The sequence below is a fragment of the Pan troglodytes genome, chromosome 7 (assembly GCF_028858775.2).
Source record: "Pan troglodytes isolate AG18354 chromosome 7, NHGRI_mPanTro3-v2.0_pri, whole genome shotgun sequence".
NCBI lineage: Eukaryota > Metazoa > Chordata > Mammalia > Primates > Hominidae > Pan > Pan troglodytes.
The window spans coordinates 99,093,149-99,165,237 of NC_072405.2; the positions used below are offsets into that span (position 1 = coordinate 99,093,149).

Consider the following 72,089-nt stretch of genomic DNA (forward strand, 5'->3'; position numbering starts at 1 on the left):
GACAAAATCTGCATGATTATCCCTAGAGACACACAGAAAATATTTAAGAAAACCAACACTCTTAATGACAAAAACATTCACAAAACTAAGGAGCAGAAACACACTTCCTCAATTTGACGTAGGGCATCTATGAAAAACATCAAAGCTAACATTATACTTAATAGTGAAACATTAGATGCTTTCTCTCTAAGATCAGAAACAAGACAAGGAAATCTTCTCTTGACACTTCTATTCACATTGTAGTAGAGACAATTAGGGAAGAAAAAAATAAAAACTATCTCTATTTACAGCTACCATGAACTTGAATATAGAAAATCCCAAGGAATTCCCTGAAAAATTACTAGAACTAAAACATGAGTTTTGTAGGTTTGCAGGTACAGTATCAATATACAAAAATTAATTGTATTTCTATTCCCTTACAATGAATAAATAGAAAATGAAGTAAAAAATTCAATGTATAAAGAATATAATGCAGAGAAATAAATTTAACATGTAAGTGCAAGAATTATACAGTGAATACTAAAAAACATTCTTGAAAGAAATTAAAGACGATTCATACAAATGGAAAGACATTTTGTGTTTATGGTATATGAAACTTAATTTTGAAGTTCTAATACTCCTCAAACTGGGCTTAAGATTTAGCTAAGCCACTATCAAAATTGTAGCTGCTTGTTTCTGCAAGAGTAATAAGCTGATTCTAAAACTTATATAAAAATTAAAGGCACACAAAATGGCCAAATGTTGAGAAAAGAAGAACAAAGTTGGAGGATGCACATATCCTGATTCCAAAACTTACTATAAATCTATAGCGATCAAGACAGTGTGGTAATAGAATAAAAACAGACATATAGATTAATGGGTTAGAATTAAAAGTTTACAAATAAATACATTTATGGTTACTATAGTTTGAGTGTGTCCCTTCCAAAATTAAGGTGTTAAAACTTAATGGCCAATGTGATGATAGTAAGAGGTGCGGCTTGTAAGAGGTAATTTGGTCTTGAGGGATCTGCTCTTTATGAATGGGATTAAGGCCCTTATAAAAGAGGCTTCACGCAACAGTCAGCTCACTTGTCTTTCCATCTTCTGCCATGTTAAGACACAGTGTTACTTCTGTCTGGGGATGCAGCAACAAGAAGCCATCTTGGAAGCAGAGGGCAGCCTTTACCAGAAAAACAAACCTGCCACCACCTTGATACTGGACTTCGTAGCCTTCAGGATTGTGAGAATATTAATTAACTAATTAATCTCTGTTCTTTGTAAATACTGTTTATAGTAGTACAAATAGACAATGATTAAATGTTTTTCTACAAGGATGCCAACAATCTAATGAAGGAAAAAAATAACATTTCCACAAATGTGTTGGGACAGCTGGATAACTACATGCAAAAGAATGAAATAGGACCTCTATCTCGTACTATATACAAAAACTAATTCAAAATAGAGCAAAAATCTAACTGTAACAGCTGAAACTATAAAATTGTTAGAAGAAAATAGAGATTTAAGTCTTTGTGACCTTGAATTTGGCAACAGTTTTTTACATATGGCAATTAAAACACAAGCAGCCAATAAAAACTGAAATACATTAAACTTCATCAAAATTAAAAATGATTGTATATCAAAATAAACTATGAATGAAGTGAAAATATAATCTAAAAATGAGAGACAATATTTGCTGTCAAGTATTTGATAAGAGACTTGAATCCGTATTATATAAAACACTTTTTTAACTTAACAATAAAAAGACAATTAACCAATTAAAATATGGGCAAAGAACATATCTTCAAAGATATACAAATGGCTAATAAGAACATAGAAAGATGGCCAATATCATTAGCATCAGGGAAATGTAAATCAGTATTATAATAAGTCACTATTTCATGTCCACTAAGATGTTCATAATTAAATGTATGGACACTAACAAGAGTTGACAAGGATGTGGAGAAATGGAAAGCATTTTATATTAGCGGTAGAAATGTAAAATGAGGCAGGCGTTTTAGAAAATAGTTTGGCAGTATCTTCAGAAAAAAAAAAAATGTTTGACCATATGACCTAGGAATTTTATTCCTACTTTCTACACAAGAGAATTGAAAACATATCCCAACAAACATGTCCACAAATATTCATAGCAACATTATTCATAATAAGCAAAAAAGCAAACAACTCAAATGTCCATCAGTTGATGTATTGTTAAACAAAATATGACTTACCCATACAATAAAATATTATTCATCCATAAAAAATAATGATATACTGATATGTGCTACAACATAGATAAACCTTGAAAACATTATGCTAAGTGAAAGAAGACAGAAACAAAAGACCACATAATGTATAAATCAATTTATATGAAATGTCCAGGATAGACAAATCCATAAACACAGAAAGTATATTAGTGGTTTCCAGGGCCTAGAGGCAAGGGGGGATGTGATCTGGACACGGGGTTTTTTTATGAGGTAATAAATTTTCTCTGAATTAGATAGTGGTGAGGATTATACCAGTTTGTGACTATACTAACCCACTAATTGCATATTTTAATAACATACGTTTTATGGCATGTGAAATATCTCAAACAAACCAGCTGTTAAAATGTATGGGAATGCCTTAGGCTTTGCACATATCTTTTCATGAACTTTGAGTTGTTGATACTCTAGGATATATGGTAAAGTAGAGAGCAGTGGAACAGAAGCTGGAAATGTGAATTAAGGTTAGCTTTTGAAGTATCTTCAATACCATGATAATTAATTCATGCCCTTTTCTGTATAAAATTATTAACTGTCAAAGATTTTTAATGGGAAAAGTTACATAAATACATTCGCATGTTAGATAGACAACTCTTTCTATAACATTTAGGGTGGATTAAAAAAGAAAATATCAGAGGACAATGAGACACTAAATGTTAATATAGTGGTTAAATGTATAATGATATTTTAATTATAATTGATTAATATGGAATGTGTTCAAGAGTTGATATACTACCAAGGGTTCAGGAATTCAAAGTGGCAATCCTTGGCTGGAAGGAAGTTAAATATGTCGGATCAGTCCAGGAGCCAAGCTTTGTTGAGAACAGTACCTTGGAGATGGAACACTGATTACTTTCATGAAGACACTGGGCAACCTGGAGTGACCTTTGTAGAGTTACTAAAACAACTTCATCCAAAAATTTTTAACATGTGAAAAATATAGTGCTGGCCAAGCTGCAGAGAGCCATTGCTCTGCCTATATTAGTCCATTTTCATGCTGCTGATAAAGACATACCTGAGACTGGGTAATTTATAAAGAAAAAGAGTTTTAATGGACTCACAGTTCCACGTGGCTGGGGAGACCTCACAATCATGGCAGAAGGCAAAAGGCCATCTTACATGGCGGCAGACGAGAGAGAAGTGAGAACCAAGTGAAAGGGGTTTCTCCTTATAAAACCATCAGATCTCATGAGACTTATTCACTACCATGAGAACAGCAAGGGGGAATCCGCTCCCATGATTCAATTATCTCCCACCGAGTCCCTCTCACAACACATGGGAATTATGAGAGCTACAGTTCAAGATGAAATTTGGCTGGGGACATGGCCAAACCATATCACTGCCTAAACTAATAAGAAAATAAGGTTATAAGGAAGGAATATTATACTACAATTTTATTCAGAACCTGGAATTCTTTGAACCTATGTAATCATTAATTAAACAAATATTCTTGCTCTTATTTTGGTGAGGCACTGTGTCGATTGCTGAGTGTTCAGTGGTAGGTAGAACAAGACAAATTTTATCCTTTCAGATACCTTGTTTTTTGTAGAAGAGACAAATATTAATTAAATAGTTACACTAATGAATATGCAGTTACAAACTGAGATAAATAACTCTGAAGTACAAAAAATGGTTCTCTGAGAAGAATGAGAATCTAATATAGTCTCCTCTTATCAGCAAACATTATCTGAGGAACTGTTGATTGAACAGAGATTTAAAGAATCACTAAGAGATGTTGTAGCAATATTAAAAAAAAAAGGGCCTACAAAGGAAGGCGTGGACCAAATCATTAACTCTGTAAAAGATTTGGGCCTTTTTTTTCCTTAAGAACAGTGAAGATTAAGCAAAAAGTTTGTGTGTGAGTATGTGTGTGTGTGTGTGCACGTGTGCTTCTGTGTATGTCTATGTTTTGGGGAAATAGAAAAGTCAAAATGAAGAATAAGTTGAAGGTAGAATGGAATAGAAGTAGTGGGCCATCAGAGAGCTGGCAATGATAGTTTCAATTAGGATGGTGGCAGTACAGGTTGCACCAGGCTTTACATTCCTGTCTTTTTACAGCCAACAACTAAAACACAAAACCTTCACTTCCATATTTCTTTGTACTGTCTGCCTCATTTTGTCCTACCATTCCTGACTTATCTCAGAATACTTGGCATCGTGCTTACATTTTGTTTCATTTTAAACATTCTCCTCAAGTATGTAACTGTTTCTTTGAAATATTGACTTTAATTGCTGTCAATTTCTCCTATAAAGATTCTATTTTCCCCATAGTCTTCTTTTTTTAAATATATACATATATTTTTTATTATACTTTAAGTTCTAGGGTATATGTGCACAATGTGCAGGTTTGTTACATATGTATATATGTGCCGTGTTGGTGTGCTACACCCATTAACTCATCATTTACATTAGGTATATCTCCTAATGCTATCCCTCCCCCCTCCCCCCACCCCACAACAGGCCCCATTGTGTGATGTCCCCCTTCCTGTGTCCAAGTGTTCTCATTGTTCAATTCCCACCTATGAGTGAGAACATGCGATGTTTGGTTTTTTGTCCTTGTGATAGTTTGCTGAGAATGATGGTTTCCAGCTTCATCTATGTCCCTACAAAGGACATGAACTCGTCATTTTTTATGGCTGCATAGTATTCCATGGTGTATATGTGCCACATTTTCTTAATCCAGTCTATCACTGTTGGACATTTGGGCTGGTTCCAAGTCTTTGCTATTGTGAATAGTGCCACAGTAAACATATGTGTGCATGTGTCTTTATAGCAGCATGAAGAGATTGCATCTTTTTTCATATCTAAAAGTGTCAGCAGGGTTAATTTCTTTTGAGGCCTCTTTTCTTGGCTTATAGATGGCTGTATTTTCCTTCTGTCTTTACATGGTCTTTCCTCTGTCTTTATGTGCCTATTATTTAATTTCCTTTCCTTATCAGGTCATGAATCATATTGGGTTAAGGCCCACCAGTATGACCTCATTTTACCTTAATTATCACTTTAAAGGTCCTGTCTCCAAAGACAGTCACATTCTGAACTGGTGGATAGAACTTCAGTGTAATAACTTTTGCAGGGACATGATTCAGCCCATAACATCAGATACGTACATATAGATTTTAGCACCTGGAAGTGGGGTGATGTCACAGTAAATATCTAAAATGTAGGGATGGTTTTGGAAGCAGGAAGCAGGCTCTGAGGAAAGTACTAGTGAAAGCCTAAAATGCCTTAAGGTAGCTGTATTAATCTGTTTTCACACTGCTGATAAAGACATACCTGAGACTGGGCAATCTACCAAAGAAAGAGGTTTAGTGGACTCACAGTTCCATGTGGCTAGGGAGGCCTCACAATCATGGCAGAAGGTGAAAACACCTCTCACATGCTGGCAGACAAGAGAAGAGAATTTGTGTAGGGAAACTCCCCTTTATAAAACCATCCAATCTTGTGAGACTTATTTCCTATCAGGAGAATAGCATGGGAAAGACCTGCCTTCATGATTCGGTTACCTCCCACAAAGTCCCTCCCATAAGATGAGGGAATTGTGAGAGTTACACAATTCAGTATGAGATTTGGGTGAGGACACAGCCAAACCATATCAGTAGCCCCCAAGGCTTTTATAAAGCTGTGCATGAGCTTTAATAAGGTCTTTAGTAAGGGCTTACAGGAAAGTGAGGTAAAAGTTACTGCAAACTGAAAGAAGGAGGAACTGTATTGTGTAGTAGCAGAAAGTTTAGCAACCCTCTTAGTGCAGTTCTGTGAAAAGCAGAAAATATGTCTAATTAACCATGTAATACAGCTAAGGGGATTTTCAACCAGAGTTTTAAAAGTGCCATCAGCTTTGTGGTGCTAATAGTAAAATGTGAGAAGTGAGAGATAAACTAATGAAAGTATATAAAAAAGAAGTAAGCCAGGACTTGATGATTTAAAAAAAAATCTGCAGGTGGCAAATGATGTAAAAATTAAGAAATTACTTCTGAGCAAATATCCAATCTAGCAGACTGCCAGGAAAATAGGGACCAAAGACGAAGTTAAAGGTGTGACTGTAAAATCTTTTTTTTTTTTTTTTTTTTGAGATGGAGTCTTGCTCTCTCTTGCCCAGGCTGGAGTTCAGTGGCAAGATCTTGGTTCACTGCAACCTCCACCTCCCAGGTTCAAGCAATTCTCCTGTCTCAGCTTCCCAAGTAGCTGGGACTACAGGTGCTCACCACCACGCCAGGCTAACTTTTGTATTTTTAGTACAGATAGGTTTTCACTATATTGGTCAAGCTGGTCTTGAACTCCTGACCTCAGGTGATCCACCCACCTTGGCCTCCCAAAGTGCTGGGATTATAGGCGTGAGCCACCACGCCTGGCCAAGCCACCACGCCCGGCCTAATGTGTCGAAAAGACAAAATTTAGTCTCAAATAAACAGTGGAATGCTACTTGGGCAGATAAAATATGCCTCCAAGTGTCTCTCAATCAAACTATAAAGCTTCTAGGAAACTTAACAGCATTGTTCTTTAGACATTTTAGCAGGATCCCAACAAACAAGCAGGCTTATCTTGAAAACTTTTGTGGCTGTGGCTTTTATATAGTTGATTAAATCCAAATAACATTCATAGGACACCCACAAAGTTTTTAAAAGAGTAATTGCTATGGTTTTAATATTTATCCCTTCTAACACTCAAGCTGAAATTAATCCCCAAAGTGGCAATATTGAGAGGTGGGGTCTTTCAGAGGTGATTGGGTCATGAAGGCTCTATGTTCATAAATTGATCAATCCATTAGTGGATTAATAGGTTATTGGATTAATGGAATATCACAGGAGTGGGACTGGTAGCTTTCTAAGAAGAGGAAGAGAGACCTGAGTTGGCACAGTCAGCACCTTTGTCCTGTGATACTCTGAACCACCTTGGGACTCTGCAGAGAGTCCTGCCAGCAAGAAGGCTCACAGCAGATGGAGCCTCTTGATCTGGGACTTTTCAGCCTCCATAACTGGAAAAAATAATTAAAAAAATAAATTATCCAGTGTTAGGTATTCTGTTATAAGCAACAGAAAATGGACTAATGCAGTTATATATGCGGATCATCACCGGCTTGGACAGAAAAAGGCAAGAAAGAAAAAAATATCCAAGAGCCTTTGGTCCCCAAAACTCTACTGACAGGATGGTGGCTGATAAAACTATTCAGCTGCAAAGACAGGCTGTCTTTTGTAAAAAAAAAAAAAAAAAAAAAAAAAAAAAAATAGAAAAAAATCATGCAGGCTGGATTTTAGAATTGTTATGGATCAATGACACCTTAGTGAAATTCACGTTCTCCTTTTTGAACAAGAATATCTATAGTGAATATGCTATGCTTGTCTTATCATAAAATGTTGGGTAATCAGAAGACAGATAAATTATCTCTTTATTTCACAGGCCACAAGGAACTGTACTCAAAGAGCTGTTACTTATAGAACTACACATCAGTTGTGTTCTCTGCACTTGGGCCTGATTTAAATAATGAGATTTTGGGCTTTGGGCTGATGCTGCAATGGGATGAGACTTTTGGAGGCTTTAAGAGACACTGAGTATATTTTGCATATGGAAAGGATGTGTATTATTGGAGGCTAAAGGCCAAATTGTGTTGTGGACTGTTTGGGATAATTGTTATGTGTTAATAGGTAATTACATACTGCTTAATTCAGGTCTTCACACTTCCGTTGAGTGATTTTTCTAAAATACAAATTGGATTTCAAAGCTACCTAAGGCTACTTACTATAGAAGAAAATGTTCAAATTCTGCAGCTGATTGAATATTATTTATTGGAATTTCCCAGTGTGACCTTAATCTGTCTTTCTAGTTGCATCCTTAAACGTCCTTCATAAATTCTGTCTGAGAGCTGTGCAGGGATTCTTATCATTCCCAGAAAAGCTTATGCCCTTGTGTTAGTACAAGATGTTCCCTCTACCTAGAGAATCTTCCTCTACTTCTATTTATCTATTTGGACTGGAAAACATTCCAGTTGAGCATTCATATACCACTTGCACAATCATCTCTCTGTGAAGTATCCCCAAAATGTCCTTACCTTTATGACTCAGATGTTCCTCCAGCACCTCTATTAACCTTAATGATGGTACTTATCACAGACAAAATGATCCCCCACATTTAAAATTTTGACCAGGGATTGTAAGAGATGAGACTAAGGATTTTATAATCAATTTGAAAATAAAAGGATGCATAGCTTAAAAATATCTGGGCTTAGAGAAGACAAATCTGAATTACTGTTTGTCATCAGTAACATTTGTCATGAAGATATATTTCACGTATTTGGATCCTCTAAAAATTTTAACAAATTCATAAACGAAAAGCAGAATTATTTGTTCTCTTTCATCTAAGCCTGCTGACAAATGCTAAAATCTAGAGTAAAACTGTTTTTTAAGTTCAGTACAAGAAAAGAAGCATTTTAGTTTTTCTTTTTTCTTTTTCCTTTCAAACTCTGAGAATACAGAGATAAAAATCCTTTATCTTCTGGACCAGAAGTCACTAAATTTCAAGTACAAGAGAAATGAAAAAGAACATCATACAAACTTGGAATTCAGAAAACATGAGTGCCATTTCCTTCTCTGAAAGGAAGAGCAGAAACTTGTTTTCAAAGCCTGTTAATTTTTTTTGTACAATAAATATGGTAATTTTTTTGGAAATGAAATAGAATTTACCGTAATTGAATATGGTGCCAGCTTCAGTCTAGACAAGATCAGAATAAAATTCACTATAATTGGGCAAAACAATAATAGAAAAATATTAGAGTAATAACTTTGACATATATATGTTGAAATTTTGTGGAATAATACTACCTGTAAAAAGTTGTTGACCATGATATTTTAGTATACTCAAATTTATTAGTATCACTTTGCTTCTACCTGAAAAAAAAAAATAAATTTCCTTTGAAATACTTTAAAGAATAAAAAAATTATAAAAACTATTATAAAATGGAATTTTTAAATAAACATAGCTGTTATTATTTTTAGAAGATTTAGGCTGTTTTGAAGAGGAGGAAGAACTTAAAAGTGATTTTGTCCATGTCTTTCTATTTCAGGTTCAACGAGTTAAGTCCTAGTGATTTTTATCAAAAATTAGAAATACTGGTTACATTTAATTGGGTCTTTTTTTTTTTTTAAACTAAGCTTGCTTTAAGATAATTATTTGGAAAGTAGAAAATTATGCAACATAAATAGCATGCAAATTTTTAAAAAGCTACAATTAGTGGCCTCACTAGTAGTGGGGCCATCTGGACACTAGCCCTTGTGATGCAGGACAGGCAAGCCCTGAAATTGGGGCTTAGCTCTTAGAGTTCTTGGCTTCACCCAGGAAATAATTCAAGGAAAAGCTGGTGATGTTAGACATCAGTCCTTTGTTGAATGGTACTACTCCTTGTGGAGCAGATCTAACTCAGTAGGCAGTGCATCCAAAGTCAGCAACTTATGGGCTCCTGGCAACAGTATTTATTCTCATGTAAACCCACTTTAATTACATGCAAATTAAGGGGTGGGTTATTTATAACTTCCAATGCAAATTGAGGGGTGGGTTATTTATAACTTTCTAGAAAAGCTGTGGCAACTTCCGGGTCATTGTCATGACGTTTATAAACTGTCCTGGTGCTGGTGGGAGTGTCTGATGCTAATGAGCAATGAGGGCAGCCAGGAATTGCTTTTGTAGCCATCTGCTGGTTCCTGTCAGTTTTGTCACTTTATCCTGTCTGGACTAGATCCTGCTTTGGTCAGCAGAGTTGTGACCAGAAAACAAGTGCTGCTGGTCTCCTACCTCACTTGGACCTACTCTGTAATAAAAGAGGAAAAAACCCAGTAGCAACTTAAGGTTAGTTTGAAGGGTTTCAGAAAGCAGACGTAAAAAAAAAAAAAAAAAAAAAAAGCAGCAGTGATTCAAATTTTGTGAATAACCCAAAAAGAGAGAGCAGTTGTGTCACAAAGAAGTTTGCTAGTCTGTCCTGAGATCCAGGGGTAAGACCACTTATCCCAAAGCTCTGAGTCATGATGAGAGTTGTTTGCTTTCATCAGAGCTGTTAGTTTGATCAGTAAGCACTTACTGAGTTTCTACCTTCACTTGGCATTTTTGTAGATGCTGAGAATATCATGGTAACAAAACAAAATTCTTATCCTCATGAAGCATATGCTTCATTTGGAGACACCAACAATGCGCGCGTGTGTGTGTACAAGAATAAGGGTAACAAAGAGACTAAAATAGGCAAATGCGAAAGAGGATGGTGGAGAATACTGCATCACATTTGTTGCCCATAAAATCCTTTCTAATAAAAAGAAACATGGCAGAGATTTGAATGAAATGAGTATTCAGAAGAGCAGCCACACATGTTAAGTTGTTGATAAATACTGTGCATGAAAGAATAATAAATGGATATGACTACTGTTAAAGGCAAGACTGCAAGAGCAGTAGTTACAGACAGGTTTGATCCCAATTTTAGAAGAATATACATTAAAGGTTTGTAATTTTATAGTGAGAGGCAACAGTTAATCAAAAGTATAGTTTATAAAACTTCTAGGTAAGGAGTTACACATATTTTTGGTTGCAGTGAGGCAAAAATAATACAGAATTGTGGGAAATTTTATGGGTTTTATTGAAATAATTGTTAAGAATACATTGTATTTATTGAGTGCCTACTGCTGTGTACTTGTGCTAGATGCCTTATACAAATTCTCAATTAATTTTTATTGCAACATTTCAAGTAAAGAGGTAGTTTCTCAGTTTTTCCGGAAGTAGAGGGTTGGAATGGTTGAGTGACTTGCAAATGTCCATTTGGTTTACAAATGTCAGAGCCAACTTTGGAACCCAGGTGTCTCCAACTGCAATGCATTACTAAGAAAAGAAAATCTATGTTTTTTTTTTTTTTTCTAAACTGAGTGTTTTATTGTGAAGAAACCAAAAAGCTTAAATTGAAAAAATGTATTGGTAAAAAGTCTAAAATTTAGTGATATACATGAAACAACATGGATTAATTTAAAAAATATACCCAATGAATGACACATAAAGGATCCAGAACAGACAAATCCAATCTTTGTTGCTAGAAAGCTGATCTGCAGTTACCCAGGAGAAGGTGGGAGTTTGGGGTTAACTGCAAAGGGGTGTTCGTAATACACTTGGATGATGAAAACAATTTATATCTTGAATGTGATGGCTACATCGGCAAATACATTTGTCTAAACTCATAAAACTCTATATTAAAATAAGGGCATTTTGTTACTAAATTACAACTCAACAAATTTGACTTTAAACATTAAGGCTGGGTGCGGTGGCTTACACATGTAGTCCCAGCACTTTGGGAGGCCGAGGCAGGCAGATCATGAGGTCAGGAGACTGAGACCATCCTGGCCAACATGGTGAAACCCTGTTTCTACTAAAAATACAAAAAAAATTAGCTGGTTGTGGTGGCACATGCCTGTAGTCCCAGCTACTTGGGTTGCTGAGGCAGGAGAATCACTTGAACCTGGGAGGCGGAGGTTGCAGTGAGCAGAGATCGTGCCACTGCACTCCAGCCTGGTGACAGAGTGAGACTCTGCAAAATTAAAAGAATTAAAAAATTTAAAAAATTAAAAAATAATAGCATATAATTTGTTTCAGTTTAAAAAAATTACCAATGATTTTTAATAACTTAAATAAAACAGTAAACATATTTCTTGCATTTGTTATTCATTTAAAAGCAAAGCATTGAAAAAAATGTATACAATATAGTCCTTTCTCTATGCTATATGATTCACACCCATATAGCAAATATTTCTAAAGTTGTAGAGCTTCAAACAAATCATCTAACATCTATTTAATCTAAAGCTTTTTTGGCACTCTATTAATATAAAATTTTCTTAATTTTTTGCCAAAAATAAGCTAAGGCCAACTATGGACAGTTTTGGCTGCACTCACATTTTTCATAATGCTTATCTGGCCTTTGTGCATAAATGAAAAGTGAATTGCAAAATGAAGAGACAATACCCTGAGTTTTACTGTCCAAGTAATACCGGTTTTAAGAAAACTTCACTTGAATCTGGTTTATCTTTATATTACCAACTAATGTAATGACCGTGTTTCATTGTCAAAGGCTATTCTTTTTCTATGAAGCCATTATACAAGTCAAATTGAGATCATTTCTCAAGAAATAATCTAGAGAAATGTTCTCACAATATTTTCCTGTAATCGTTATCGCTATGTGTCTGACACATGAAAAGATTGGATGGATTTAAAATTAAGAAATAGTTGCTAATTTTTTTTTAATGTGGGATGTTTACTTAACTACTTGAGAGGGACAGTTACATAGTGTAGACTGACTTTACAGACATATGGTTGATGAATTTTGACACGTTAGGATGTTTAATGACTCCATCACCTAAATGTTCTTATTCTCAGACTAACCCAGATTTTGGAAGAGGAACATCAAAACTTTCAAAGGAATAATATTTATCTAAAATTAGAGTAAAAATAGAAAAGCAAGATTAATATGAAAAGAAAACTTAATATGGAGCAAACTAAAAAGCTTCCTGGATGTACCCTTGGTATTCACTTGAAGTTGTCTATTGTGCTCAATACAATTATACAGTATATTCAGTCCTGAAATAATGTTAGATATAAATTAGCCAAACAATCCTGTGAGATGTAAAACTGTGTAGACCTGAGTTAAATACAGATATTCACTTTGGGAAGACTCTGCATCTCCAAAACAAGACATACAAGAAACTAGGGGGCCTTTGAGAGCATCCACTCAGCTCTGCATTGTGAAGATTAAAAAGAGCATCTGTGAAAATGAATTCTGAGTGGTACCTATAGCAGGAGCTAAATTAGTTTGGCAGAGGCCTTATAAATAAATCTGACTGAAAGAAAAAAAACACAGAAAAGATATATTAGAATTCTTTTGCATATCATGTTGTTGTTTCCTTTAGACTTCCCTCCGAAATATTGTTTTTCTAATCTAATTACTAGCATAATATGTATCACTCTCATTTGTATTCAAAAGGAATATTGGATTAAGTATGGAAGTGTGTGTTTTCTATATTGGCTTTCTATCCACCCTGCCTTTACAGCTGAGAAGTTTATGCTTCATACCTTCTACTCTCTTGTTCATGAACCTGTGGCTCAGCGGCATGCAAAGTAAGATCACTTGCAGGATGAAAGCAGCATTTATGATTGCTGGGCAGGTTTCCTGAGGTCCTTCCTAGAGCAGAAAAGTAATGAAAGTTTTTAGATATATATTGAGAAAAATTGATTAAGTGAACTAACATAATTTTAAAATACATTTCTTCTATTAACCATTCCTAGAAATCATAAAGAAATTTATCAAGATTCTTTTGGTAATTTTTAAACAGTAGTTAATTCTATCATAGGCTATTCATAGCAGAGCTGTTCTTTACATTCGCTTAAATGAAATAAACTGGCTTTACATTTTTTTTTTCAAATACAGGCAGCATTTTTTCAGAGAAAATTAGAGAAATAAACAAGTTATTTTGTCATTGGTTCTGTTTATGTGATGGATTAGGTTTATTGTTTTGCGTATGTTGAACCAGCCTTGCATCCCAGGGATGAAGCCGACTTGATCGTGGTGGATAAGCTCTTTGATGTGCTGCTGGATTCGGTTTGCCAGTATTTTATTGAGGATTTTTGCATTGATGTTAAGCAGGGATATTGGCCTGAAATTTTCTTTTTTTGCTGTCTTTGCCAGGTTTTGGTATCAGGATGATGCTGGCCTCATAAAATGAGTTAGGGAGGAAGCCCTTTTTTTTTTCTATTGTTTGGAATAGTTTCAGAAGGAATGGTACCAGCTCCTCTTTGTACCTCTGGTAGAATTAGGCTGTGAATCCATCTGGTCTCAGTAGATGCAGAAAAGGCCTTTGACAAAATGCAACATGCTTTCTTACTAAAAACTCTCAATAAACTAGATATTAGTGGAAAGCATTGCAAAATAATAAGAGCTATTTATGACAAACCCACAGCCAATACAATACTGAATGGGCAAAAACTGGAAGCATTCCCTTTGCAAACCACCACAAGACAAGGATGCCCTCTCTCACCACTCCTATTCAACATAGTATTGGAAGTTCTGGCCAGGGTAATCAGGCAAGAGAAAGAAATAAAGGGTATTCAAATAGGAAAAGAGGAAGTCAAATTGTCTCTGTTGCAGATGACATGATTGTATATTTGGAAAACCCCATCATCTCAGCCCAAAAACTTCTTAAGCTGATAAGCAACTTCAGCAAAGTCTCAGGATACAAAATCAATGTGCAAAAATCACAAGCATTTCTATACACCAATAACAGACAAACACAGAGCCAAATCATGAGTGAACTCCCATTCGCAGTTGCTACAAAGTGAAAAAAATACCTAGGAATACAACTTACAAGGGACGAGAAGGGCCTCTTCAAAGAGAACCACAAACCACTGCTCAAGAAAATAAGAGAGGACACAAATAAATGGGAAAACATTCCATGTTCATGGATAGGAAGAATCAACATTGTGACCATACTGCCCAAATTAATTTATAGATTCAATGGTATCCCCATCAAGCTACCACTGACTTTCTTTACAGAGAAAAAACTACTTTAAATTTGATATGGAACCAAAAAAGAGCCTCTATAGCCAAGACAATCCTAAGCAAAAAGAACAAAGCTGGAGGCAACATGCTAACTGACTTCAAACTATACACAAAACTACAGTAACCAAAACAGCATGGTACCAGTACCAAAACAGATATATGGGCCAATGGAACAGAACATAGGCCTCAGAAATAATGCCACACATCCACAATCATTTGATCTTTGCAAACCTGACCAAAACAAGCAATGGGGAAATGATTCCCTATTTAATAAATAGTGTTGGGAAAACTGGCTAGCCATATGCAGAAAACTGAAACTGGACCCCTTCCTTACACCTTATACAAAAATTAACTCAAAATAGATTAAAGACTTAAATGTAAGATCTAAAACCATAAAAACCCTAGAAGAAAACCTAGGTAATAGCATTCAGGACATAGGCATGGACAAATACTTCATGACAAAAACACCAAAAACAATGGCAACAAAAGCCAAAATTGACAAATGGGATCTGATTAAACTGAAGAACTTCTGCACAGCAGAAGAAACTATCATCAGAGTACACAGGCAACCTACAGAATGGGAGAAAATTTTTGCAATCTATCCATCTTACAAAGGGCCAATAACAAGAATCTACAAAGAACTTAAACAAATTTACAAGAAAAAAACAAACAACCCCATCAAAAAGTGGGCAAAGGATATGAACAGGCACTTCTCAAAAGAAGACATTCATGCAGCCAACAAACATATGAAAAAAAGCTCATCATTGCTGATCATTAGAGGAATGCAAATCAAAACCACAATGAGATACCATCTCACATCAGTTAGAATGGTGATCATTTTAAAGTCAGGAAACAACAGATGCTGGAGAGAATGTGGAGAAATAGAAACACTTTTACACTATTGGTGGAAGTTTAAATTAGTTCAACCATTGTGGAGGACAGTATGGGGATTCCTCAAGGATCTAGAATTAGAAATACCATTTGACCCAGCAATCCCATTACTGGGTATATACCCAAAGGATTATAAATCATTCTACTATAAAGACACATGCACAGGTATGTTTATTGTGGCACTCTTCACAATAGCAAATATTTGGAACCAACCCAAATGTCCATCAATGATTGACTAGATAAAGAAAATGTGGCACATATACACCGTGGAATACTGTGCAGCCATAAAAGAAGCATGAGTTCATGTCCTTTGCAGGGACATGGATGACGCTGGAAACCATCATTCTCAGTAAACTAACACAAGAACGGAAAACCAAACACTGCGTATTCTCACTCATAAGTGGGAGTTGAATAATGAGAACACATGGACACGGGGAGGGGAACATCACACACTGGGGCCTGTCAGGGTGGGGAGCTAGGGAAGGGATAGCATTAGGAAAAATACCTAATGTAGATGATGGGTTGATGGGTGCAGCAAACCACCATGGCATTTGTATGCCTATGTAAAAAACCTGCACATTCTGCATATGTACCCCAGAGCTTAAAGTATTTTTGAAAAGTTATTTTATTAAATAATGTTAAAATAAATTTATTAACAAGCATAGTTTATTTCTGGCTGAAAAATGAAATAGATTTATTTCAAAAGGAAATGAGTTTAGGTTTATGTCTTCAGTGACTAAATAGTTAAGCAATTTATTAATAGACTTGGATGGTTATTAGTTACTTAGGTAGTTACTAATGATTTCAGGAACTACAACAACTAACATTTAATTTCTGGACCTGTTAACCTCAATTTGGGGAAGCTATTTAATATCTTTAAATTTTAGTTCTTTTATTCTGGAAATGAAAAAGACCGAGAGTTGCCAAAATCTTTAAGAAAAGAAATTTTGGGGGATTTACACCATGTAATTTAAAATGTATTATAATGCCATAGTAATCAACATATTATGGTATTTATGTAAGAATGGAAATGCAGATCAATGAAACAGAAATCTTGAGAAATGGACACATGCATATATAGTCAATTGATTTTCAACAAAATATCAAAAATAATTTAATACAGATAATATATTTTCAAAATGTTTATGGAACAATTGAATATGCTGATCCTGAATCTTTTTGTCATAAAATATACAAAAGTTAAATAGAAATTAAATAGAAGTGGTTTATAGAACAATATATGAGCATAAAATATAAAATATCTATTTATAGAAAAATAAAACATAAATTACTGGTAACTTTGTTTAGTGAAAAAGGTTTTATACAATAATTTTTTTTATGAAAAGAACAAACCACAAATGAAAAAAGAATGGTGCTATGGACCTCATCAAAGCAAACAAAAAAAAAAACTTCTTCAAAAGATCATTTTCAAAATACTGAGTGAATGACTTATATCCAGAATATATAGGAATCACTTATAAAATATAATGCAAAAAGAAACCCTATGTTATATAAACAGAAAAAAAAGATTTACTAGATGTTTCCCAAAGGAGATATGCAAATGGCTATTGATCTCATTAAATGTTGATTAACATCAGTGGTTTCAGAGAAAACAAAAGTGAAATACAGACTCTCAAATAGTGTTTCATTGAATGTCCTTTTATTATAATATTGATAATGAATAAAAAATTGCTCATAGGAAGGGGCCACCATCTGTATAAAGTTTGAATGTTTTTCACATGTGGGTTTTCTCTAGGTATCCTGGCTTCCTCCCACACCCCAAAGCTGTGCACACGAGGTGAACTAGCGTACCCACATGGACCTCATCATCTGTGTGAGTGTGGGTGTGTTTGAGTGCACCCTCTGATGGCATATCATCCTGTCCAGGGTTGTTCTTCTATTGCTCTGAACTGCCAGGAGTGGCTCTACCCACCTGTGACCCCAAACTCGTCTCAGCAGGTAAATAATTACCTTACTTGTTTTTATTAATCTGTCTTGAATGTATGCATCGCTCACATTTATTTCAAAGTTTAATATTAGAAGAGTTTTTGTCTTCATTTAGAAGTTTGGTGGTGGTGTTTTCATGACCAGAAATATACTATAGAAACTTAACTCTGGTTTATATTAATTAGCTTATGGTAAAATTGATTTCCTACAGGTCATTTCACTTAAAGTTACAGTTTTCAAGGATCTATTGAGGGTATTAAGAGATGACTTACTGTTTACTGAACAAACACAATAATTGCTAAAATTTAATAAGACTAATAAAACCAAGTGTGGGGACGTTATGCAGAGAAACTGAAAGCATTGTACTATACAGGTGGGCATGTAAAATGGTTATACTTTGGAATACTATTTATCTTTCCACATAAATTTAATCATACACATACCTTATGATTTAATAACTCCACTTTTAGGATTATGCTCAACAAATAAGAAAATATGTTCATAACGATTTGTACAATAATATTTTTGTATAATTATTTATCATATCCAAACTTAAGAACCATCCAAATGGCCATAAATAGAAAGTAAACAATTGCAGTACATGTATACAGTGAATACTACTCAGCAGTGAAAGGGAACCACTGGATAATACTTGTAATGATATCAGTAAAACAGACATTATGCCACATAAAAGAGGTCACAGGGCAGTACATGCTGTGGGGTATTGAGTCATCCCAAAGTAAAGGCAATGGAAGCAGTGTGCTCAGGTGCAGACAATGAGTGTGTTTATTACCTATAGAATTCCAAACACTGCAGCAACAAATTACTCACCCCCTTCAATGGGGAAAGCCACTTCCACCCTACTTTATTTCTATATCATTGGTATGATTTCATTTTTATAAACTTTTAGAACAGAGAGACCTAAACTGTTGTGATACAGGAACTGATGGACATGGTGGTTAAAGGTGGGGCTCTTCAGTCACAGGAACCTGAGCTTTAGTTCGGCTACACCACTTGATTGTCTTTGTGATCTTCAGTGGGTTGTTTACATGTCTAAGCCTCACACTGTGTATTGTCCCAAATGGGGTCAGTGAAACCTATCTCATGCCCTTGCTGGTACTATATTCAGTGCTTAACGAGTATTATTGTCATAATTTTTCAAAAAGTTTATTTCATGAAATGCTTATTCTCAGATGCAACAATCATAATCCTATCCTGGAACAATATAAGAGCAATAGTACTTAACATGGCAAAACAAAACAGAACAAATAATTGTTTGAATAGCTTGTATTTTCTCTGATTTGTTACAAAATACGAACTGCCTAAAGAGTATTTAAAATATATTATGTGGTAAATAAATATTTATTTTTGTATGCAACGGTAACATAAAAGCTGAGATGATGCATTAATATTTACATATTACACAAGAGCATGAATCTGTTAAGAGGTTGCTTTGAAAATATTAGAGATGCCGTCAAAATGAAAGAAATATATTTTTAAAAATCCAAGCACTTTATCTTTGTTTATGAAAAGAACGATGAAAAAATATTCAGGAAACCGTTAACCAGGACTGTAACTTTATGCAGTGCTTTTCTTCAGTGTGTGAAAAATAATAAGATTGAAATTCAAGAGTTCTTTACATCTTCCCAACATAGTGAATGTTTATAAAAGCTTGCTGAATAAACTTTATATTGATACCAGTAGTTGAAATTAATATTTAGAATTACTTCCTTAAATATTACAAAGAACGTGGTGTTGGTTATATTTTAGTAGGATACCTGTTTCCTTTTGACAGTCATCTGAAGCTCCCTACAAATGGTGTTTCACTATGCTGAAAGCGCTATCTGTCCAGAAAGCTATAAAACAAAGATCCTGACTATTTATGGTCATAAATGATTCAGGATCACTTAGTTTGCTGTGAGAAAAAAGTATTTTTTAACATATTTGAAAGAGGTACTCAGGAATATAATCATAAATTTGCCTTTCTGGTGAGTTTCTTAGGGAGGTAGAAAGGTTTTCCTTTTCTTTAAAATAAGCTTTATTTTTTTTTCCTGAAGGTAAAGCTAAAAGCAGAACAAAACAAAAACTTAGCTTATTTAGGAGTTCTAGGTTGGATTCTAGATTTGTTGGACTAATTTTTAACCAATCATTAACCTTTGTAAACAAATTTTCTCTATCCTCAAAATGGTGATGATGTATCTATTCTGACTACTTCACAAGATTAAAGAAACAGATGAGATATTGGATATGAGAGTGCTTTATACATATTAAAATGCAACATATATTGTAATTGTTGTTTGAATTCTGACTGTTTCTATTTTTACCTTTCAATAGAAATGGCAAAATGTTTTCTGCTCCTTTAGCTCTAAGCATTGTCTTACTTTTCAGGAATCCCATACAAAAATTTCACAGATTTTAAATTCTATGTTTTATGAAATTGGCTTTTCATTGGAATCAGTGGGGGCCTGTTTATACTTTCTCACATACCTGGGGAATAGGGACTATGTTTTATTTATCTCTGTATCTTCCACAGTGTGACGGACAGTTTTACACAAATAACAAATAGCAAGTTGCTCTATAAACATGTGTTCAGTGTTTTCTGGTTATGCTTATTATCTAAGTAAACCAAAACCACAACAAAGAGAAGACATTTTAATTTTTTAAAAAACATTTTAAAGAGCCAGATGAAGAGTGTTGTGTGTAAATATATTCCAGCATGTTTTACTGAGTTTTATTTCCATCCTGAAGAAGGTATGAAGACATGACTGAAGGGCAGGCAGAGAAGTTCAGCCTTTTTTTTGTAAGGTAAATGGTAGACTCGACAACATGCTTTTCTGAACTACTCAAACACAAAACTCACTGAAAATAACTGGTTTTAGAAGTTTGAGTCTATCAGATTTTTACCAAGTGATTATTAAGAAATGAAAAAAATAATGTATAAGAAGGTTATTGAAGATATTTTGCTCTTAATCATTGACCTTTAAAATTTTTTAAAATAACACAGGATATTAAGCCCATTAGCAATTACTGCATAATAAAACAATCAAATTTAAATATAAAAATCACAAATAACTTCAACTATCATTTCCAAATCAGTGTTTATGTTGTTTCTTTTTTTGTTTGTTTTTGTTTCTTTTCTTTTTTAAAATTTTATTATTATTATACTTTAAGTTTTAGGGTACATGTGCACAACATGCAGGTTAGTTACGTATGTATACATGTGCCATGCTGGTGTGCTGCACCCATTAACTCGTCATTTAGCATTAGGTATATCTCCTAATGCTATCCCTCCACCCACCCCACAACAGTCCCCAGAGTGTGATGTTCCCCTTCCTGTGTCCATGTGTTCTCATTGTTCAGTTCCCAAATGTGAGTGAGAACATGCAGTGTTTGGTTTTTTGTTCTTGCGATAGTTTACTGAAAATGATGATTTCCAATTTCATCCATGTCCCTACAAAGGACATGAACTCATCATTTTTTATGGCTGCATAGTATTCCATGTTGTATATGTGCCACATTTTCTTAATCCAGTCTATCATTGTTGGACATTTGGGTTGGTTCCAACTCTTTGCTATTCTGAATAGTGCCACAATAAACATACGTGTGCATGTGTCTTAATGAGCATGATTTATAGTCCTTTGGGTATATACCCAGTAATGGGATGGCTGGGTCAAATGCTATTTCTAGTTCTAGATCCCTGAGGAATCGCCACACTGACTTCCACAATGGTTGAACTAGTTTACAGTCCCACCAACAGTGTAAAAGTGTTCCTATTTCTCCACATCGTCTCCAGCACCTGTTGTTTCCTGCCTTTTTAATGATTGCCATTCTAACTGGTGTGAGATGGTATCTCATTGTGGTTTTGATTTGCATTTCTCTGATGGCCAGTGATGGTGAGCATGTTTTCATGTGTTAATTTGGCTGCATAAATGTCTTCTTTTGAGAAGTGTCTGTTCATGTCCTTTGCCCACTTTTTGATGGGGTTGTTTATTTTTTTCTTGTAAATTTGTTTGAGTTCATTGTAAATTCAGGATATTAGCCCTTTGTCAGATGAGTGGGTTGTGAAAATTTTCTCCCATTTTGTAGGTTGCCTGTTCACTCTGATGGTAGTTTCTTTTGCTGTGCAGAAGCTCTTTAGTTTAATTAGATCCCATTTGTCAATTTTGGCTTCTGTTGCCATTGCTTTTGGTGTTTTAGACATGAAGTCCTTGCCCATGCCTATGTCCTGAATGGTATTGCCTAGGTTTTCTTCTAGGGTTTTTATAGTTTTAGGTCTAACATGTAAGTCTTTAATCCATCTTAAAGTAATTTTTGTATAAGGTGTAAGGAAGGGATCCAGTTTCAGCTTTCTACATATGGCTAGCCAGTTTTCCCAGCACCATTTATTAAATAGGGAATCCTTTCCCCATTTCTTGTTTTTCTCAGATTTGTCAAAGATCAGATAGTTGTAGATATGCGGCGTTATTTCTGAGGGCTCTGTTCTGTTCCGTTGATCTATATCTCTGTTTTGGTTCCAGTACCATGCTGTTTTGGTTGCTGTAGACCTGTAGTATAGTTTGAAGTCAGGTAGTGTGATGCCTCCACCTTTGCTCTTTTGGCTTAGGATTGACTTGGTGATGCGGGCTCTTTTTTGGTTCCATATGAACTTTAAAGTAGTTTTTTCCAATTCCGTGAAGAAAGTCATTGGTAGCTTGATGGGGATGGCATTGAATCTATCAATTACCTTGGGCAGTATGGCCATTTTCACGATATTGATTCTTCCTACCCATGAGCATGGAATGTTCTTCCATTTGTTTGGATCCTCTTTTATTTCATTGAGCAGTGGTTTGTAGTTCTCCTTGAAGAGGTCTTTCACATCCCTTGTAAGTTGGATTCCTAGGTATTTTATTCTCTTTGAAGCAATTGTGAATGGGAGTTCACTCATGATTTGGCTCTCTGTTTGTCTGTTATTGGTGTATAAGAATGCTTGTGATTTTTGTACATTGATTTTGTATCCTGAGACTTTGCTGAAGTTGCTTATCAGCTTAAGGAGATTTTGGGCTGAGACAATGGGGTTTTCTAGATATACAATCATGTCATCTGCAAACAGGGACAATTTGACTTCCTCTTTTCCTAATTGAATACCATTTATTTCCTTCTCCTGCCTGATTGCCGTGGCCAGAACTTCCAACACTATGTTGAATAGGAGTTGTGAGAGAGGGCATCCCTGTCCTGTGCCAGTTTTCAAAGGGAATGCTTCCAGTTTTTGCCCATTCAGTATGATATTGGCTGTGGGTTTGTCATAGATAGCTCTTATTATTTTGAGATACATCCCATCAATACCTAATTTATTGAGAGTTTTTAGCATGAAGCGTTGTTGAATTTTGTCAAAGGCCCTTTCTGCATCTATTGAGATAATCATGTGGTTTTTGTCTTTGGTTCTGTTTATATGCTGGATTACATTTATTGATTTGCATATATTGAACCAGCCTTGCATCCCAGGGATGAAGCCCACTTGATCATGGTGGATAAGCTTTTTGATGTGCTGCTGGATTTGGTTTGCCAGTATTTTATTGAGGATTTTTGCATCAATGTTCATCAAGGATATTGGTCTAAAATTCTATTTTTTGGCTGTGTCTCTGCCTGGCTTCGGTATCAGGATGATGCTGGCCTCATAAAATGAGTTAGGGAGGATTCCCTCTTTTTCTATTGATTGGAATAGTTTCAAAAGGAATGGTACCAGTTCCTCCTTGTACCTCTGATAGAATTCAGCTGTGAATCCATCTGGTCCTGGACTCTTTTTGGTTGGTAAGTTATTGATTATTGCCACAATTTCAGAGCCTGTTATTGATCTATTCAGAGATTCAACTTCTTCCTGGTTTAGACTTGGGAGGGTGTATGTGTCGAGGAATTTATCCATTTCTTCTAGATTTTCTAGTTTATTTGCGTAGAGGTGTTTGTAGTATTCTCTGATGGTAATTTGTATTTCTGTGGGATCGGTGGTGATATCCCCTTTATCATTTTTTATTGCGTCTATTTGATTCTTCTCTCTTTTCTTCTTTATTAGTCTTGCTAGTGGTCTATCAGTTTTGTTGATCCTTTCAAAAAACCAGCTCCTGGATTCATTAATTTTTTGAAGGGTTTTTTGTGTCTCTATTTCCTTCAGTTCTGCTCTGATTTTACTTATTTCTTGCCTTCTGCTAGCTTTTGAATGTGTTTGCTCTTGCTTTTCTAGTTCTTTTAATTGTGATGTTAGGGTGTCAATTTTGGATCTTTCCTGCTTTCTCTTGTGGGCATGTAGTGCTATAAATTTCCCTCTACACACTGCTTTGCATGTGTCCCAGAGATTCTGGTATGTTGTGTCTTTGTTCTCGTTGGTTTCAAAGAACATCTTTATTTCTGCCTTCATTTCGTTGTGTACCCAGTAGTCACTCAGGAGCAGGTTGTTCAGTTTCCATGTAGTTAGCAGTTTTGAGTCAGTTTCTTAATCCTGAGTTCTAGTTTGATTGCACTGTGGTCTGAGAGACAGTTTGTTACAATTTCTGTTCTTTTACATTTGCTGAGGAGAGATTTACTTCCAACTATGTGGTCAATTTTGGAATAGGTGTGGTGCGGTGCTGAAAAAAATGTATATTCTGTTGATTTGGGGTGGAGAGTTTTGTAGATATATTAGGTCCGCTTGGTGCAGAGCTGAGTTCAATTCCTGGGTATCCTTGTTAACTTTCTGTCTCGTTGATCTGTCTAATGTTGACAGTGGGGTGTTAAAATCTCCCATTATTATTGTGTGGGAGTCTAAGTCTCTTTGTAGGTCACTCAGGACTTGCTTTATGAAACTGAGTGCTCCTGTATTGGATGCATATGTATTTAGGATAGTTAGCTCTTCTTGTTGAATTGATCCCTTTACCATTATGTAATGGTCTTCTTTGTCTCTTTTGATCTTTGTTGGTTTAAAGTCTGTTTTATCAGAGACTAGGATTGCAACCCCTGCCTTTTTTTGTTTTCCATTTGCTTGGTAGATCTTCCTCCATCCTTTAATTTTGAGCCGATATGTGTCTCTACACGTGAGATGGGTTTCCTGAATACAGCACACTGATGGGTCTTGACTCTTTATCCAATTTGCCAGTCTGTGTCTTTTAATTGGAGCATTTAGTCCATTTACATTTAAAGTTAATACTGTTATGTGTGAATTTGATCCTGTCATTTTGACGTTAGCTGGTTATTTTGCTCGTTAGTTGATGCAGTTTCTTCCTAGCCTCGATGGTCTTTACAATTTGGCATGATTTTGCAGTGGCTGGTACCAATTTTTCCTTTCCATGTTTAGTGCTTCCTTCAGGACCTCTTGTAGGGCAGTCCTGGTGGTGACAAAATCTCTCAGCATTTGCTTGTCTGTAAAGGATTTTATTTCTCCTTCCCTTATGAAGCTTAGATTGGCTGGATATGAAATTCTGGGTTGAAAATTCTTTTCTTTAAGAATGTTGAATATTGGCCCCCACTCTCTTCTGGCTTGTAGAGTTTCTGCCGAGAGATCCGCTGTTAGTCTGATGGGCTTCCCTTTGTGGGTAACCCGACCTTTCTCTCTGGCTGCCCTTATCATTTTTTCCTTCATTTCAACTTTGGTGAATCTGACAATTATATGTCTTGGAGTTGCTCTTCTCGAGGAGTATCTTTGTGGCACTCTCTGTATTTCCTGAATCTGAATGTTGGCCTGCCTTGCTAGATTGGGGAAGTTCTCCTGGATAATATCCTGTAGAGTGTTTTCCAACTTGGTTCCATTCTCCCTGTCACTTTCAGGTACACCAATCAGACGTAGATTTGGTCTTTTCACATAGTCTCATATTTCTTGGAGGCTTTGTTCATTTATTTTTATTCTTTTTTCTCTAAACTTCCCTTCTCGCTTCATTTCATTCATTTCATCTTCCATCACTGATACCCTTTCTTCCAGTTGATCGCATCGGCTCCTGAGGCTTCTGCATTCTTCACGTAGTTCTCGAGCCTTGGCTTTCAGCTCCATCAGCTCCTTTAAGCACTTCTCTGTATTGGTTATTCTAGTTATACGTTTGTCTAATTTTTTTTCAAAGTTTTCAACTTCTTTGCCTTTGGTTTGAATTTCCTCCCGTAGCTCGGAGTAATTTGATCGTCTGAAGCCTTCTTCTCTCAAGTCGTGAACGTCATTCTCCATCCAGCTTTGTTCCGTTGCTGGTGAGGAAGTGCATTCCTTTGGAGGAGGAGAGGCGCTCTGCTTTTTAGAGTTTCCAGTTTTCCTGCTCTGTTTTTTCCCCATCTTTGTGGTTTTATCTACTTTCGGTCTTTGATGATGGTGACGTACAGATGGGTTTTTGGTGTGGATGTCCTTTCTGTTTGTTAGTTTTCCTTCTAACAGACAGGACCCTCAGCTGCAGGTCTGTTGGAGTTTGCTAGAGGTCCACTCCAGACCCTGTTTGCCTGGGTACCAGCAGCGGTGGCTGCAGAACAGTGGATTTTCGTGAACCGCGAATGCTGCTGTCTGATCCTTCCACTGGAAGTTTTGTCTCAGAGGAGTACCCAGCCATGTGAGGTGTCAGTCTGCCTCTACTGGGGAGTGCTTCCCTTTTAGGCTGCTTGGGGGTCAGGGATCAGGGACCCACTTGAGGAGGCAGTCTGCCCGTTCTCAGATCTCCAGCTGCGTGCTGGGAGAACCACTGCTTTTTTCAAAGCTGTCAGACAGGGACATTTAAGTCCGCAGAGGTTACTGCTGTCTTTTTGTTAGTCTGTGCCCTGCCCCCAGAGGTGAAGCCTGCAGAGGCAGGCAGGCCTCCTTGAGCTGTGGTGGGCTCCACCCAGTTCAAGCTTCCCGGCTGCTTTGTTTACCTAAGCAAGCCTGGGCAATGGCGGGCGCCCCTCCTCTAGCCTCGCTGCCGCCTTGCAGTTTGATCTCAGACTGCTGTGCTAGCAATCAGCAAGACTCCGTGGGTGTAGGACCCTCCGAGCCAGGTGCGGGATATAATCTCCTGGTGCGCCTTTTTTAAGCCCGTCAGAAAAGCGCAGTATTCGGGTGGGAGTTACCCAATTTTCCAGGTGCCGTCCGTCACCCCTTTCTTTGACTAGGAAAGGGAACTCCCTGACCCCTTGCACTTCCCGAGTGAGGCAATGCCTCGCCCTGCTTCGGCTCACGCACTGTGCGCTGCACCCACTGTCCTGCACCCACTGTCTGGCACCCCCTAGTGAGATGAACCTGGTACCTCAGATGGAAATGCAGGAATCACCTGTCTTCTGCGTCGCTCATGCTGGGAGCTGTAGACCAGAGCTGTTCTTGTTTGTCCATCTTGGCTGCTTCCCCCACTCACTCACTGACTCCTATGTTGTTTCTTTAAAGGGCTCTTGGGTTTGAGTACTTCTTTAACTGAATAAAGAAAAATGAATGACAATATGTAAGATAGTTTTACTCTCTAAATTTCTTTATATATGACTACTTACATATAAATACAAAGTTTATTATTGAAACACATAGCAATATTTTAAAAATTAATTCACATTGCTGCAATTAATTTAATTATTGTAATTTTCAATCTCCTAACTGATGGAAAAGCAGTTCATAAAATAATAATTAGACTACTTGAATTCTGTATTTGACTTTATCTCAGACCTGCAGTACACCGAAGGAATATTACATTTTTAGACTTTATTCCATTTATTAGAAATATGATAATAATGGTAAAGTGTGAGATTTATGCAAAGAAGCAGGAAATATATTTGGGGGGGCATATTTTGATTTGTGAGAGGTTTTGATGGCAATTGAAGAGGTGTGGACACTGTTGTCATTGAGAAGGTCATCTAATCTAGTCAGCTTGAATAAATGAAACGATGTCCAACTGGACAGATATCCTCTTTTATATGAGTTCAAAATGTGATGACTCACATTTTAGATGTCTTATATGCATTTCAGCTGTTATAACTTGTACCAGCTTATAAAAGATTTTCCGCTCAAATTCCTGAAATGGGGGATCACCTAGTCACTGGGCAGTCCCATCCCTTTATCCTCTCTCTGTTTCTTTCGTGCTGCCTGTTGTATTGCACCACAGCACAATAGACTCACTTTACCTAATTGCAGTAATATTATCTAATCTTACCTAGTAAGAAGATTTAAGTGGACATAATTTTATAAATTTTCAAGAAGCATAAAGCATCATTTTTTAGAGAGAGCTGAATAAGCAATTTGAATTTTACAAATGAAGTGCAAAGCAAGTTTTGACTGCTCACAAATCTGTTCGCTTTTGAGAGTGGTATATTTCTAGGCTGAGGTTTCAAAACTATTGAATCAGGTTTTCAAAGGCCAAAATATGTTTTGCAGATGTATCTTAAAATATGACTACTAAATTCAGTTTTATAGGTGCTCACTTGACTCTTATCTTCAGTCTTATTAGGAATTCTGGAAAGTTATTATTGTAGCATGGTTTCATCTTAGGCTATAGATTTTAATGATGTTACTGTGTACTGGATTATTAAGCCTTGATTGCATTTCTAAAGATAGTGATCTTTACAATAAGAAAATTAAGACAAATGTATTCAGGGAAAGGGATAAGTGAAAATCTAGTTAATCATTCTATGGGATGTTAATGTGGATACTGAGATCCACGTGGTTGCAGCAGCACAGTCAGCATCTGAAAAAAAATACCCTTCATTCTCATCACCTTTAAGCTATTATCATGTATATTAGTCTATTCTCACACTGCTATAAAGAAATACCTGAGACTGGGTAATTTATAAGGAAAAGAGGTTTAATTGGCTCATGGTTCTGCAGCCTAAGACGCATAATGACATCAGCTTCTTAAAAGGCCTCAAGGAACTTACAATCTTGGCAGAAGGCAAAGTGGGAGTGAGGCAACCTACATGGTGGGAGCAGCAGTGAGAGAGAGATGGGAGGTGCTACATACTTTTAAATGACCAGATCTCAGGAGAACTCACTCACTATCACGAGAACAACACCAAGGGAGAAATTCACCCCCACGATCCAATCACCTCCCATCAGGCCCTACCTCCTACTGGGGGTTACAATTTGACAGGAGATTTGGGCAGGGACACAGATCCAAACCATATCATCATGTTTTAATTTATCACTAAAATATGAGTCTGATCTTCAGTTTACCAAACTCATAATCTATGATATCACCTTCTACTAAAGACTCTATAAATTCAAAACTGATCTTGGTATGTTCAAATAAGATGTTTGTGTCCAAATCGTTTTAGAGTATTAAACATTTGTTATCAAACTTGTCTCTCACTTGAGAGAAAGACATAGATGAAACAATGTAAAAGTATGGGAATATTTTAGCTTAAGAAAAATGAAAGTTACTGTTATTTTTATGTGGAAAGTTTGCTTATATATTGGCTGCAGAAATTTTATCATATTCTTTTTGCTAACAGCTTAAATAGCTTTACCCTGAGACACCCAAGAGATCCAAATGACAATTAGTTTATTCAAAAATGAAGGACACACTGTTACTGGTGAATATGTATAAAGTTCCTGCATAATTACAGATGAAGCATCCTTTATTAGAAACACATCTCAAATGACCTAAGTTATCTTGTTGAGTTATCAAGGGGAAGGCCGAGGGTTTTGATGCCAAGGATGACTGTGGATCAGACCAAATTTTACCTCCGTAATGCTTGCTTTTAATAAAAACCAGTGACCTCAGACAATGAAAGCAACAATATCCATGAGATGTATATTTTATCTGACTGTATAAGAACCTAAGTCCAATTTTTTTTTTTTTTTTTTTTTTTTTTTTTTTTTTTGAGTGGGAGTCTTGCTCTGTCGCCCAGACTGGAGTGCAGTGGTGCAATCTCAGCTCGCTGCAAGCTCCACCTCCTGGGTTCACGCCATTCTCCTGCCTCAGCCTACCAAGTAGCTGGGACTACAGGTGCCCGCCACCACGCCCGGCTAGTTTTTTTTGTATTTTTAGTAGAGACGGGGTTTCACCGTGTTAGCCAGGATGGTCTCGATCTCCTGACCTCATGATCTGCTTGCCTTGGCCTCCCAAAGTGCTGGGAATGCAGGCATGAGCCACCGCGCCCGGCCCTGTCTATGTCCAATTTAATTGGTATATTACAACTCTTTAATTCCAAGTATTGCCGATCTTCAAGAAATGCAGTACAAGGCACACTCTAGAAGAAAAGCCATTCCTGTACATACCTTTGAATTAAATACTTGCCTCTTCCTTTACACTGATGAATTTGGCTGAGTGACTCAAAAGGGAAACGTGTAAAGCTTCTTCACCTGTTTTGCTTAATGCCAGAGCTTCTTAATTGAAATCTACCACGGATACTTCTCCTTGGATTCCTACACTTCCTTCTGTAGGGTCAAGTTGCTGTGTTAGGAAAAAGCAAATACAGCTCAAAATTATGGAGGAAGAAAGATATGAAAGGAAAATATGACCACATTTCTAGCTCTCAGGTTATATTGACTTTATTCTTCTACTGTTTTCACCACTCATCTTGAGATTCCCTGGGACAAGCAAACAGAAAGTGATATCAGCCATTTTGTCTTAGAGATTTACCCATATGTTTTTCTTTCTCTCCATTTTTTTTTTCTCATTTTACCTTATTGCGTTTGCACAGCAGAATAATTCTCCCTAGGATAGTTTTCTCTACGGTAACTTGAAGTCTTCTTTTCTGAGGAAGCTGGGATGATAAAGTAAGATAAGGGACTTTATGACCCACGTGAAGAACAGATTCGGAATGATGGAAAGAAAAGACACACAGAAAGTTTACCTATTCAAAACGTGGCAAAATAAATCCAGACAAGGTACAGAACTGAAAGATCAGCAACAGTTTCCCAGGACCTGGAGATGTAAGCTTCTAGCTCCCCAACATGTGGATTGTTTTTAAAGTGAAAGAAGGTTAAATCAGATCTCAGGAAACTCACCTGCCCCTTTCCTAGCTGAAGCAGTTCTGCTTGTAGGCTACGGACAGCGATATCTAAGCTGGATATGTCACTGTTTTTAGTCTTATGCCATGTACATTATGACTAAAGAGCATAATAAAGTACGATACTCTCAGGACTGAGCATTGTTAATGCTGAGCATGTTTCAGCAGCCCAAGCTAAGCAGGCTGAATGAAGTATTCCCTAAATTTAAACCTCCAGAGATAAGACAAGGTTTAATTTTCCAGAAGTATCTGGGAGTCATGCCAATAGGCTTTTATAGCAACTACAGGTTAAGTTTTCCAAATCCAAAAACCTTCAGTGAGCATTTCCTTTGAGCATCATGTTGGCGCTTAAAGTTAGTTTAGAATTTGATATCATTTGGGATTTCAGATTTTACCTGTATAAAGTTATTGTTACCCTCCATTCTAATACATTCTATTTTCCTTATTAACATAGCTTCTGCAATAATTTACAAATTTATATATGATAAAAAATAAAAATATATGACAAATTTATATATGATATATTGTGCTTTGTTTCAATTAGCATATTGAAAGACCTTGGATATCACCTAGGATATCTTATACATATGCCATGTATATATATACACACACATATATGATGAATATATTATAATACAGTACAATGAATATATAAAAATACATATTTATGTATCAAATGAAATTTTATATATAACACATATGTATTATTTATTATATAAAATAATATATAACTATATATGACAATATTATATATATAAAATATAATTTATAACATATAAATTTTTTTTGAGACAGAGTCTCACTCTGTCGCTCAGGCTGGAATACAGTGGCATGATCTTGGCTCATATATATATATATATATATATATCTATATATCTACACACACATATACATATCACAGTTTTATTATCTATTTATTTCCTGATGGACACTTAATTTGATACCATATCATGGACATTGTGAATATTGCTTCAATAAATATAAAAGTGCAGTTTCTTTGGCATACTGATTTCATATCCTTTGAATATACACCCAGAACTGGGATTGCTAGATGATATGGTAATTTCATTTTTAATTACTGAGGAATCATCATGCTCTTTTCCATAATGGCTGTACCAATTTACATTTCCACCAACAATGTATAAGGATTCTCTTTTCTCTATGTCCTTGCCCACGTTTGTTGTCTTTTGACTATTTTATCAGAGCCAACCTAACAGGTATGAGGTTACATCTCATTGTGGTTTGGATTTTCATTTTTCTGTTGATTAGTGATGTTGAACATTTTTTCATGCTCATTTTTTCATGCCTGGCTGGTCATTTGTATGCACATGTTTGAGAAATTCTCTTCAGGTCCCTTGCCCCTCTTTTAAAGTGTGTTTTTCTTACTATTCAGTTGTTTGGGTTCCTCATATATGTGTCTTTTTCAGATGTATGGTTTGCAAGTATTCTCTCCCATTCTGTAGATTGTCTCTACATTCTGTTGATTGTTTTCTTTGCTGTGCAGAAACTTTTTATTTTGTTGTTATCCCATTCATCTATTTTTGCTTTTGCTGTCGTGCTTTTGGGGCCATATTCAAATAATCATTGCCTAGGCAAATGTAGTGGAGTTTTCTATTTCCTTTTAATAGCTTCACATTTTCTGGTCTTATATTTAAGTTATTAAACCATTTTTAGTTGATTATTGTATCTGATGTGAGATGATAGTCTAATTTCATTTTTCTACATCTGGCGGACAATTGTAGCAGAAGGCAAAGGAGAAGCAAGCACCTGCTTCACAAGGCGGCAGGAAAAGAGAGAGCGCAAGGAAGTACCACATTTTAAAACCATCAGGTCTCCTGAAAACTCAATCACTACCAGGAGAACAGCATGGGGGAGACTGCCCCCTGATCCAATCACCTCCAACCAGGTCCTTCCCTTGACACGTGGGGATTACAATTCAAGATGAGATTTGAGTGCAGACACAGCCAAACCATATAAAGTTTGCTAGTATTTTGTTGAGGAGTTTTGAATCTATGTTCATCAGGGATATTGCCCTGTAATTTTCTTTTTTTGTCATACCCTAGTTGGGCTTTGACATCAGGGTAATATTGGCCTCTAAAAATGAGCTTGGAAGTATTATCTCCTCTTTTATTTTTTTGAAGAATTTGAGAAGAAAGGATTGTTTTAAGTTCTTTAAATGTTTGGTAGAGTTCAACAATTATGTCCTGAGCTTTTCTTTGATGAGACCTTTTATTACTTACCCAATCTCCATACTTTATGTTGGTTTCTTGGGATTTTCAATTTCTTTTAAGTCTTGGAAGGTTTTATTATCTAGGTATTTAGGTTATTAAATGTGTTGCCATATAGTTTTTCTTAGTAGTTTCTTGTGATTCTTTGTATTTCTGTGTTCTCAGTTGTAATGTCTTCTCTTTCATTTCTGGTTTTATTTGTCTTCTCTTTATTCTTAGTTTAGCTAAAAGTTTATCGATTTTGTTCCTTTTTTCTAAAAACCAACTGTTGGTTTCATTGCTTTTTTCTCTTGTTTTTCTGGTCTCTACACCATCTGTTTTTCTTCTGATCTTTTTTTTATTTATTCTACTAAAGTTAGGCCTAGTTGGTTCTTCTTTTTCTAGTTTCTTGAGTTGTAACATTAGGTTGTTTATCTGGAATTTTTCTTTCTTTTTCTTTTTTTGATATAAGTATTTATTGCTATAAAATTTCCTCTTATAACTGCTTTTGCTGCATTTCATAATTTTGGTATGCTGTGTTTACATTTTTCTTTATCTCAAGATTTTTTTAAAATTTCCTTTCAATTTCTTATTTGATTCATTGGTTCTTCTGTAGTACATTGTTTCATTTCCATGTATTTGTGAATTTTCCAAAATTCTTCCTGTTATTGATTTCTAGTTTTATACCATTGTTGTTGGAAAGGATTCTTGCTATGTTTCAGTCTTAATCTGTCCAACCTGCTTGGCTGCCTAACATATGATCTGTTGTGGAAAATGTCCTATGTGCATTTGAGAAGACTGTATATTATGTTACTGTTGGGTGAAATGTTTTGTATGTGTCTGTCAGGTTCATTTGGTCTAAAGTGCCATTTTAGTACAGTGTTTTCTTACTGATTTTCTATCTCGATATCTGTTCATTGTTGAAAGTGATACTGAAGTTCACTACTATCATTGTATTGCAGTCTCTCTTTCCCTTAGGATCTATTAATTTTTTTTGGTATATTTAAGTGGTATATTTAGGTGCATATGTATTTATAATTGTTATATCTTCTTGTTAAATTTACACCTTTATGACCTTTATGCCTCCTTCTTTTTTTGATACTTAAAAGCTAATTTTGTATATATATATATATATATACACACAATATATATACATATACATATATATACACAATATATATACATATACATATATATACACAATATATATACATATACATATATACACTATATATACATATACATATATACATACAAAATTAACTTTATAACTATATATAAAATTATATATGGTTAATTTTAAAGTTTTATATATATATGTGTGTATATATATATGTATATATATACACACATATATATATAGTTACCATTGCTTTCTTTTAGCTTCTCTTTGCCTGGAGTATCTTTTTCCATTCCTTCACTTTCACATTATGTGCCCTTAAAGTTGAAGTGTTTCTCTTATAAGCAGCATATAGCTGGGTCCTGTTTTGTTTTGCTTTAATTTATTCAGTCACTCTGTATCTTTTGAACAGAGAATTTTATCCATTTAGAGTCTTTCCATTCTGGACCATAGCATGAGTTATTTGATTTATTTCATCAGCTTTTGTAATGTCTAGCATATAGATCTTGCACATTTTAACTAAATTCATACTTAATTTTGATTCATTTTGGGGGGGAGCAAATGTAAATCATATGAGTTAAGATAAATTTTGCTTATTGTTCTTACTGTACTGAAATGAGAGATTTTACAATGTTAACTTTGTATTTTGTGACCATGCCAGCTAATTATTTTCTAGGAGTTATTTTTAATAGATTCCATGGTTTTTTTTTGCATGGAAATTTGTGTATATAGATAGGTACAGTTTAATTTAGTCCTTTCTAATCTGTATATCTCATTTCTTTTCTTGCTTTAATACATTGGTTAGGCCTCTTGTATGGTGTTAAATATGAGTAATGAAATAAAAATTTTGGCCTTGCTGTCAATTTTAGGGGGAAGGCATTCAGTCTTTCAAAATTAAGAATTATGTTAGTGGTATTTTTTTTTTCCAGAAGCCTTTTATCAGGTTGATTTTTTTTCAATTTCTTATTTTCTGCTAGTTTTTATTATAAATCGATCATTAATTTTGTCAAATACTCTTCTTCATTAGTTGATATGATCATGTGCCGTCTCTTCTTTGGACTGTTAATATGATAGATTACAATCATTAATTTTTGAGTATTGAAAAATTTTCCCATATGTAGGGTAAATATTGTTTTATTATAATATAGTATTGTTTTATATATTGTTGGATTTAATTTGGTAATGTGTTGTTGAGGATTTTTGCATCTAAATTCATAAGTGATATTTCTCTGTAGTTAATCTTTCTTAGAGTGTCTTTGACTCATTTCGATACTGTTCATGTAGTAATGGTTTTATAAAATTAGTTGTGATGTGCTCTCCTCTCTTCTATTTTCTGAAAGAAATTGGTTTTATTTCTTCTTTAAATGACTGGTAGAACTTCTCAGTGAAATCATCTGGAACTGAAGATTTCTTTTTCAGAATAAATGTTCTCACGCCTGTAATCCCAGAGGTTTGGGAGGCCAAGGCGGGTGGATCATGAGGTCAGGAGTTTGAGACCAGCCTGGCCAGCATGGTGAAACCCTGTCTCTACTAAAATTACAAAAAATTAGCCAGGCTTGATGGCACATGCCTGTAATCCCAGCTACTCAGGAGGATGAGGCAGGAGAATTGCTTGAACCCAGAAGGTGGAGGTTGCAGTGAGCCAAGATCATACCATTGCACTCCAGCCTAGGCAACAGAGCGAGACTCTGTCTCAAAAAAAAAAAAAAAAAAAGAATAAATTCAGTTTATATAATAATTATAGTATTATCCTATTTCATCTTTGGTGACTTCTGATAGTTCGAGGTTCTCTAGGAATTGGCATATTTTATTTATGTTGTTGAACATATTTGATTTGTTGGTAATACTTTTTTTAAGTTATGCTTTTCATTTCTGTGGTTTGTGGAGTAATATCCGCTTTTATTGTCGACATTGGTAATTTGTGTCTACTTTCTTCTTTTTCTTGTGAATATCAGTGGAGATTTATCAATTTTTAAAGTCTTTTCAACTAACTATGTTTTGATTTCTAAAATTTTCTCTAGGATTTTAAATTTATAATTTTATTGATTTTTGTTTCTGTCTTCATTTTACCCTCCATTTGCTTAGTTATAGTTCCTTAGGATGAATGTTCTGGCTATTTACTTGAAATCATTTTTCTTTTGTAAAATGAGCATTTAATATTAATTTCTATGTATTTAATTAGCTGCATATCACATACACTTATTTGTAATATTTTCATTTTAATTCAGTTAAAAATATTTTCTAATTTTCCGTGACATTTTCACTTTGTACTATAGATTCTTAAGAAAGTGTTAAATTTCCAAGTGTTTAGTGATTTTTCCTGCTATCTTTCTTTTACCAATTTCTAGTTTAATTCTATCATGTTCAGAGAACATACTCTGTATGAGTTCTATTACCTAAATGACATAAGATTTGTTTTATTATCCAGAATATGGTCTACTTTGGTGCTGTGGTTTGAATGTGTCCTCAAAAAGGGGAGTGTTGGAAACTTAATCCTCAATGCAACAGTGTTGAGAGGTGGGGCCTAATGGGATGTGTTTAGGTCACCAGGGCTCTACCGTCATTAATGAATTAATACCACTTATAAAAGGGTTTGAGGCTGTAAATGTTCTCTCACTCTCTCACACATGCTCTCTTATCTTTTTTCCTTACACCATGGGATGAGGCAGCATGAAGGCCCTCACCAGATGTAGCCTTCTCAACATTGAACTTCTCAGCCTCCAGTACTGTAGTAAATAAATACCTGCTTTTTAAAAATTACTTAGTGTCAAGTATTTTGTTATAGCAGCACAAAATAGAATAAGACAAGGCAAATTAAAGGTTTAGTAAGCTAAGTGTTCATGAACACATGACAAAAACGTGCCTCCTACTATTGTTGGGTGGCATTCTATAAATGAAATTAAATCCAGTTGGTGAGAGTTGAAGTCTCCTACTACAATTGTAGATTTTGTCTAGTTCCTTTTGCTATGTCAGTTTTTCCTTCCTTTATGTCTTCTTGATTTTTTTTCATTTAAAATTGTGTAATTTCCCTATATGTTTTTTGTAACTTTCTTTGCTCTCAATTCTACTTTGACTGACATTTTTATAAACCATCAGATTTTTGGTCTTGTTCGGATTATTGTTTGCATAGTGTGACATTTGTGACACACACACACACACACACATATTTCCATCTATTTTCATTTTAAACTACCAGTATCATTACATTAGAAGTCAGTTTTTTCTATATAGAATCTAGTTGGATCATGATTTTTAAAAATTCATTCTGATAATATGTGTGAGTTAATTTGTGTGTCCAGACAATTTACACTTAATATGATTATTGCTATGTTTGATGTAGCTCTACATTTTTTTATTTACCTCTTTTTACTTGTCTTTCACCTTTCTTATTTTCTTTTTGTTGATTTACACGTTTTATTTTTTCATTTTAATTTATTATTGGGTGTTTGACCATATCCCTTTGTATAGTTTTGGATTGTTTTGTTTTGTTTTTATTTTGTTTTGCTTTAGTGATTTCTCTAGTTTTTACGGTGTACATATTTAGCTCTTTATGATTCATTTTAAATCAGCATTTTACCACTTCAAGTGGAAGATTGGAAACTTACCATGATATAGGTATTTTACTTGCCTTTTTGTATATTGTAGATATCATATATTACATCTACATACATTGCAAACTCCATTAGTAAATAGGTTTTTCATTCCCACGTGTGTTGAGATTTTCCTGATCTTCCCTATGTCTAAAAATTTTTAATTGTATCCTGCATATTTTGAATGTCATGTTATGAGCCATTTGGTCTTGTTTAAATTATATGTATTTGTTTGTTGTAGTAGGCAATTAACTGATATTGATTTTGGTCACAAGTTCCAACCTGTATGCTGTGGCTCCAATTTCAGTTTACTTTTTCAAGATTTTCTGTGCTATTTAAATCTTTCCTGTATGCGGGTCATCCAGTGGCAAGTCTGGGACATAAGTGATAGTTTATATCTGTGTCCAGTTTTCAAGGTGTGCAGTTTAAGATCAGATCCATGCATACTCAAATCAGGGTTGAACCCACAAGATTAATAAGCAAGTTTATAGATCACTTTCCTAAGCTTTTCTCTTTCTGTAATCTTGTTGGTTCTTTCTGATTTTCTTGGGGCTTGCTTTTATATCCCCCAGTCAGGGAGCTGGACTGTATTTAACCCTATTTGTTAAATTCTTAATTCCATTGCAACCATTGTTGAGGCCAAATGGCAGAAGGACAAAACTAGTAAAAAGCAATGAACGTTTACCTCATCTTAATACCACAGCTTCTCTGATCTAAGAACTTTCCCCTCCTTAAGAGTTTTAGGTAACTGCAGGCCCATGCTACAGCCATCATTACCATCCAAAGTCCTCTTTCCCACTCCTCAAACTGGAACCAGAAGACATCTCCTGCAGCTCTCTCTTTCTTCATTGGTATTCACTTCCAGGTTTTAAGCAGCTCTGAGATCAGGTTGGCAGATACCACACAGGTAGATATAAATGATAAGTTCACAGTCATTTCAGTGTTACTTTGTATTTTGACTTTCTTTTCTAATCCATCTGCTACTATTTAGGTTTTGGAGTCTTCTAGTACTTGCTCCATGCATCTATCCAGATTTTATAACAGTATTCAGTGAAAGAGTCAGGATAAGGGGTGCTTACTTTACGTTGCCTAAAACTAAAATTTCAATGAATGATTTTATTTTAATTTAAAAACTTTAATTAAATTCTTTGTTTTGTGGAATACCTTCCACATAGTAAGTATTTACTGCATATTAGTTGGAAAGAATTTAGCTGTTTTATAGAAATGAAAACGTCACCACTCAAGTTCTTAAATCTATTCAGCAGTGGGCTTCCCAATTTCAATGATGCAACTGTGGCTCCATGGATGCAATAAATTGTCTTTCACCTGATGGACCTCCTTTTAGAACGCTGCAGTCATGTCTCCTAAGGTTTATTTGTAGTGCTCATAGCTGAGTGACATAATGTCATCAAAAGATTAATTAAGCAAGTGAGATGGCAGTCCCAACTTCTGCCACACTGATTTGGATTTCATACCTTGTACATATTACCTTGACTGGAAAGGGAATGAGGAGGTAGAGGAGCTATTTTTTGTTTAATTTTTCAATGCAGAGTTGCTCTTTCATTTCTCCTCCATTTCTCCTTCATTTCTCCAAGATTTTCCACTTTTCGGAGATTGTTGAGGACTGACAAACTCAGTGTTACAATGTGCATTTCACATGTCAGCCAGAGGCTACTGCCTGAAGGTCTCTGACAGAAATCAGTGTGCTCAAAATGCTGCCAGGCCCCAAGCAGGAAAGGTACATACCTCTGTGTACCCTATGGAGCACCCAGAGCTGCCAGGAACAAACGAGTATGAGAGAAAAATGCTAGTCACAGAGGTATTTAGCTTCTATTTAAAGGGTCCATATAAGCAAGACATATTAAAAGGTCATAAAATATATACAAAGTTTTCAGGGTCCAAGTTTTTGAAATATTTTTTTTTGGGGTTTTTGACTAAGTCTAATATTATTCTGTAAGATAGTTTGATGTTTCAAGAAACGTTATAACAGCATATTATTCTTTAAAATGACAATCATTTTGAAGAGGGCAAATAGCTGGCTATGTGAAATTCCAAAGAAACAACCGCACATCTGTCCACATGAAAAACAAGTTGCTGGAATGTATAAGTATTTTGATGGATTTTAGATTTATCTCCTCATATGCTATCAATTTTGAGATTTTAACGCCAAACTAGCATTTCTCTTTATTGACACCAATTGTTATAATAATCAGTTGCACGTATGTGTGAGAAAGAGACACAATAAGTAAAATAATTGTATGACTTTATACCTTGTCATTCTTTTTGAATTTTAGACCTGGTCTCCCTTTATCGCTGAAGCTGGAATACAGGGATTATAGCTCACTGCAGCCTTCGGCTCCTGGGCTCAAGTGATAATCTTGCCTCAGTATCCCAAGTTGCTGAGTACCTGAGACTAAAGGTGAGCACCACCATGCTTGGCTAATTTTTAATATATTTAATACTTAAATACTAAATATATATAAATATTATAAATAGCACCACCATGCCTGGCTAACTTTTAACATATGTAATATATATATTTGTAGAGATGGTTTCTTACTATCTTGTCCAGGCTTGTCTTGAGCTCCTGGCCTCAAGTGATCCTCCTGCCTTGGCATCCCAAAATGCTGAACAGGCATGAACCACCACACCTGGCTTCATCATTCTTTTTTGACAACAATATCCGTATAATTATTTGGGAAACATATGTACATTTCTTTGACAAATTCTTAGCTTTGCACAATTCAAACCTTCTGGATGACACCATTTTAATTATCTCTCTCTCTCTCTGAATGTGTGTGTATTATTTTTTGTAGATATACATATATATATAAATTTGTGACACACACATACATACATATACAGTCAAAATTGGGCATATCCTTTATAAGTGTTTTCCTAAATACATACTTGATTGTATAGTAGTTTTAGTCAAGTCTGCCCAAATAATTTTAATTTGGGAGCTAGTTTTCAATGAGTTTAAACTCTAAGTAAAATAATCTTCTCAATATAACATGAGCCAATATTAATTTGCATTTGTTGGTATATACAAACATGAATATCAGAAAAAGAAGCAGCCTCAGTGTTACTCTTAAATATATGTACATACTCTTATAAGCAGTCGGAGTAGATAGCCATGTATCCGTAAATATTTGCAAGAAATAGAGAGGGACTCTGTTTTCAAAAATGCTCCCCAAGTGTTCAGATGCATTTTATGAAGTAGAATCTTCAATAATTCATCGCTTGAATTTGAGACATTTATTCCAGGAGCTTCCTATTAACATGAAATCACCATTGGAAGGCTAATGTCTGAAGCTATTTATCATCTTAGCCTTCTTTGACCTGTCAAAATGCTGTTCTGTACAAAGCAAAGAACAGGGTTAGGAGAGAATGGAAACGTGTTCAGGTAAGGCTTGCTGGGAAGAAGAGAGCTATAGCTGAGGTGCTATCAATCAGGAACTTTATAATTTGCCAAAGCACTGTTTTGCTTCTGGATTCAATGGAAGAGGAGATGCCAGTAACAAATACCAGTTAATTTGAAGATTTGCTTTGGATTAGCCCCACCATGAGAGAACTGAAGTGCTTACTAAGTAAAGATAAGATGGTACTTGTAAGACATGTACAAAACAACATTAAGATATGTATAAAATTTATTAAGATACACAAGGTATTTGACAGTGAAATGTTTTCCTTTTCTCCCAAATAGTTTCAGTGTGATTGGCTCCAAGCCCTAAAACCGACCTCAGGAAAAATCAGTCATTAAGCTGATGAATAGATCTTGGAAACACACACATAAGAAAAGGTATAAGTCTATATTATAGGCTATTTTGCACAGTCAGCAAAGTATTACAAGTTTATAGCCAGCCTAAAAAGGATTAAAGCCATCCATTACTCTGTTACAGAAGAACTTTAATAACCTCAGAAGCTCTATATTGGCTGTATACATTTGAAGCCTGTCACTAAATAGCACTATCTTGGCAGCATCCTGACAAAGGATGCACTTATCAAATAGGTATTAGGAAGCTGCCAATGAATCCACCATATCTTTCATCAAATCTTAGAAAGGTGTGTATTTGAAGCATCAAGATTGTGGTTATATTTTGATGAAAAATTGTGCCACATTATCATTTTCAAATGTGTAACACTAGGATCACCTAAAATATATTTAAAGAACATTCAAAATATCTGACCCCAATACGTAGACAAAATAATTAGGAAATCACGAGATATTACCATTTTATTGAGGGTCAACCACCACTACATTTTTCTCAAAAAGATCTGTCTGCATAGCCAGTTCTGCTACACTGCCAACTTAATTTGGGCATCTCTTAGTGTGGTTGAGCCTAATGTGCACTTTATGTTTCCCTTGTATAGATCTCTTTGGAGACCTTCATAACTGGATTAACTGGCAACCCACTCTTTACAGACTGAAAGGTTGATAGAGTGAATCACTAAAAGACTACTCACTCTTTCAGAGTCATATAATGAAGTCAAGTTTCTCCAAAGTCAAGTTTTTCTTTGCAACCTCAAACACATGCCTCCATCAGGAACACCACCTTTGCAGCAACTCTGAATTCCTGAACTATTCCACCTACAACAAAATCAAATGCTGCATTCTCTAACCATTACCTAAGGGATTTATGGGTCACTCAATAGGACATGTAAGATTCATTCTAGCTTTTCAAGCACCTTTTCAAGAAATACTCTGAGGAATCAAGGTCTTGTGAGATGTTATAAAAGCAAGTGACATAGTCTGGCATCTTTCTAGGTTTATACTCACCTGTCCATCATGTGGAAGCTGGAGAGTCACTTCTTTGGATAATTCAAGGTGAGACCTAAGTATTTCTTTAAATTATAGCAATGCTACCATCCTAATTGTCAGCTTAGAAGCACTGGAGTTTTTCAGATTCCACTCACCATCATCTGTTCAGACTCTCACATGGAGGCTTTAGTGATGCAGAGAATTCAGCATGCATACAGTGCCTCTTTCTCATTCATATGACGATACCTATCGTGCTGTAGTGGCACTTTGTGCTGGTGCTATACAAATAACAAGATTCCTTGACATCAAGGACCTTGTATTATAAATAAGTGGTGATGATTAATAGCAAATCCTTATCAAATTCAAATGCCTGTAAACATAAAAGTAGTTTATGGGGCACAAATTACTTGCCAGTTTTAAGTTAAAATTCTGATCCTATTGTGTCATCACCTGGTTCTTCTCAGGGATCCATTGACACATGTTTATCTCAAAACCTCACAGATGGAATTCATGTTTTATCCAGGATACAGGTTACCTGCAAAACCACTGCATGAAACAATAAATGAAAGTACAGGAAAGGAGTGTACAAGTATGAGTTCTAGTGAGAAGCTAAATTGAATTTCGTACTGATATGTGTTTATGCACATAGAGAATATGGTTATTTTTTAAATCAATGAACAAGACATTTCTGTTTGTTAACACTATTTGTATTAGTACCATATTGCTTCTAGCAAGTGCGTTTTGTGATAACAGCATGAAATGCATTTCATTAAGTTAAAGTGTGCTGGCATTAAGGTAGTGGCTGATGACATTTCTAATTTGAAATGCCTGCAGTTAGTTTTATGGGGGTATTTTCCTTAGCAACCAAACCGGGCTATAGAATGTCTGTGGGATATTGCCTCTCCTTAGGCAAGAATTCATCCCTTTGGCCTAGTAGATTTTTATAGGCTGTAACAGTATTAAACAAAACATAGTACCCTTGCCACTTCTTCCCAGGAAGCAATACTATATTGTCTTTAGTTGTGCAAAAGTATCTTCCATTATTTTCATTCTGACTAGGTTAATAGTGGAAAAGAGGATGTGTCTTGGTATTTACCAAGTTTTTATATATAATAAAAAGTTGGATGTCTTATAATGTAAAAGAAAGAAAATATTTTTTTGCACTTCTGCCTCGAGCTTATTAAAGGGTACTCTTCTAGCACTTGTACTAATAAGATTTGTAAGATGTTACAAATTATCAGAATCAATATTCTTTGGTGAATACTAGTTTCAAAGTTGTCCCAACTCTAGCTGTGCTGGGACTGGATATGTGCAGTTGTCTGTAACATAATGTAATACAGCACCATATACAATTAGGTGCTCAGGAAAAGTTTGAAAATGATGTGAAACAGTCCGAAGCAGCAATATATTTCTGTGATGTGCCTAATATGCTTGAGAACTTTCTAAAGAATATTTTTACTTGGCATAAAAATGCTTAGTACTAGCTCAGATTTATAATCAATCAGTTTTATTAAACACTGAGTTCCACAGCTATTTCAGCTGTTTTGTTCTTTGCTTCAAAATAAAAAAAAAGGACAAAATACATACATCTGAATAGACACTTTTTATTTTTAATAAAAATATGAAAAAGCTGTATTATTGAGTCTTTAAAAAGTATCTTGAGTGACAACAATTTAAGAGCACTTATTTTCTGGAAATCCAGGCAAAGTTTGATGAGAGGCACAGGTCTATGAGAAGTATTCTCCCTGCTTTCCAAGAACCCATGAGTAATTTTTTTAAAGCAGTATATGATAAATATAAGTAGTATATGTAATTATGGAAGATCAGATGAGGAGATGACTCGGGCTGGCTCTGTGTGTTCAGGAAAGTTTAATTATATTAAAGCTGGAGACCGTTTGGTATTTTGTATTTTCTTAATGGATGCCAAATACTATAATAGACTAAGATAAAGAAAACAAATCCTGATGAGTGCCCTCACATATCAGAATATAGAGGTGGGAAGGCATTATAACATTTTTATAGGGATTTTAATACTCAAAGTATGTTTGTATTTATTGACACATTTGGCTCTCACCTGTGAGAGCCTATTCATACATATAGTTATTATATACTGTACTAATATACTATGTTACTACTATGAAATTTATATTCTGAAGGTGGAATGTTGTACTTTAATTGGAGTTCCAATGTTTACTGCTTTTCTTTTAGTGGGTACATCACTTCTTGTCCCTTAGACTCAGTTTTATCCTTATAAAACGTGAATAGGGATGACTAAATAAATTCATAAAGTTGTGGAAGGATCAAGGGAAACACAAAGGTAAGCAAACAAAATGCCAGTAGAAAAGCAGGCACCAAGAAAACATTTGGGTTCTTCATGATCTTTGCCATTGATGGGTTTATAAATCAATCCATTCATTCAATTAATCATGTGGTCATTCACCCTGAAACATGTGCCATACATTGTTCTGAGAACTGAAAATGCAAAGCTGAAACAGACAAGTTTTTTCCCTCAAGAAACTCTCATTCTGAAAAGAACATACTCCTTGGGACACACTTTTATATTTGAGCTTGGGACCCTAGTTTTTCCTAACATCTGAGGTATGTAGACTCAGCCTCAGATTTGGTCCATTAGCCAAATGAATCCACCCACAACACCCTGAGACAAATCAGACAGGGATAATATCTGTTTGCTATGAGGAGACATGATTATTTCATTGGGACACAAAATTTTGCAGGCCTTAAATCTCATGATATCACGCCTTCATGTCCAGAGATCAGAGTAGTCTCCTAAACTAATAATAATAAAAAAAACTTCTGTGCCCAACAGCGGTAAAAAGCCAATATCAATATATATACCTTGGGTGATTTAAAATAAATTTTTTAAACTTAAACAAACATAGTTTATTAAAGCTACTTAACTTAAAAGGGAAAATAGTTACTTTGAGAGAAACAAAAATCAAGAGCTTCTGACTTCTCAAAAACAATAAAATTTAAGTAACTTGAATTGGGAAGCATAGCCAAAAATGGTCACAACCAGCCAGAGGTTAATAGAGATTAAGACAGTAATGTGAGGTCTTTGCTAGCTGTTCACTACATAGAAAATATATAGTCCTGGACTAATGGGATTTTAGTCCTAGAAGGTCACATGACTTATTTGCATTAATACTCATAAATAATTAAGAAAAGTAAAGCTAATCAAATATCCAAACTACCCTCTAATACTTTAGGCAATTCTGTTCCTAATCCATATAATTCTAGCCTATGTTTTTCCCTCTTGGTTTCCTTCCACTTTACCAAAATCAGATATGAACTAGCTGACACCACATTGTACACATTAAAATAATTTCCTTTCCTTGAGATGTATCAGATGTAGCTTACAAAGTAATAAATTAAATTACCACATATATTGCTCATTTTCTATCTATCTTTAATTTGTACATTTGTCAAGGCCAACTTCCACAAATGCATTACTCAGAAATTGAATTTTTCTGTTAGAAATAAAATAAGCCACATAGTAATCTATTATTTAGTTTTCTGTACTTTTATGGGAATCTGATACAGAGCAGTAGCCAGGATGTTTAGATATGATAACAAAATACATCATTTGGACTCCTAATTTTTAATAAAGTCATGTCTGCAAGCTGATGAACCCTGATAACCTGAAGTTGAGTGTGGCATTTTCCATCAAATTATGTTTGGGTTTTCAAACAGTGGCTTAAAGCAGGTAATTCATTTCCTCCTATGTACTTTACTGGTCAACAGATATCCAGTAGAATAAAATAGAAGCTATTTTATTAGGGCTTCATGGTCCAGCTATTCAAGTTTCCTGAAGATTTGGTTTCCAGGGAGGGGATGGGAGAGAGAGAAATAGAGGAGAAAATTTTCATATTCAAAACAATTACTAATTAGAAATATTTTATTTGATTGCTTGGGGAACTTACCAAAGTGATTCTCCCGATATGTTTTATGCTTAAAAAAGGCATTGCAAGTTCAATTTCAGGTCATATTGTCATACAATATATCTCTACACACAACAGCAACTGCTTCTAACAGAAGTGCTTTTTACTTTTCAAAACATTACTCAGAAATTTGAAAATCCATGTTGGCATTCTTTACCATTTTCTAATTAGTTCTGCTGGTTTGGTTAGAATGTAGAAACAGAAGGCTAGCAGAACTGTTTAGAAAACGGAAATTTTCACTCAAGGAAATAGATGCGTGAACATGTGTATATGTGTGTGTGTGTAAGTCCTCTAGTATAACACATAAAACTCTATAATTTAGCTATTGAGTATTTAGCCACTTCCTTGCACCATGCCTTATGGAATTCTTTGGTCTGACTTAAATAAAGACAGGAGTCAAACCATCTTTTTACTTTTATCTTACTTACCTACTTTTGCCACAAAACATGTTTGTTTGAGGATAAAATTATAAATTAAACTCTAACAACATACTAAAACATAATAGTGTCTAATTCATTCAACATTTAAAGAAAAGCCAGTGTAAAATGATTATTTAAAGCATGAATGGATTAACTAAAATAATTTCTACTGTAAGGAATGAACTAGTATTTGAATAATCTACTTATTCAGTGTTGCAAACCCAAATCCATAGTGTTTCACAGTGATTTACCATATTAAGGTTTTCCTATGCCACTTCTCTGTATGTACTCATATCAGGTCAGCATTTTAAGATTACATCAAATTATGATTGAAGATTTAGGAATAGACACAAAGGATAAGATACAAACACACAGCTAGGCTAATTTTAAAAAAATAATTCTTTTAATTTTATAGAAGTTGAAATGACAGATCTCAACTTGCAGAAATAAAGAAAATTTCAAAGCGGAGTAACTATTTTCCATAGAAAATGTACTATCATTTATGAAAAATAAAGTTCCGGCCGGGCGCGGTGGCTCACGCCTCTAATCCCAGCACTTTGGGAGTCCGAGGTGGGTGGATCACCTGAGGTCAGGAGTTCGAGACCAGCCAGACCAACATGGAGAAATCCCGTCTCTACTGAAAATACAAAATTAGCCAGGTGTGGTGACGCATGTCTGTAATTCCAGCTGCTCGGGAGGCTGAGGCAGGAGAATCGCTTGAACCTGGGAGGCAGAGGTTGCAGTGAGCCGAGATTGTGCTATTGCACTCCAGCCTGGGTAACAAGAGTGAAACTCCGTCTCAAAAAAAAAAAAAAGAAAAAGAAAGTTCCTCACTCTTGGTACTATGCTATAGAGAGAGAGAGAGAGAGAGAGAACGTCCATGGACGTGATTTGGGGTCCCTATAGAAAGGAAACAAAGTCATTTAATGTTACAGTACATTTGCAGTTAATGTCAGTGGACTGGGAAGTCAGACAATCCATATTCATAAATTTAGTTAATGAAAATAGACTGGCTCCCCGATCCTAGATCCTATAAAAAGTCCCATGTGAAGTGATTGTTGAACCCATTCTTCTACTAATAGAATTCACTAACACCTGAATATGCAAAGATGTTTGAAGACCTAATGTTAGCGAATGAAATTCTAACCTTGTTGATAAATAAATTATTTTCATTGAAGAGGAATGAAATTTGGCTTATCTTACCCAGTCCCTGGTGTACTAGACAGAAGTGTATATAAACCTACTTCATTGATGAAAATGTTATCACCTTTCAATGAAAAGTAAGATCATTAGAGACCCTAAATTATTATAGTAAGGAATTATTCATTTTTCTAGCAATTGAAAGAGATTTATAGATTATTATAAAGATTTTTGCAGTCACAGAAATGGTTTATTGGGTAAGAGTTATCAGGTATGCTCACCTAGCCCCAGGCTTTGTTTTCCTTGAATTCAGTTACAGGCATGTGAATCTGGAAGACAAGCAGGGCAAACTGTTAACAGAAATACCTACAGGAGGGCCCAAGCAAGCTCCCATAAGCAACCTCTCCTAAGGGAAGAAGAATTTGGCACAAGGTATATTTACAAACAGTTGATGATAGACTAAAGCCAACATGGATACCAGCATCATGCTGAATTAATGAATGTTAAAAACACAGATGACTGAAAGCAATATTGACTGCATGGATGCATCATTTACAGAATCCACAATCTCTGAATCAAGCAAGTTTTAGAAAAGGCACTGGACCTCCTCTAAAGGTGTAGTGAATGATCTGAGGATGCAGTTTTCATCTAACCATGGGATGATTTTATCACTGCTATAAAATAGCTGGTTATTATTTTAAGTATTTAAGCAGGAAGCTGTAAGAATCTATCTGAAGGTCTCAAACTCAACATAAACAAAACATCTTGCTCCTTGCTACTCTGAATTGTTGATACCCCAATACAACACAATTCAGTAAAGGCACCATCGATGTAACTGCTCAAATTAACTATTGTGAGAAATTCTTAAATTGTCTTTATCTTATTCAAGCAGTCAACTATGTAAGCAGATATTAGCATTTTTACCTCTAATATATATCCAGATTCTATTCACTTTTATTCATTTCAATGGCTAAAACCCATTTTCAAGTCATAATCATCTTTTTTCACAGAGACTAATATAATAGTTTTCTAAATAATCTCCATCTTTTATCCTCTCATGTGTTCTCTTCTGAACACTCAAGGTGATCTTTTAAAAAAGCTAATCAGTTATATTACTACCTTGTGTTAAACCCTCATGATAAATACAATTTAAACTCCATAACAAAACAAAAAAGATAAAGGTCTTTTACAATCTGATCTCTCTCTGAGCACTCTCATTCTGTCATCTAAAGCTAACCTCTTTTTGTTCCTCAAAACGTGCTAGTCATGATTCTACCATAGCACCTTCATATTTGACATTTCTGAACGGAAAGCTCTTGAAACTGACTCTTTTTTGTCTTTCAGATCTTTACTCAAATGAGCATTCAGCCTTCTTGTCAATAAGTTGGATTTTTTTTTTGAGGATGCATACATATCTTTAGTTCTAGGAAATATTCTTTTTTATTAATTATGTTTAACTCTATCTTGAAAATTAACAGATACAAAAGCATGTTATCATAATTTTATGGATTTTCACAAACCTGGCACACTCACATAATCAGTATCCAAATTGAAAAAACTGAACACTACTGGCACCCTTATTAACCTTACCCAGATCTCCAATTCTGTCACAGTCCACTAAATAGAAACCAAACACTATTCGGAATGATGACACCATATATCAGTTGTGTTGGGTTTTGTTTTAAGTTTATATAAATGGAATCTTATAGTGTGCATTTTCTACGATTGTCTTGTTCCCCTCAACATTCTTTGTGAGATCTAACCATTTTATTATTTCATGTAATTTAAGCTCTTTCATTCTCATTATTGTATAGCATTTAACTGTATGAATATATCAACATGCATTTTCCATTCTACTTTTAATTTGCATTCATATAGTTTAAAATTGTAGGTAATTGTTAATAGTGTTGCCATGAAGATTCCAGAGTATGTCTTTTTATGGGCATATGAATATAAATGAGCTTTACTTTTCCTGGGAATTATATAAGAAAGGAATTACTAGGTCTTAAGTTATGCAAATGTTCAGATTCTCAGCTTCGGGAGACACTGCCAATAGCTTTTTAAAGTGGTGGTACCAATTTGCATTCTTCATGACTGTGTATGAAAATTCAGTTTGTTCAACATTTTTACCAATAGTTGGTTCTGTCTTGTCATTGTTACTGTTGTTAGTCCTACTGAGGGTGTCATAGTAATGTATTATGAATTGAAATGACATTTTCTTGATGATTAATGGTTTTGAGCTCCTATCCATATATTCATTAGTCATTCAGGTATCTTCTATTCTCAATTGCCTAATTCAGGTCTTTTGCCCATTTGCAGGGGGAGTGGCTTAGTTAGAAGTTTTTTTAAAAAAAATAATATTTTAATATTTTATGTTTATTGAACATATAGTCACACAATTAAAAACTAAATAATTTTGTTAAAACAAAAGACATATTACAAGGGAAAAAATGGCAGAAATCTTCTCAATTTTATCTTTTTTTTCTCCCAGAGGCAACCAATTTCAACTCTTTTGGTAGTTGTCATTGGCCTTAGAGTTCACATTTCTAAAAAGCATGCTGGTACACTAATGAGTTTTTTTTTTTTTTTTCTGTCTCTATGGCTGCATAGTGTTATTCAGTTAACAAATAATTATTTTCTGAAGTGTCAAGATAAATTTGAAGGAGAAGAATTAGAAGTATGTGTTCAACCCACCATCTTGGCTGGAACTCTCAGTGTGATATTTCTGAGTATACTTTCATTGTGTAAATGTATGTTTCTATTCAGATGCAGTATAGCTATAACTTCCATTTTCTCTATCACTGGAACTCAGGCCTAGGTATGTCTAGTAGGTATGGACCAGTTATTTCATAGTAATTTATCTTCATTCAAAATTACTTATTGGTGCAAGATTTGAGGCAAATTATGCCAATTATACTTAAACATAATAGTGCTTATGTTAATATAAAGTTGTGTTTATTTGCATAGATATAGACTGGCCCCATGTTTACCAAATATTTCCTTATTACAACATGCTATATGAGTCAACCTTATTATACTTAATTATTATGCCATGTTTTATTTATGTTGTCCTATTCTATAATTAAATAAATACGTAATGCTTATTATTTAAAATACTGCCATGTTTACTTACCTCAACATCAATTATTTTAAACTGCCTGAACAGTTTTTGGGTAGTACAAACTATTTTATTATGTTTTTAGAAACTCATGTCTATCAGCCAAAGTAGAAAGTACATAATAAATTATTTAAAAATATTAAATATGTTATGTAACCAAAAAGTCTTTTTTAATGATCATAAAAATATTGATGTCATAAAAACACAACTCAATGTGAATCAAATATAAAACTAATGCTTGGAAGTGTAAGAGTCTATTCTTAATTTGTGTAACATTTAAGGTTTTACCTAACCAATGTGCATTTTTAGAAATTTAACCTACTTGCATTTTATTCTAGCTTTTTGCCTCCTCTCTAACAAAATATTTAGGATCCTATGTTCTTTTTCTTTAATAATATTTTAGATCAGACACACAACTAAGAAAACATCAAGAAAGATAAAAATATAGTATTTTTCAGTTTGGATTTTCATATCTTATGTCCTTCAGTTAGTCCAGTTTTCTTATCCATATGGATAAAAGCTGCTATTTTTATCTTCAGAATCTTGGGATACTTCAGAGAACAATTCTCAAACAACTTCTTCAAACTGACAGACTTCAAGGAACTATGCAGGATAGATGGGTGGCCAAATGACAAGCTTGGAAAGCTACAAGGGAATGCTACCTGCTCCTCTCCGTCCATTCTTTGCTCTCTTCTCTGAACTCCATGTCTTCCACCAAGGTTCACTTCACCACTGTGTCATTAAAATGTTCAGTACCAATATGCAGACTGTCCGCAATGATTGATAGGTATAAACTGTTCAAGAAGACACCCATTTCTAGCAAAATTTCTGACTCCTTTCAAAATAAAAATTGGCCCTCTTACAGTAATTTCACACTGATATATGTCAGGGATTAATCCAAAATGCCTGCATATATTCAGGATAGCTTTCCTGAGTTGATTGGCCTTTGACTGTGAAATTTTAACTACAAAAATCAAGTTAATGAATCATATGTGTATGTACAAAGACATTCACTGTCAACTGACCTGTGAAAACATAAATCATATTACCAGTATGGGGATTATTATTATAAAAGAAATCTTTATGTAGAGAAGAATTACTAATGAGTCAAAGCAAACTCTCCCTTTTAATGAACAATTCCTGAAATGTTTCATAATGCAGGAAAAATTCCAGTCTGTCTACAACCCTTTCCCTATAGCTCTGTGGTTCTGTATGATCATGAGGGAAATTTATTATTGCTATTTCTGAAAATCCTAACTGCAATAAAATATAAAAAATATTTAAAAATCAGCATGAATATTCACATTTTGTATGGTTCCTAAATATTTAATTATTTAATATCTTCAAATAATCAGCACCTTTTCTTTATTTTTTGATGTCGCCTTATTTATGATTTTCGCTTGAAGCTAGGAGAGCTCTAAGTGGAAAGATATATTATTGTATTGCGGAGTCCCAAACCCCCAGGACGGGGACTGGTACCAGTCCATGGTCTGTTAGGAACAGAGCCACACAGCAGGAGGTCAGGGGCCTGCCAGCGAGCATTACATTATTGCCTGAGCTCCATCTGCTGTCAGATGAGTGATGGCATTAGATCTTGTAGGAACAGGAACCCTATTGTGAATTGTGCATGTAAGGAATCTAGGTGGTGTGGTCCTTATGAGAATCTAATGACTGATGATCTGAGATAGAACAGTTTCATCCCGAAATGTTACCCCTGCTGCCGCCCATCCTGAAAAAATTGCCTCCACAAAACTGGCCCGTGGTGCCAAAAAGGCTGGGGACTGCTGCTATATCGTGTATTAAATCCTGATATTTTTATTTGATTCATTTCACTTTAAAGAGTCAGAAAAGAATAGACTTCTTTTATATTTTCAGAATTTCAAATACAAATTATAAATTATGAAAATAATAAATATTACTCCTAATAAATATTTTTAATGTTATCAATTTTCAAAAAGCTTTAATTGAGAACCTGGGAACTGTTATATTTCATTTTGCTCTTGAACAGCTAATAATGTATAACAGGCTATTAATTTTTTTTTCTATTTTATCTTCCAATATAAATTTCCTTTTTGTGAATTGAGTCAATTGAGGAAATAAATTATTTGACCTGGGTTATCTACACTTTGCCTCCAAAGCAGAAACTGTTGTTCCATATCTTCAGGCTGCTCTTTTCTTTTTGTATTTATGCCAGTTAAAGTAGAGAAAGAAAAATGAAAACAAGAAAAATAAAATAAAATTCACATGGGTAGATGTCTATGGAAAATTAAATATCTAAGGATGCAAATTTATTTTTTTGCATGCATGTACATGTGAATGAAGAATATAAACACAGTATATTGCATTTATATTCTATTCTGTTTCTTTAGGATTTAAAAGTTACTATGTTGTACTATTCTTAAATTAAGATTTATTTAATGATGTTGTTGGATTTTGGAGGGGTTCTCCATAGAATAACAGGCTCTCTTTCAGATTTTGTAAATTCTTTCCCCAACCACAACTCATCACAATTTTTGCAAAGGATTGAATGGAACATTAGAGACCTTCCAGAATATTTGTACTGATTAATTTTAAAGGTATAAGATGCTAGGAGAAAGATTATTTGACATGATTTCCTACTGAAATCTTCTCTGTATTTGTGGATGCATAATCGAAAACTCTTTAACATGACACAGTAGCATTGCTGTTTGATTTGTCTTTAAATTCCTATATTTAAATAAACTGTGGCAGAAAAAGGAACTTCTGGTAGAGAAATCTGTTTACCTCCACATCCTCTGGATGCAATAGCAGGGCAGATAGCTTTTCTGTCTAGACTAAGATAAGTGATTTCTATCTGCCAAGTGAGTAGCAGCAGGAGGCTGAACATCATTATTTGATTTCCCAGATTGTCCCAAAGCTGCTGTGTTAAATGTCCAATCAAAACAGCTAACATTTACAAGTGGTGAAGTTAATTTACTACAAATGGCAGTGATATAGTTTATAATATCTTTCTTTTTTTTTTGAGGCAGAGTCTCACTCCATTGCCCAGTCTGGAGTGCAGTGGGGCAGTCTCGGCTCACTGCAACCTCCACCTCCCAGGCTCAAGTGATTCTCCTGCCTCAGGCTCCCAAGTAGCTGAGACTACAGGCGCATGCCACCACATCTGGCTAATTTTTGTATTTTTAGTAGAGACGGGGTTTCACCATATTGGCCAGGCTGGTCTCGATCTCCTGACCTCGTGATCTGCCCGCCTCGGCCTCCCAAAATGCTGGGATTACAAGTGTGAGCCACCGCACCCGGCCTAGTTTATAATATCTTATAGGATGTTCACATTACAAAGAAATTTCAAGGTGATACATGATGACAGGCGTTTACCATTTGTGAGAGAAGAAAGTCTTTCTCTAATAACAACGTTCCTAAATTTTTTTTTAAAAAATCAATTTTTGGATGGTAGTATAGATTGGCACTCCAAAGTCCTTTTCGTTCAGAATCCATTCTCCCTATCCCCCCCCAGCCTGCCCTGTCCCCCTGGCAATCCCGCTGTCCCACTGCTGCCCCCGTCGTACTTCCACCCCATGTAATTATCTTCCTTGCTAGGTGGTGACCATTGAAGTCTCTTCTAGAAAACAACAAGGCCATGACCCTCCAAAATATACTTTGAAAACTTCAATATCCCAGACATATTAAATAAAGATAGATGAATTTGCAACCCTAAAATCTGTTTTATTGACAAGCTATTATATTGACTTCCACACCTTGCTGAGTTAGAGAAGCACACTGTAGTTCACTCTCTTTCCCAAAATACAAACTCCTCCTATGGTATCCTTAACAGAAGTTTGCCTTTCCTGTGTTTGAAATTGCAATAGCTAATTTTCCAAGGGAGACTACTTCCTTATTAGACACGAGAACTATTTGGAGGTTCATTCTTCTCATAGAGACTGTGCTTACTTCACTAATAACTTTTAGCAATTATTCTTACTTTTGTCCTCCATAGAAGCTTAGCCAGGTTTCTTTCTTTTTTTTTTTTTTACTTGAATGACAAGATAAAAGTGACTAAAACAATAACATTTTTAAGACGTATGATAATACAAAATGCCCTTTCAGTGCATGAAATTGGTCAGCATAACTAGAAAACTATCTCTCTTCCAAATGTATTTGTGTTCCAAACCATCAAAAGAACAGAAAGTGTGAGATATAGAGATATTGGATGACATATAATTCACCAGTCATTTGTATTTAAATGAAACTTCTGTTTCTTCCAAGTTTCTTACACTAGATTTTAAAAAGTGCCATAGCATGAGAATATTTTGAAGGAAGTCTCAAAACGATGGTTTCAAATACAGTTCTACATTATATATGGCTAAGTAGTTAATTTATTAAATATAAATGTGTTAATTTGGAAGACAGGTTATGGTTAGTAGGTCCTTTAATGCCATTTAAACTACTATTAATGTTATTTTTATTTGGCAGAAATCAAATTATTTTGGTTAAAGGTATGGCAAAAATAAAATAATACATATTTTATGAGATTCGTTTGATGAATTCTAACTATTGGAGGCTTGCTTGCTTCTGCGATTTATAGACATCGAAGGAAGGAAATGATAAATAAAAGATTTATCTTAAACTGTAGGTAGTACCAGGGCAGGGGTTTAGGTCTACTTTGTTCATTGATATACCTCAACCAAATAGAATAATTCCTGGAAAATAGCAGATTTTCACAAATATTTTTGTTTGAAACCAAATTCAATAGTTATAACCTTACTCTACCTTCAAACTAATATAGCAGTTCAGCATGAAACTCATATAACTCATAGAAATATGAATTGCAGACGAAGGAAATCTCCCTATCACATGTCCACAAGGATGCCTCTAGAATTAGAATATTGCTCACATAACTACGTTGAATGTTTACTTAATAGATATTTAACAAAAAATTACTATGTGGCACAACTGCTCTGATGTTGGGTTAAAATGGAGAATGTGCTACATCTAGATGCTTCTCTTAAGAAATTATGGTTTGGTTTAGGTAGATAGGCAAAGAGAAAATCACAATAAATGCTAGTAAGTACTATTTAAAAAGATTTATGTGAGACAGTGGTGGTTCCCTGTTCTCACTCATGATTTATCCTACATCTTGATAGAATGTTGCTACTGCTTAGCACTAGAGAATTTATTTTATTTTCTAAATATTAATTAAATTATTATTTATTTTTCCAAAAACACATGAGGTCTTCTTAGCCCAATTCCAGGCTTAAATTTCTTAATGATTTCTTCATATTAGCATGCCATATAAAGCTCTCTTTGTAGTGCCTTTGAAAATAATCTAGGCCCTGTTTTATTTAGTTAACAAGATATATATGCATCATTATTGGAGCATCTACCATGCCACATCTTGAACAGCAGATGAATTTACATTCAGAGACACATGGATCATTAAAAGATTCTTTAACAATACTCCAACCTAAAGAACTCAACTCTTTTACTTAATTAGTTTTTTGTTTGTTTGTTTGTTTTGCCCACTGGCAACTCTATCTGCCCTCACGTCAGTACCTGAATACATAATCAATTCTAACTCTTCATCATTTAAGGACTCACTATATAGCATTTCATTTGGAGCCAGCAGATCTAGGTTTCTAAACTCAGCACCTTACCAGCAAATTATTTTATCTTTTGTTTGATAAGTGGTAACAATGAGCTTGGAATAAGAATTCAGTAATTACTACATCATAGATTTGTTATGGTTAGTCAAATTAGTCAAATTTGTTAAATTAGATCACGTGTATAAAATATCCTGCTGCAAAACAACTGGTAAATAGTAGATGTTCAATAAAATGGTTCCATAAACACTTCTTTTACAGAATTAAAAAAAATATATCTTCTTCCTCATTCAGCCATCTGCTATCTTTTTTCTTATGAATCCCGACCCTTGGTATAACCTTGCTTTCTCTCCCATCACGACTTTGCCACCACTAAGTTTGTACCTGTCCTATGGTTTTTACAACACTTCATCTTTTGGTATAATTGTTTGACTACCAGCATGCTCTCTAGTTGCCCTTGAAAATAAGAAAAAGGCTTACTAGTATTTATATGATTTTGATATCTAAGAGAGTGTCTGTTCTATAGCAAATGTTTAAGAAGGGTTCAATAAGTGGATTTATTTATTGAATGCCTACTATTTTATAGATACCATGCTAATTTATAAATAAACACAAATGACACAAAACAGACAAGGTGCTAGACCATTCAGTGGTATAGACATGTACATAGGCAATTGGAATAGAAGTTTTGTCTGAACTGAGATACAGTGCCTTGTGATTGGAAGCACTGAAGGAAGACTATATCACAAACTAAGTCAGGAAAAGCCTTTCTGGAAGAACGTTTGTCTATTTCTGGACCTAAGAATAAGCAGAAATCACACACACACAAAGATGAGTATCTCCAGATGAAAGATTGGAAATGCAAAGATATGTACAATGGGAAGAAAGCATGACATACTTGGGACACCCTGGAGCAAGTTCACAGAGGAAAGTGTGAATCCATTTTGAACATGTGCATATTTGTGGCACCTGGAGGAATATATAGGGAGATGGAGACTCGATAATTGTATGAAGAATCATGAAGCCTCTTATTAATGTCTGTTGGGTGGGGCATAGCTATTTAGGTATCAATGGCAACTGAAGCTTAGAAACTATCTAGGAGAACTGAGGAGAGTAAGGAAATAAAGGCTTTTGAGCAGAGCTTGAGGAAAAACCAACAATCAATGAAGAAACATTCTAAAAAAATAAATAAAATATTATAAATATTTAAACTTTATGCATAATTTTAATACTAAAATGCCTTGTTCTCAGATCTCTCTTCTAACCTACCTTTTCAATTGTCTATAGTCTTATTTATTTTTACCAATACTTACTCAGATATTTTATTTACATTTTCTCAAAAGAATTCATTCTAGTTATTTTCTGAGTGTTTTAGCTAGTTTACCCTTTAGGGAGAATGTACTAACAGTGCAGCAAGGTTGTGTTTATTAGGAGAATGGGGGTGGATAGGAGAGTTGGGAGGAATAGAGAAGATCAGGAATAAATTATGTAAGTAGAAATAGTAAAGGTCAACAAGATGAATTCATTTTTATAAAATATTTTAGAGCAGAATGATAATTTTTTAAAAATGACCAACATTGCTATCATTAATTTTGGGGGGACATCCAGTGAAAACATATACTAAGTGTTCATGGTGGCCAAGGCAAGTTTGCAAATTGAATTATGAATGGAATTTCCAAAAGGGAAAATTTTTATGTTAGGGTATTTTACAAAGAGAGACAAGTCTTGCATTATTTCCAAGCAACTATTATTATATAATTCTATATCATTTGTGGAGATTTAATTTACTTGACAAGAAAGAAGATCATTTTCTTTTTGAGAACCCAATCTTCTAGTCACTTGCAATGATCTACAAATTTAAATGCGCCCAAATTGGTGTGTTCCATAGTTGAAACCATTTCCTATACTAGCACCAATGTTAATTCCAGTGAGATAATATATTTAAAAAACCTGGAGGATTTTTTTCATTATCTTATTGTTAGGAAGATGGTATAAAATATTATGTCTGGATTTAGAAAGCCATTTAACAAACATTTATCCTTGTGAATATAATGGAGAAATATAGACGGAATAATAACACAGTTAATTGAATCAATAGGAAGTAGGAGGTAAGAGCCCAAAGGATATTGGTTATTATTTGTTTCAGTAATAATAAATTAAAATTAATAATTATTAAAATACCACATTTTAAGTGTTCACTATATACCATATACTCTGCTAAACCATTTATGTGTGTGAGGTATCACATAATGGCAACATGTGTGGAAAAGAGACTTTAGCTCACACGAGTCAAAAAATGTGATGAGCTTGCCAGAATATCTTATGGAGAATGAAGTTCTAAGAGTAGAGTATTTGCTTGATTAAAAAGAGCATACTAATCCTTGGAGAACTGGAGTTCAGGTCTGGGCATTCTGCTTTTGAGAGATTTTGACACACTGGCCAGAGGTGTGACTGGGCCAGTGTGGGAATTCACAGCCATGCCCTGTAAAAAGCAAGCAATTCCTGGTAGAATTCCATATATGCTGAGTTCTCTGGCAAGTATTCTTTATTTTAAAAATCAGTTAACAGGACACATTGCTACTCTCCCTGGGGCCCATCCCACTGATGAACATTACAGACAAGTTTTTTCCTCTGAGACAAGCAGCATATGGAGTGAAAACTTAATTAAAGCAGTGACAGAGCTAAGAGAAGGAAAACAGAGAAGGCAGAAGGAGATAGTAATGCAGAAAGATTGAGACAAGAGGAATAAAGAAACCAGGAGAGAGAATTAGAGACCTGCTGAGAAGGTAGAAAATTCTGTTCTCTCACCCATATTTCCAGTGACAATACTTTCAGTGCCTGCCTAACAACATTCTTCTTGAAAATATATTCATTAGTCAGTTATTCACTGATATTTTCTGAGAATCAACCACTTCTCATCTATTATTCTAGAAGCAGGAATATAGCAGAGAATATGGGAGAGAAAGTCCTGGCTCTCCTGGAATGTATATTCTAGTGGAATGAAATAAAATACTTACAATTTTGTTTTTATTTATATTTTAAAGTGTTATATTCAATGCCTCATTACAAATGCATTGTAGAGAGGCCAACGTGGGAGCAGGGAAACTCAGCGAGATTATTGCAGTCACTCAAGACAAAGATAAACTTAGGACAAAAATAACAGTGAGGAGATAAAACTGTGAGTGGAGAGAGGTGGATGAGAAGTGAATGGATTTGGGATACATTTTATTGGTAGAGTAAAAATCTAGTGATGGTGTATATGAAGGGATGGGCTAGAGAATAAATAAAAGCAATTTCTAGAATTTTGGCTGGAGCAAATATGTAGATTGCAATGCCTTGTAGCGACAAGGATTAAAATTGGGGAAGAATGAAGGATAAACAAGGTCAAGGTTTAAGATACAGATTAGACATACTAGAGGAAATATAAAGTTAGCAACTGTTAAGTATGAGTTTGGAATTCAGAGTTATTCTTGGAATGAAGAATCATATTTGGAAACCATTGACTTGCACATGGTACTTACATTTTAGATAGAGAAAGTAGTGCAAGGCAGGCCTTAGGGACACTAACACTGAGTGGTTAAGCAGCAAATAATATCAAATGAGTCTGAGAATAAAAAGAAAAACCAGATGAGTGAGGGTTCCCAGAAACCAAGAGAGGGTGTTTCCAAAAGAAAAGAATCATTAATTCTGTCACATGCTGCTGAGAAATCAAGTCAGAAATTTAAAGGAGATAATTTACCATGCATTTAGAACCATATATTCATTGGTTATCTGGACTCTGACAATTTGTGGAGTGATAGGAATTAAATAAAGTATGATTTAAGTGGATTTTGAGGAAAGAATGTGAGGTGAGAAAGAGTATATAGCAATTACAGATTTTTTTTTCAACAAGTTCAAAGACAAGCAAAGAACTTAGTCATAACTGTGCATATGAGGGATTGATTTGATTTGTTTTCTGTAAAATCAGTGAGGCAAGGGCATGTTTGTGCACTTATGAACTGATGGAAACAATTATGTAGAATTGTCAAAATGCATGCAGTAGATAAGGGCTATCAGCAGGTGTGCAGTCATAAGGATGAAGGTGAGGGGATGGGGCATACAGGTCAAGGGCAATAGTGGGCATGAGGTAGGAGCAGGAAGACCTAATGTATAGAGTGGGAGGAGGGAGGACACAGGAGGGCCACAAATGCTAAAAACTGAAGTGTTTATGATCAAAGAATGTGAGAGTTTCTTTTTATTTTAACGTGAGTTTGTTCCTTCATGACTGTAATTTTTCCCTCATGGCATAACCTGGGAAGTAGAGTTTTGTGGGGTTCTAAAGGGAAGAAACAAGGCTCAGTTTAAATCCCTTCTAAATCAAGAACTGGGGATTGCTCTAAAGAAGACCCACACAATTGGCCCGATTTACCTGAAGACTACTAATGAGCAAGAGACAGACCTGTTCCCCCAAATGGGCAATATAGTGAAGGAACCAGTCAGAGTGAAGATACATGGGTTTTAGAGTTTGAACAGGAGAAAGCAGCAGATAAAAGGAAAATGCTTTACTCTGTCATGAAAAAGAATTTCTGAATGGCAGCAGAAGGCAAAAATAGTATTAATGGCTGTGAATTAGAGGAAGAAAGATGTCAGTTGTCATAAAGAAAACCTTAAATATAGACAGGTCATTAGTTTCAGCAGTCTATAAGTGTTCAAGTTAATATTGATTGATCTCATGGAGATTGAAGTTACATTTTAGAGACAAGCTTTATGTGAGTCTTAGAGAAAATGAAAAGGCTAACTCAAGATTTATTCTAATTCTGAGATTTCAGAGATTCTGTTATTATCAATACTAGGTTCGCAAAAGGGCTCATGATAGAAGGAGAAATAATATTAATCATCAGAATCTACACATTAATGGAATTATGCAAAAGAAAATGTCTTTATAAATTATAAATTTCTTTGTAAAGAAAGCTGATTTTATTATTCAGAAATTATTTTTATATCATTACCTTTTGGGACAAAGCAATTCTATGAATTTATATGGCAGTTATTATTATCACCAATTTTATAAATAGCAAAATTAAAGCTAAAAATTGTAGTGACATCAGCAACATGGACAAATGTGGATCTTCTTGCTCTTCTTCCACCCATGGATATGCCAAATAAACATCTACTTGTAGATCAATTCCCTCTGAGAGGACATCATAGACAAGTTGAGAGACTTCTACCCATTGGGCAACTGAGAAAGCATCCACCCCAAACAAGTAGAAAAAGGTGAGGAACACTAGGGTATAGATCCCACCCTGGACACTGTACCATACAACTGAGAAAGAAATCCTCACACTCTGCTTCTCTCTGTGGAAAGTTTGTACCTCACGTGTAGCATTGTAACTCTAAGGCTCTCCACAATTTGGCCCTTAAATAATGAACCCTGGGAGCAGAGGAGATTAGACACATATGAGTCTCTGTAGACCACAGGAAAAAAGTAGCAGCTTGATATGAAAGCATGAGCACTTCTAGGGACTTTGTCCCCTAGGAGCAGAGCAGAGAAAGAGTTTAAGAAACGAAGCCCCATGTTTCTACTTGGAAGTGGTTAATAACCCATTCATCCAACGGCTACTTGTTGGGCTGGCTCCTAACTAACTTGCATTGGGATGTTAAAGAGACAGACAAGCATTAGCCTGACCAACAACCTAAGAAGCAGACTAGTTCTTTTGAGCCTGCTCTCATGGCTCACCCTAGCAAAAATTCCATATAACTTAATCCCTCCTGGAAGGAGTTTATTTCCTCATTGAGTGCCCCAACTTTTAAAGCTCCCACCTAAGGGAATACATCCTAAACCTCCTAGCTCAAAAGCAAAAAAAGACAAAGTATATGTGAGTATATCTAGACCACAAAAATGTGTCAGGTTTATATGGATGTGTAAGCACTTGTATGGGCTTCATTTCCCAGAAGTAGTACAGAAAAGGGGCTTTGAAAATGCAGCTCCCTGGTTCCTTCTGTTAGATATTATGCAGCAACTGCTCCACATTGCACAGCTACCTCCCAAAGGACTCAGTCCTAAACTTCTTAGCTCTGGAAACAAAATGAGTAGGCATCCACGAGTCTCTCTAGATCACAGAATAGAGAGGTAATTTTAAATGGATGTGCAAACACTTGCGGGGGCTATATTCTCTGGGGGCAGTGCAGAAAGGGGTTGGGAATGTGTAACTCCCCTTTTCTCTCTGAGGGGATTTACAACACTCACGTTCTGTGTCTACTTGATAATCTGGCTTCTAATAAACTTGCATCAGGAAGCTAATGGAGAAAACAAACCACAGCCCACCAGTAGCTAGAGTCAAAGCTCAACACCTCATAAGCATTCCCTCTCTCTCACCCCAGTGATAAATCTAGGCCTACCTACTTTTTTCTAGAAAGTTTGATCATGCAGCAAGTGCAACAACTTCTTTTACTGAAAAAATTTTCTCTTTAATGGACTAGCTCTATGAGTAGATGGAGCTATGCATTTCTGAATGGCACTATACCATAGAAAACAAAGACATAGATGTACAATGGGGACGTTTCTAGCAGCTGTCTCCCCAGGATCAGAGGGCACAGCCTGAATGTGAAAACAGACATTTTCCACAAATCCTCTACTCAGCTTAGTGCAGGAAGTGTGAGCAAAAAGACTCATGCTTAGCCTCACCATGATTATAGAAAGACCTGAAACACACAGCCAACATCCCAAACTTTCAAACTACATCTAGAGAGTCTGGCTCCTATTAGTTTTAGTCTCAGAGTACTGATAGGATCAGGTGTACTCTAAGCTCCAGAGGGCCACCAAAAACAGAGACAGCAATCTGTACAAACACATATGTTTGAGAGGCACCTTAAAGTCTTGAACTAGATGAATTGGCAATATCTGTTTCCTACATAAAGCCAGTCTGACAAGACTGGGAGAAGTAGCTGTGTTATCTAATGTGCAGAAACTAAAACAGAGTCAAGGAGAAACAGGGAAATATAATCCAAACAAAATAACAATATAAATCTCCAGTAACCAATCATAATGAAATGGAAATATGTAATTTACCTGGCAGGGAATTGAAAATAATCATTATAAAGATGCTCACCAAAGTCAAGAGAGTGGTCAATGCAAGAGCAAACTGAAAACTTAAAGAGATAGAAAGTATTTACAAGTAACAAATAGAAATCATAGATTTGAAGAATACTGTAACTGAACTGAAAAAATTAATAGAAGGGTTCAAAAGCACACTAGATCACTCAAGAGAAAAGATTAGTGAACTCAAACACAGGTAACTAGAAACCATCCAGTCTAAGGAGCACAAAGAATAAAAGAAGGAATATTAGTAAAGATAGCTTAAAAAACTTACAGGGCATCATAAATTTTTCAGAAGAAAAAGAGACACATGAACGGACAGAAAATATATTCAAAGAAGTAATGGCAGAAAAAAATCCAAAACCTGAGAAAGTAAAAGGAAAGCCAGACATCGAAGGCCCAAAAGATGTCAAACAAGATGAATCTAAAAAGACCTACACCAAGATATATTACAATTAAATTATCAAAAGTTAAAGAAAAAGAGAAAGTGTTAAAAGCAGCAAGAAAAAACTGAATCCTCACATACAAGGGAACTTCCATAAGACTATCAGTGGCTTGCTCTGTAAAAACTTTACAGGCCAGAATGAGTTGAATGAAATATTCAACATTTTAAAACAAATAAAAAGTCTGCCAACCAAGAATACAGTACCCCCAAATCCTTTCTTTATAAGCAAAAGAGTGATAAGGACTTTCTCAGACAAACAAAAGTGAGGAGACTCTGTCACCTATATTACAAGAAATGCTAAAGGGAGTACTTCAAGCTGAAGGAAGAAGTTGCCAGTTAGTTACATGAAAACATATGAAAGTATAAAATTTACTGGTAAAAGTAAGTACATTGTAAAATCCAAAACACTCTAATACTGTAATGGTGGTGAATAAATCAATTATATCTCTATTAAAAAAATCAAAAGGCAAAACTATTAAAAACAACTAGAGCCACAATAATTTGTTAAGGAATACAAATTATTAAAAAGGTGACATCAAAAATATAAAATACAGGAGGTGGGGAAGTAAAAGTATAGAATTTGTATACGCAACAAAAATTGTTGTTATCAATTTAAAATTGCCTAATATAAGTATAGGATGCTTTATGTTAGCCTCAGTGTAACCACAAAGCAAAAGCTTATAATAGGTACACAAATGATAAAAATGAAATGTCCAAAGCTTATATGGCTACAGAAAGCAACCAAACCCCAAAGGAAGAAAGCAAGCAAGAAAGAAACAAAGGAAGAAAGCAAGAAAGCAAGCAAGCAAGAAACAAACAGAAAATTATTTTAAAAATTGAACTAGAAAGCTCTTAACTATCAATAATTATTTTATATGTAAATTGATTAAATTTTCCAATTAAAAGTCATAGGGTGAATATGCAGTCTACAAAAGACTCTCTTCATCTTAAAGAACCTTCATAGATTGAAAGCAAAGGAATGTAAAAACCAAGTATTCCATTCAGATGGAAACAAAAGGAGTACAGGGGTAGCTAAAATTATTTTAGATAAAATAGACTTTAAGGCAAAAATTTTAAAAAGGGAAAAAGAAAGATCGTTATATAGTGATAAATGGTTCAATCCATCAAGAGGATATAGTAATTGTAAATATATACATACTCAACATCAAAGCACCTAAATATATAAAGCAAGTATTCAGAGATCTGAAAAAAGACAGGGACTACAACACAATAATAATAGAGGATTTTAATACCTTACCTTCAACATTGGGCAGATTATCCAAACAGAAAATCAACAAGAAAACATTGGATTTGAACTATGTTTGAGACCAAATGGATTTAATAGATATGTACAGATACTTTCACCTACCAGAAACAGAATACACATTCTTCTTAAGTGCACATGGAACATTCTCCAGAATAGACAATAGGTTTGGTCACCAGACAAGTCTTAATAAATTTTTAAAAAGATTAAAATTATACCAAGTATCTTTTTCAACCACAATGGTACAAAACCAGTAATCGATAACAGGGGGAATCATAGAAAATTAACAAATATGTTAAAAGTAAACAACTGGTTCTTTAAAAATGATTGGATCAAAGTAGAAGCTAAAGGGAAAAATTCAAAATATCTTGAGACAATTGAAAGTGGAAACACATTATACCAAATGTTATGTGTTGCAGAAAAAGCAGTTCTAAGACAAAAGTTTATAGCAATTACCTATATAGAAAAAGAAGAAAGATTCCAAGTAAACAGTCTAAATTACAACTCTAAGAATTAAAAAAACAAATTAAACCCAAAGTGAAAGAAGGAAGGGAATAACAAGATTGGAGAAAAAAAAAATGTAAGTAGAAAAAAATAAATGAGCTAGGTATAGAAAGCAATAGAAAAGATCAACAAAACAAACAGCTAGATTTTTGAAACTCTAAACAAAATTGACAAACCCTTAGCTAGACTAGGGAAAAAAAGAAGATTCAAATAAAATCAGAAATTTAAGATGGGACATTCCAACTGATAAGACAGAAATACAAATAATCATGAGACTGTTACGAAGAATTTTAATCAACAAGAAAACATCAGACTTAATCTGCACTATAAAACAAATGGATCAAATAGATATTTACAGGACATTTCATCTGATGGCTGCAGAATACACATTCTTTTCCTCAGCATATGGATCATTCTCAAGGATAGGTTATATGTTAGGTCACAAAACAAGTCTTAAAACATTTTAACAAATAGAAATTAAATCAAGTATCTTCTCTAACCAGAATGGAATAAGACTAGAAATTAACAACAAAAAGAATTTTGGAAACTATACAAGTACATGGAAATTAAACAATATGATCATGAAAGACCAGAAGGACAATAAAGAAATGAAGAAGGAGGAGTCACTTCCAAGATGGCCAATTAGGAACTGCTCCTGTCTACAGCTCCCAGCAAGATCAATGCAGAAGACAGGTGATTTCTGCATTCCAACTGAGGTATCTGGTTCATCTCACTGGGACTGGTTGGACAGTGGGTGCAGCCCATGGAGGGTGAGCCAAAGCAGGGTGGGGCATCGCCTCACCCGGAAAGTGCAAGGTTTCGGAGGATTTCCCTTTCCTAGCCAAGGGAAGCTGTGAGTGACTGTACCTGGAGGAACAGTACACTCCTGCCAACTGTGCTTTTCCCATAGTCTTTGCAACTGGTAGACCAGGGGATTCCCTCCTGTGCCTAATTTGGCAGGTCCCACACCCATGGAGCCTTGCTTGCTGCTAGCCCAGCAGTCTAAGATTGACATGGGATGCTGGAGCTTGGCAGGAAGAGGGGCATTCACCATTGCTGAGCCTTAAATAGGCAGTTCTATGCTCACAGTGTAAACAAAGCAGCAGGGAAGTTCGAACTGGGCGGAGCTCACTGCAGCTCAGCAAGGCCTACTGCCTCTCTGGATTTCACTTCTGGGGGCAGGGCATACCTGAACAAAAGGCAGTAGACAGCTTCTGCAGACTTAAACAACCATGCCTGACAGCTCTGAAGAGAGCAGTGGTTCTCCTAGCATGGCATTCGAGCTCCGATAACGGAGAGACTGCCTCCGCAAGTGGGTCCCTGAACCCTGTGTAGCCTGACTGAAAGGCACCTGCCAGTAGGGGCCGATAGACATCTCATACAGGTGGGTGCCCCTCTGGAACAAAGCTTCTAGAGGAAGAATCAGGAAGCAATATTTGCTGTTCTGCAGCCTCCGCTGGTGACACCCAAGAAAACAGGGTCTGGAGTGGACCTCCAGCAAACTCAAACAGACCTGCAGCTGAGGAGCCTCTTAGAAGGAAAACTAACAAACAGAAAGGAATAGCATCAACATCAACAAAAAAAACATCCATACCAAAAGCCCATCTGTACGTCACCAACATCAAAGACGAAAGGTAGATAAAACCACAAAGATGGGGAGAAACCAAAGCAGAAACGCCGAAAATTCCAAAAATCAGAACTCCTCTTCTCCTCCAAAGGAATACAACTCCTCTCCAGCAAGGGAACAAAACTGGATGGAGAATGAGTTTGACGAGTTGACAGAAGTAGGCTTCAGAAGATCGGTAATAACAAACTTCTCTGAGCTAAAGGAATATGTTCTAACCCATTGCAAGGAAGCCAAAAACCTTGAAAAAATGTTAGATGAATGGCTAACTAGAATAACCAGTGTAGAGAAGCTCTTAAATGACCTGATGGACCTGAAAACCACAATATGAGAACTTCGTGAAGCATACACAAGCGTCAATAGCCAATTCAATCAAGTGGAAGAAAGGATATCAGTGATTGAATATCAAATTAATGAAATAAAGCAAGAAGACAAGATTAGAGAAAAACGAGTGAAAAGAAACGAACAAAGCCTCCAAGAAATATGGGACTATGTGAAAAGACCAAATCTACATTAGATTGGTGTGCCTGAAAGTGACGGGGAGAATGGAACCAAATTAAAAAACACTTTTCAGGATATTATCCAAGAAAATGTTGCCAAACTAGCAAGACAGACCAATATTCAAATTCAGGAAATACAGAGAACACCACGAAGATACTCCTTGAGAAGAGCAACTCCAAGACACATAATTGTCAGATTCACTAAGGTGGAAATGAAGGAAAAATCTTAAGGGCAGCCGGAGAGAAAGGTCGGGTTACCCACAAAGGGAAGCCCATCAGACTAACAGTGGATCTCTCTGCAGAAACCCTACAAGCCAGAAGAGAGTGGGGACCAATATTTAACATTCTTAAAGAAAAGAATTTTCAACCCAGAATTTCATATCCAGCCAAACTAAGCTTCATAAGTGAAGGAGAAATAAAATCCTTTACAGACAAGCAAATGCTGAGAGCTTTTGTCACTACCGGCTTACAAGAGCTCCTGAAGGAAGCTTACAAGAGCTCCTGAAGGAAGCATTAAACATGAAAAGGAACAACCAGTTCCAGCCACTGCAAAACCATGCCAAATTATACAGACCATCAATGCTATGAAGAAACTGCATCAACTAATGGACAAAACAATGAGCTAGCATCATAATGACAAGATCAAATTCACACAAAACAATATTAACCCTAAATGTAAATGGGCTAAATGCCCCAATTAAAAGACACAGACTGGCAAACTGGATAAAGAGTCAAGACCCATTGGTGTGCTGTATTAAGGAGACACACCTCACGTGCAAAGATACACATAGGCTCAAAATAAAAGGATGGAGGAAGATCTACCAAGCAAATGGAAAGCAAAAAAAAAAAAAAAAAAAGCAGAGGTTGCAATCCTAGTCTCTGATAAAACAGACTTTAAACCAACATAATGGTAAAGAGATCAATTACAGGAAGAGCTAACAGTAACCTAAATATATATGCACCCAATACAGGAGCACCCAGATTCATAAAGTTAGTTCTTAGAGACCTACAAAGAGACTTAGACTCCCGCACAATATTAGTGGGAGACTTTAACACCCCACTGACAATATTAGACAAATCAATGAGACAGAAAATTAACAAGGATATCTAGGACTTGAACTCAGCTCTGGACCAAGCAGATCTAATAGACATCTACAGAACTCTCCACCCCAAATCAACAGAATATACATCCTTCCCAGCACCACATCGCACTTATTTTAAAGTGATCCCAAAATTGGAAGTAAAACATTCCTCAGTGTGGGTGGCAAGCCACCCAGGTGCCGAGGCAAGAGACTGAAGGCACAAGCTGTTCCAGTATGATAAAGAATAAATTTAGAATAAGAATAGTTATACCAGAAATAGAATATAGACATGATTATATATGAATATTGTTAATCATTAGTTTGTAGCATTACTCTTTATTATATTAATCTCTGTTCTATAATTATTACCTGTTCTATAATTATTACCTAGGAAAAACCAGGCTATACAGAGTTAGGAGCTGAAAGGACACGGTGAGAAGTGACCAGAAGGTGAGTGTGAGCCCTCTGTCATGCCAGGACAGGATCACTAGGGGGCTCCTTGGTCTAGCAGTAATGCCAGTGCCTGGGAAGGCACCTGTTACTTAGCTGACTTTGGTCTAGCAGTAGCGCCAGTGCCTGGGAAGGCACCTGTTACTTAGCAGACCAGGAAAGGGAGTCTCCCTTTCCCCAGGGGAGTTAGAGAACACTCTGCTCCACCACCTCTTGTGGAAGGCCTGACATCAATCAGGCCCACCCGCAGCCATCCTAAGGCCTAAATGTCTCCCTGTGAGCTGTGCTTCAGTGGTCACGCTCCCAGTCCACTTTCATGTTCCGCCCTGTACACCTAGCTGCACCTTCTAGATAGCAGTAGCAGAATTAGTGAAAGTATTAAGGTCTTTGATCTTTCCAAGAAGTGCATAGAAATAATGACATAAGCTGTCCCCTCTCTCTCTCTGCCTCGGCTACCAAATAGGGAAGGGCTGCCTGTCCAGTGGACACGTGACTCGCATGACCTTACCTATCATTGGAGATGACTCACATTCCTTACTCTGCCTTCTCACCTTGTACACAATAAATAGTAGCATGGCCAGGCATTTGAGGCCACTACCGCTCTCTGTGTCTTGGTGGTAGTGGTCCCCCGGGTCCAGCTGTCTTTTCTTCTATCTCTTTGTCTTGTGTCTTTATTTCTATGATCACTCATCTCCACACACGAAGAGAAAAACCCACTGGTCCTGTAGGGCTGGACCCTACACCTCAGCAAATGTAAAAGAACAGAAATCACAACTAACTATCTCTCAGACCACAGTGCAATCCAATTAGACCTCAGGATTAAGAAACTCACTCAACACTGTGCAACTACATGGAAACTGAACAACCTGCTCCTGAATGACTACTGAGGAAATAACACAATTAAGGCAGAAATAAAGATGTTCTTTGAAACCAATGAGAACAAAGACACAATGTACCAGAATCTCTAGGACACATTTAAAGCAGTGTGTAGAGGAAAATTTATAGCACTAAATGCCTGCAAGAGAAAGCAGGAAAGATCTAAAATTGACACCCTAACATCACAATTGAAATAACTAGAGAAGCAAGAGCAAACAAATTAAAAAGCTAGCAGAAGACAAGAAATAACTAAGATCAGAGCAGAACTGATGGAGACAGAGACACAAAAAACCCTTAAAAAAATCAATGAATCCAAAAGCTGGTTTTTTGAAAAGACCAACAAAATAGACCGTTAGCCAGACTAATAAATAACAAAAGAGAGAAGAATCAAATAGATGCAATAAAAAATGATAAAGAGGATATCACCACCTATCCCACAGAAATAAAAACTATGATCAGAGAATATTATAAACACCTCTGTGCAAAGAAACTAGAAAATCTAGAAGAAATGGATAAATTCCTGGACACATACACTCTCCCAAGACTAAACCAGGAGGAAGTTGAATCTCTGAATAGACCAGTAACAGTTTCTGAAATTGAGGCAATAATTCTCAGCCTACCAACCAAAAAAAGTTCAGGAACAGATGGATTCAGAGATGAATTCTACCAGAGGTACAAGGAGGAGCTGATACCATTCCTTCTGAAACTATTCCAATCAATAGAAAAAGAGGGAATCCTCCCTAACTCATTTTATGAGGCCAGCATCATCCTGATACCAAAGACTGGCAGAGATACAACAAGAAAAAGAGAATTTTAGGTCAATATCCCTGATGAACATTGATGCAAAAACCCTCAATAAAATACTGGCAAACCGAATCCAGCAGCACTTCAAAAAGCTAATCCACCATGATCAAGTCGGCTTCATCCCTGGGATACAAGGCTGGTTCAACATACTCAAATCCATAAATGTAATCCATCACATAAACAGAAGCAACGACAAAAACCACATGATTATCTCAATAGATGCAGAAAAGGCCGTTGACAAAATTCAACAGCCCTTCATGCTAAAAACTCTCAATAAATTAGGTATTGATGGAATGTATCTCAAAATAAGAGCTATTTATGACAAACCCATAGCCAATATCTGAATGAGCAAAAACTGGAAAGATTCCCTTTCAAAACTGGCACAAGACAAGGATACCGCCTCTCACAACTCCTATTCAATAGTATTGGAAGTTCTGGCCAGGGCAATCAGGCAAGAGAAAGTAATAAAGGGTATTCAATTAGGAAAACAGGGAGTCAATTTGTTTCTGTTTGCAGATGACATGATTTTATATTTAGAAAACCCCATCATCTCAGCCCAAAATCTTGTTAAGCTGATAAGCAACTTCAGCAAAGTCTCAGGATAAAAAATCAATGTGCAAAAATGACAAGGATTCCAATATACCAACAGCAAACAAACAGAGAGCCAAATCATGAGTGAACTCCCATTCACAATTACTACAGAGAATAAAATACCTATGAATCCAACTTACAAGGGATGTGAAAGACCTCTTCAAGGAGAACTATAAACCATTGCTCAATGAAATAAAAGAGGACACAAACAAATGGAAGAACATTCCATACTCATGGATGGGAAGAATCAATATCGTGAAAATGGCCATACTGCCCAAAGTAATTTATAGATTCAATGCTATCCCCATCAAGCTATGACTAACTTTCTCCTCAGAATTGGAAAAAACTACTTTAATTTTCATATGGAACCAAAAAAGAGCCTGCACAATCCTAAGCAACAAGAACAAAGCTGGAGGCATCACACTACCTGACTTCAAATTATACTACAAGTTTACAGTAAC

The 72,089-nt window shown here is 35.5% G+C and overlaps 1 long non-coding RNA gene across 1 annotated transcript; it reads left to right on the forward strand.

Moving 5' to 3' along the window:
• Positions 1–17,459: 17,459 nt before the first annotated feature.
• Positions 17,460–53,572, forward strand: LOC134810892 (uncharacterized). The gene is made up of 4 exons (XR_010159625.1): positions 17,460–17,652; positions 39,734–39,858; positions 42,208–42,267; positions 51,377–53,572. It is a non-coding gene; the product is annotated as an uncharacterized LOC134810892 (long non-coding RNA).
• Positions 53,573–72,089: the final 18,517 nt, after the last annotated feature.